General features: G+C 43.5%; 2 protein-coding genes across 3 annotated transcripts; one reads left to right on the forward strand and one right to left on the reverse strand.

The window, feature by feature from the left end:
- Positions 1-10,182: 10,182 nt before the first annotated feature.
- TYROBP (transmembrane immune signaling adaptor TYROBP) lies at positions 10,183-19,415 on the reverse strand. 2 transcript variants are annotated; one of them, XM_087939910.1, is made up of 5 exons: positions 19,216-19,415; positions 17,175-17,195; positions 13,740-13,874; positions 12,377-12,408; positions 10,183-11,569 (listed from the first exon to the last, which is right to left on the reverse strand). In XM_087939910.1, the coding sequence occupies exons 1-5, from the start codon at positions 19,274-19,276 to the stop codon at positions 11,498-11,500; spliced, it is 321 nt and encodes a 106-aa protein (XP_087796036.1). In that variant the 5' UTR covers positions 19,277-19,415; the 3' UTR covers positions 10,183-11,497. The 2 variants fall into 2 exon arrangements, with proteins under 2 accessions (XP_087796036.1, XP_087796034.1); XM_087939908.1 differs by having other exon boundaries at positions 13,737-13,874; positions 19,216-19,413.
- Positions 19,416-34,776: 15,361 nt separating this feature from the next.
- LOC113437671 (IgGFc-binding protein-like) lies at positions 34,777-65,158 on the forward strand. Its single transcript, XM_087939423.1, has 13 exons — positions 34,777-34,842; positions 38,722-39,295; positions 42,568-43,172; positions 45,148-45,715; positions 46,834-47,426; positions 48,965-49,538; positions 50,689-50,888; positions 51,983-52,121; positions 53,747-54,078; positions 55,923-56,493; positions 57,901-58,463; positions 59,897-60,422; positions 64,572-65,158. The coding sequence occupies exons 1-13, from the start codon at positions 34,777-34,779 to the stop codon at positions 65,156-65,158; spliced, it is 5,898 nt and encodes a 1,965-aa protein (XP_087795549.1).
- The last annotated feature ends 6,178 nt before the right edge of the window (positions 65,159-71,336 follow it).

Genomic DNA, 71,336 nt, shown 5'->3' on the forward strand with positions numbered 1-71,336 from the left:
TTTCGAAGCAATTTACAGCCTGATTCAATACATGCAAAGGGTTGCTTAAAAAAATGGATCAAAGCATTCATTATTCCGTTGTTTAAAATATGCAAAATACAATAAGCAGCAAAATAAATAAAAAAAGCCTGTAAAAACAAAAGAATCACAGAGGGATGAGCCCATTGGGAGAAATAAAGTCTTTAAGGTGTCATGATTTAAAGTTTCAAAGTGGAGAAACCCTGACTTAAATTTATTGTCCACCCAACTCCAATGCCCGTCTTTATTTGGCACAGGGAAGATAATAAGAATGCTGGTTGCACATCAGTTGGGATATACTTTCTAAATCAGTTTTAAAAGCCTATTTCTGAGTAGGTGCTTTTCCAAAACTTCCTTGGTTATTTTTTTGTCTATGAAAACATTTCACTTCTCATCCAAGAAGCTTCTTCAGGTTTTAATTGATGAGTGGGGAATCCTTGGCTGAGAAACAAGTTTTCAAAGAAAAAAAAATCAAGAAGTCAAATTGCCTTTCAGAAAAGCACTTTTGGAACCACCATGACCTGGAGGATTGAGAATCTTCATAGACTTCTAAGCAGGGGTGGGATTCAAATTTTTTAACAACCGGTTCTGTGAGCATGGCTTAGGTGGTGGGTGTGGCTTGGTGGTCATGTGACTGGGTGGACATGGCTTGGTGGTCATGTTATTGGCTGGGTGTGGCCAACTCAATATCACTCACATCGAGGCACGCATCTCCTCGCCTGGCCTCTCATGACTGTGGGGATGCTGCAACAGTTGTAAGTGTGAAAAATGGCCATAAGTCACTTTTTTCAGTGCCATTGTAACTTTGAATGGTCACTCCACACAAGCAAAGTACCAGCAAAGGAGGGGAAAAAAACTCCAGAGAAGTTCGTGAGACAGGAAGTCTAGTCCTGCCAAGAATATAATAAGAGAGGCAGTTTCCGTAAGCAACACCAGAATGTTTCCTTCCTGCCTTCCTTACAGGATTAGGCCAGTAATTTCTTCTAACAACTGGTTCTCCGAACTGCTTAGAATGTTAACAACTGGTTCTAGAGAATAGGTGTGAACCTGTAGAATCCCACCCCTGCTTCTAAGTACTTCACTTTGCTGCACAGAATTTGAGACATTTGTGCAGAATCTTTAGTCTTTACTTTACAACACAATTGTTTGGATTTTAAGGAATTTATTTTAGACCTGCCCCAGCCTCAAATTTGGACAATTCCACTTGTAATGTGCGAACCACACTAAAATAGGGGTATACCACTATTAGGACAATATAATCCATATAAAAGCTGGTCTTATGTTTGGTATTATTAATTAAAAAACCTCTAATAAGCTGGCTGTGGCTAAGAGTTTTATAAAGGTTCAATGGCGAATGCTCATTCATTCATTCATTCATTCAGCTTATTTCTATCCCACCCAGCTCATTACCCAGAGCAACTCTGGATGAATGAAAGGGTAACTCACAGGCCTTCCTATCTTTGGCCTCTAGTGTGGGAAATGATTCAGTATTTCAAAAATTTGCCATATGTGAAATAAATAAATAAAAATTCCAAATATTTAATTGCACGGCTGCAAAAGAAGTACCATATGTTTGTGGCTGAATTTGTTAATAAATGGATTAATAATACGCCCAGATCCCATTTGAAGATGATTTGCCAGTATAATCAAATTGCAGCCATTGCAGCTGATCCAAAAAACCCTAAATATATATATAGTTTGGGTAGCAAAAGGAGCTTTCTTTTGCAATACAGGCCATTCAGAATGTGGCGAATTGGATCTGCTATCTGCCTGTCTTTAAGAAAACCTGCTTGCTCAGGATTTATGTAATCCTTCATGAAAGAGTTTTTAGCTTTCTTACCAAGCAAGCTGTAAAAATCTTTAACTCTTGATTAAGCTGGGCGAACGGACAATACGATTCTACTAGTCCTGAGTTTAAGAAGCATGGCTGATCTCAAACTGAGATCTCCGATTCTGAAACACTTAAGGCAGAGTTTAAAAGAATCACTAATTTAGGGAAGTCATAACGCTCTGAATTTCTTGGTTGTGCAGCCACCTGGGTGGAGGATGTGTGTGTGTGTGTGATTTATGCCTTTTTAAATTTGAGATAACGTCTTACACTATACCTCATCTTTCATAAAGGGAGAGTTTAATTAATCTGGATGCTGCTGTCTCCAATCATTTCACCCACCCAGTGTGTTCCGGCAGAGTGGGTTTGCTCTAGCTTCCCCTCCATTAAATGCTGTCATCTTGTGAGAACAAGGGAGCATAATGTTCTGTGCTGTGGCCCCTGCCCTCTGGAACAGCGTCCCCTTTAATGGAATAAGGATGGCATCTTCTCTCTAGGGTCCCGGAACGTCCTTAAGATCTGGCTAGGGTCCTAGGCCTGTGGCTGGAATTTATTAAATTGTCCAAGGCATCTGTTGATTTTGTTGTTTATTAAGCTCATTTTAGTCTGGATTGTCCATCTGATTTAGTGTTTTTGCTATTTTTTATGTTTATTTATTTATTTTATTTATTTGTGTTTATTTCATTTGTCAAACATTTACCAGATAACAACTATAAGTATGAACCTAAACAAGAACAAAAGGAGTAAATACAGATAAATGGAGACAGTAAGACAGGGACAGTAGCAGAGGTGGTATTCAGCAGGTTCTGACCAGTTCTGGAGAACCGGTAGCGGAAATTTTGAGTACTTTAGAGAACTGGCAAATACCACCTCTGACTGGAGATTTTACAGAATCCTTCCTCTGCCACACCCACCAAACGACACCCACAGAACCGGTAGTAAAAAAAATTGAATCTCACCACTGGTTAGTAGGTTTCTTCCCCAAACCCCAGAAACTTTAACCTTAGACTGTCTACTATTGAACTCACCCCTTTCCTAAGAGGTCTGTAGGGGGTGTGCATAAGCGCACCAACGTGCCTACCATCCCTGTCCTATTGATTTTTTTTGTTTTTTTTATATGTACCCATTTCATGTATTCATAACTATGTATATACTTATACCTATTATCTTGTAAGTGACTGACAAATCAAATAAATAAATAAATAAAAAATAGTAGGCACTCTGGTGCACTTATGCACGCCCCCTTTAAGGACCTCTTGGGAATGGGATGAGGTTCACGGTAGACAATTTGAGGTTGAAGCTGTGAGGGATTGAGGCTGTAACCACGGAATCAGTTAGGGCGTTCCAGGCATTGACCACTCTGTTGCTGAAGTCATATTTTCTGCAGTCAAGTTTGGAGTGATTGACCTTGAGTTTGCATTGGTTATTCGCCCGTGTATGATTGTGATTGAAGCTGATGAAGTCATTGACAGGCAAGATGTTATAGCAGACAATTTTGTGAACTATGCTTAGATCGGACTGCAGGCAGCACGGTTCCAGATTGTCCAGGCCCAAAATTTCAACCCTGGAGGCATAGGGAATTCTATTGTGAATGGAGGAGTGGAGTACTTTTCTCAAGAAATACCTCCGAACTCATTTTACCTCATTTTACTCTGGATTGTCCACCTGATTTAATGTTTTTGCTATTTTTATGTTTATTTCTAGAGTCCATTGGAGTCCACTGGAGTCGGGTGGGCAATCCATTTAAATCAGGGTTTCCCAATCTCAGCTGCTTTCAGACATGTGGACTTCAACTCCCAGAATTCCACAGCCAGTTTCTGGCTAGGGAATTCTGGGTGTTGAAGTCCACATGTCTTAAAGCTGCAGAGCTTGAGAAATACTGATTTACATGAATAAATTTGTAATGAGCGTATCAATTTATGATAAGTAATTTTCTTCTCTATGGTGGAAGAAAGGGTAAAGATTGTAAAGATGAAATATCAGAACACTATAAATGAATTTCAATTTCTTAAAAATTCAAAGAAGATCTATAAGGCAAAAGAAAACTAGGGAAAAGTGTTACAGAGTTCTTCTTATCTCCAAATTATTCTAATGCCGTTATGATCTTTACCTGCCTATGTGGCTCTGTGTTCATTTCCTCTCCACCCCCCAAAAAATCCATTTGCTATTATCTTGAGCTTTTATTCCCCTGTTCGTAAAAGTGTCTGCATTGTATAAATTAAATTGGTGGCTGTCTTCAAGATTTTTCTTTTCTTTTGTGTGCAGTTTTATATTTTGCCCTTGATCCAGATTCTTCATGAATTGATTCTAATACTTTTTCTTTTTAAAAGTGTTCTTTCACAAAGACTCTCTTCGAAGTGGCTTTTACAATGTCCAGTAATAATGGGATGATGTTAAAAAGCGTCTGAAATGCTCAGTTTTAGTTACTCGATGTTTCCATGTATGCCCCCTGTGTTTCTATGTGCACATGATATGCTGTATCGCCGACTGGCCAATTGCCTGTGAGCTGGGCATGGTGTACGTTCCTCTCCTCCGTTGATGGTACAGCGATTTCCCGAATTTAAAATGCATTCCCAAACACGCCAGTAATACTACTACTAAATTTGTAGATGATACAACAGTGGTGGGACTCATCTCTGTGTGTCATGCCCCTGTCAGAGCCTGAATCCAAGGAGGAAGATGAACAGCTGACAGAGAGTGGGAATGTGGCTCCATTGGCTGTGGAGGAAACTGGGGAAGGGCACAGTCCGGCTGGGCAGAGCAGGGAAGAGAGTTTAAAAGAGATGCAAGCTGAGTGTGGTGTCTGCTGGGAACAAACGGGAGTTTATCTTGTGTTGACTTTGGTTATCTGCGTTCCTGGCATCCTTCCAACCCGGTTGAATTACTGTCATTCCTTCACTTCTGGAATTCCTCCTCTTGCCCTGCCAGACATCACCTCATCTTGCCTTGTTTGGACTTATAGTTACAGTTTTTGTTAACCTCGTTTTGGACTTGATTTTCTGCAGCCAAAGGTTGTTCCTGGGAGAGTTTTTCTCCAACCCAGAAGGTAACCAGGTCATTGGGGGCAAAGTTGGAGCTAATAAAGGGACTCCTACTGATTATCTGACTGCGTGCCATGCCCCAGGTCATCATGGTCTGCCTATCAAGATGAGGTGGACCAGTTGCTTTCATGGTGTGGAGTCAATTGGTCCTTAACACCAATAAGACTAAGGAGCTTATAGTCAGGGGTGAGATTCTACCGGTTCATACCGTTTCGGGTGCACATGGAAACATCGAGTAACTAAAACTGAGCGTTTCAGATGCTTTTTAACATCATCCCATTATTATTGGATGTTGTAAAAGCCACTTCGAAGAGAGTCTTTATGAAAGAACACTTTTAAAAAGAAAAAGTATTAGAATCAATTCATGAAGAACCTGGATCAAGGGCAAAATATAAAACTGCACACTAGTTTGTCCTTTATTTCTGTGTTTTGCAGCTCAGCTGATTCGTGTGGCACAGTGGATGGCCATGCCTCAGCTGTTTTACTCACCAGGGCTGCAGTAGAAGGTAAGTTTCAGTGCTGAAAATGGGTGTTTTTAAAACATTGCCTGCGTGCGCTCACCGAACTAGTTGTTACAGCGATTGAATTCCATCCCTGATTATAGTAGACTATAGAAGGAACAGATCAGACATCCAGCCCTTGCTTATCATTGGAGACAGAGTGGATCAAGGGGCCAGTTTTAAGTTTCTGGGTGTTCTCATAAAAGAGGACCCGATCTGAGGTGCTCACATTGCAGCACTGATCCAAAGGGCCCAGCAGAGATTATACTACCTGAGACTTTTCAGGAAACAACAAATGAATGAAAAACTGCTGGTGACCTTCTACCGCTGCACCATAGAGAGTATCTTCACTTACTGCACCTCTGTATGGTTTGCCAATTGCACAGAGGCAGATAGAAAAGCACTCCAGAAGGTTAATTTCATTGCCCAGAGGATCATGGGTTGCCCTCTTCTCTCTTTGGAAGAGCTTTATAGCTCCCGCTGCCTTAAAAAAGTTCAAAACATTCTCTAAGATCCATCTCATCCTGGGAACCCTTTTTTTTAACTATTACCATCTGGCAGACGGTCCAGGATAATAAAAACAAGGACAAATAGGCTGAAAAACAGCTTCTATCCCAGAGCAATAACTATACTGAATTCTACTATATAGTGCAATATTAATGCAATATCAGGGGTTTTCAATTCAATTGTATAGAATGCAATGGATGTGTGTATTTTATTTTTTATAGTTATAATAATGTGCATTGAAGATGGTCTTTGATTTCATTGTACGAGGTGCAATGACAACAAAGTAAACTAAACTAAAATCTTTGTTTAAGTTTGGACACCTGGGTTCTGCAATCCAAAAAATGTTCTGCCTTCAGATATGCTTCTCTGCAGCGAGCCAGGAGAGGGAAGTAGCTTGTGGCTTTGAACTGTGTGTGGCTATGTTGCAAGGACACTAATTAAAAAAGAAAACGTGAGGGTATGCCCAATGATTGCCCAACGCTATAGTACAGATTGGTGTGTTTTGTAATTAACCAGTTAGCTAAGATCATGCAGATGGCATATGGGCTTCACTATGCTTTACATTGTCCTGTGAAGTTTTTGGCCTGGCCTAGTTCATCAGAACAGAACAGAATGACAGAGTTGGAAGGGACCTTGGAGGTCTTCTAGTCCAACCACCCTGCTTAGGCAGGCAACCCTACACGACTTCAGACAAATGGTTATCCAATCTCTTCTTAAAAACTTCCAGTGTTGGAGCATTTACAACTTCTGGAGGCAAGTTGTTCCACTGATTAATTGTTCTGGCAGGAAATTTCTCTTTAGTTCTAGGTTGTGGCTCTCCTTGATGAGTTTCCATCCATTGCTTCTTGTCCTGCTTTCAAGGTGTTTTGGAGAATAGGTTGACCCCCACTTCTTTGTGGCAGTCCTTTAGAGATAGGGGCACTGCTACCATGTCATTCCTTAGTCCTTCTTTTCATTACACTAGTCATACCCAATTCCAGCAACTTTTCTTTATATGTTTTAGCCTCCAGTCCCCTAATCATCTTTGTTGCTCTTCTCTGCACTCTTTCTAGAGTCTCAACATCATTTTTATATTGTGGCCACCAAAACTGAATGTAAGTTGGTGAACAAATATTACCTGGCTTCCTTCTCATTTTTGCTTTTTGGAGTGAAGGAAAAAGAAGAGCCACTATCTAGTAGAGTGGCCAAAGGGCACCTCAGGAGAGGAATTTACAAGAAATTGTAAATTACAAGAAATAGTTCCAGCATTTTAGGAAGGAAGAAGAAACTCTGAAGAGCAGACCAGTGGGATGGAGCAAGTCTTCTCATCAATGACAAAAGGGTCCACCAACTCAGTTCCAGATTAAATCTTGCACCTATGCTGTCCAGTGGCAGGATTCAAATTATTTCTACTACCGGTTCTGTGGGCGTGGCTTGGTGGGCGTGGCAGGGGAAGGATACTGCAAAATCTCTCTTTCCTTCCCATCCCACTAACCTGCTTTCCAGCTCCGTTCTCCTGTGCAGGGCAACCAAAGAAGGACCGGCCAATCAGCTGGGACTTGGGAGGCAGAGAATAGATGGGGGCGGGGCCGGTCACACGCCTGTGTGCACATGATACACAGCACCCCAAACAAGCCAACCCTACGTGAAAGTATCTCATGGTTTATACTTTTCTGGCTGGTTGATGGTTCAGTGTGTAGTACAGGAGTCAGCAACCCACAGCTCTGGAGCCACATGTGGCTCTTTCATCCCCCTGCTGCGCCTCGCTGTTGCCAATCGGCTCCACAATTGATAGGGCTTTAGGTTAGGGCAGGTAGAAGAAGAAGGATGCCACGCTAGGAGGAGACTCTATGGTGGGGAACCGGACTTCCAATTGGCTCCAGAGGGGGAGCTTCCAGTTAGAACCTTTATGGCTCTTTGAGTGTTTAAGGTTCCTGATCCCTGGTGTAGGACAAACCTCCAGTGTTCATTTCGGTATGGGTACCTGGGTCCTGCAGTAGCTTATATGGGACGGAGCAGAGAACACATGTCCTCCATTGTCAGCTGCACAGCTCTTCAATGAGCCAGCAGGAAATAGCTTGTGGCTTTTACATTTATGCATGGCTATGTTGAAAAGCAGCTAATTAGAAAGAAGGGAAGCACACAGCCAATAACTGCCCAACCCCCGAATGCAGATTGGTACATTTTGTAATTCACTAGCTGCCTAAGATCATGCAGACGGCATATGAATTTCACTGCGGTTTGCATGCCCTGCCCATTTTATTTCGCCCCTGCACAGTTGATGAATCTGATCTTTGCAAGGGAAGGGGCAAAGTTAAAAGCCAATATCTCTAAGTGATCTTGATTAATAATTTGCCCACTGCTGCAGCGGTCTTGATTGAGCTCAACTAAGGCTAAAAGGAATTTCAAGCTTGCATCCAAACTGAACTGGGGTTCCAATAAAGGATAATATTTATAGCTCAAGGTTGAAATGAAGGGTCCTTGGTGCTCTCTGAGCTTGTTCGTTTTCTTGCAGACATTTCATGAACCAAATTAAGTAACATCATCAGTGCTAGAACTGGGGTGTTTAGATTAGATTAACAGAGTTGGAAGGGACCTTGTAGGTCATCTAGTCCAATCTCACCCCCTGCCCAAGCAAGAGACCCTACCCCATTTCTGACAGATGGCAGTCCAATCTCTTCTTGAAAGTTTCCAGGGATGAAGCTCCCATAACTTCCGAGGGCAAGTAGTTCCACTGATGGATTGTTCTCACTGTCAGAAAATTTCTCCTTATTTCTAGATTGAATCTCTCCTTGTTCAGTTTCCATCCATTATTCCTTGTCTGGCCTTCAGGTGCATTGGAAAATAACTTGACTCCTTCCTCCTCTCTGTGGCAGCCCCTCAAATATTGGAACATTGCTATCATGTCTCCCCTGGTCCTTCTCTTCACTCTTCATGTTCTTCATATGTTTTAGTCTCTAATCCCTTAATCATCCTGGTTGCTCTTCTCTGCACTCTTTCTAGAGTCTCAACATCTTTTTTATAGTGTGGGGATCAAAACTGCATGCAGTACTCTAGGTGTGGTCTTACTAAGGCTTTATAAAGTGCTATTAGTACCTCCCTTGATCTTGACTGTATCCCTCTGGCTCTGTTAAATGCATTTTAGGATTGTGTAGGCTTTGTTGGCTGCCGCTGCACATTGCTAGTTCATATTTAATTGGTTGTCCACTAAGACATCAAGATCCCTTTCACGGTTACTGCTATTATGATGGAGAAATCCATTCTGCAGAAATAGCCTTAAGCACAATAGAGCCTGATCACCAGTAAAACAGCTTAGAACTTCTTAACTTTTTAATGGTTTTTCTACATTGCTAGAAACCTGGCAATTAAAAGTCATTGAATGCAGTCATGAGGCAAACTATCTCCATAATTGTTGAAGGATATCACAAGATCAGAGAGATTGTGAAATTTCAGCTGTTGTTTTACTTTTATTTTAAATTTTGTATTTGAGAAATCAAGCTAGGAGACTCTCACAGGTGGGGTGGCCCCAGGGGTGGGATTCTACCAGTTCGCCCCTATTTGCGAGAACCGGTTGTTAACATTCTAAGCAGTTTGGAGAACCGGTTGTTAGAAGTTACAGGCCTAATCCTGTAAGGAAGGCAGGAAGGAAACATTCTGGTGTTGCTTATAGAAACTGCCTCTCCGTTAACCCTTATTACATTCTTGGCATGACTAGACTTCCTGTCTCAGGAACTTCTCTGGAGTTTTTCCCCCCGTCCTTTGCTGGTACTTTGCTTGTGTGGAGTGACCATTCAAAGTTACAATGGCACTGAAAAAAGTGACTTATGACCCTTTTTCACACTTACAACTGTCATGAGAGGCCAGGCGAGGAGATGCGTGCCTCCATGTGAGTGATATTGAGTTGTCCACGCTCAGCAAATAACATGACCACCAAGGCACGCCCACCAACTAAGCCACGCCTACAGAACCAGTTGTTAATACATTTGAATCCCACCCCTGGTTTTTCCCCTGTGGCTTCGTGTCTGCCTTATCCTCTCCTGGCTTCTAATATGCCCATCTAGAGCCTCGGTATACATCCCTGGGCGGCCCTGTGGGGTAATCTTTAATTTAGTTTGAGATGAGAATCCAGCCATTCTCTTGCAGGCTTTTCAAACTGGTGGCCCATGGGCCGGATTCATCCTGCGCAGGCCATGCCCATCCCAGCTCCGCAAAGGCAAAAAATCATCATGATATGTCACGATACGTCACATGACGTGATTCAGTTTGACACCCATGCTTTACAGCAATCAGAGGCATGGGATTTTCTCTGTATTTTAGCAAAGCAAACTTTATTGAATGAAAAAAAAACCCTCAATGAAAAAATATACACAAATTATATGCAAAAAAGGTAACAAAAGTAAAGCAAATCCATAAACAATATGCCAACCATGCACTTAAAACAGGAAGCAAAGGAAATGAGGATGTCGTACATCATGGCTGTCCAATCTTGGCAACATTTAAGACTTGTGGACTTCAACTCCCAGAATTCCTCAGCCAGCCATGTTGGTTGGGGGAATTCTGGGAGGTTGAAATTCCACAAGTCCTAAAGTTGCCAAGTTGGATACCCTTGTTTTAGAAGTTCTCTTTCCTTAGGTGATAGAACATCACCTTGCATGTTAGAGGGCCAAGGTTGACCTTCTAGTCTTTCTAATTAAAAGCAGGTTATGGGAAATGCTTCTCCCTGGAACTCAGTGTATACCAGAAGAAGTTAATAAACAAATAGCACTAGTAAAAGCAATTTATACATCTTCCATAACAACCATGCATTTGGGCTTTCCACACCTTTAAAAAATAGTGGAACTTATTGGATTGGAAGTGAATTTAATGAACTTCATGGAAAATCAAATTCATCTGGTTTTAAGACCCTATTAATTTCAATTCATGTAAATTTCCTCAAAATCTAAAGGCAGCTATGTCTGAATTCAATCCTTTTGTTTTTGAGCAAAGAAAAAAGAAACAAAAGGAACCCAGAGGCTTCCATGAAAAAAGAAAATCTAAAAAATACTTTCCCCAAATCTTCCAGGCAGCCTTCTTTGGATATATGGTTATGGGGACAACTCAGGTTCAGTTAGGTCTATGAGTCTGATGAGAGACATGGCCTGGATTGCTATGCGAGAAACTGTCTACTTTGAAATTATTTTGTTATTTATTGATTATATTTTTATGCCGTTCATCTCCTCTATCTGGGCAGAAATAATGTCTCTGTTTGGAGAACAGGGAGTTCACACTTCCTGAAGAACACTTTCAATGGTGTGACCACCAATGAGTGGAATGAATTCATGTAATACTGTCCTAAATGGGTCTATGTTTATTTATTTATTTATTCAATTTATAAGCCACCTCGATTGCCCAAGCATCCTTAGGTGACACACTTATTAAACGAGTAGCAAGTATGGGTAGTGGGGGAAACAGACAGTTTTGAAAATAGAATAAATTTTGATCGAAGTGCAAGATGTTATATAAGGAAAACAGTCAGGTAGAACTTGACAGTGGAAAGCTTGCACACAACAGTTGGAGCTGTTGAAAATGACTTCAATCTCAGAATTTCTTATTTCATATTAGAAGGTCAAGGAAGTGGAGGAAGATTATCTGTAAGAAATTCGGGAAGCTGGATTTTTCAAGTCACTGTATATATCCATTCGCTGACCTTGAAGTTCCTGTGGGATCAGAAAGAGGATGTGTGTGTACATTATCATTCTCCTTTTCTCAAAGAATCCGAAGCTTTGATAAATTAGCAAAATTTTCTTTTGAGCCTGACCAGATGTCTTCAGAAAAATCAAATGCAAATCAGGCATAATATTAACCACCCATCTTCCTATTTCTCCACAATCTATACTCTCCAGAGTATAGATTGTTTGAGAATGTATGAACATTCTATTTAGCCAAGAGATGACAAAAATTATGAATTAGCTGCATTTAGTGTTCCCCTCCTTAGCAACATTTACATATTGCTACATATTGGAAGTAAACAGTCAGACTTTCCGGCAAATCTGTGATAAAATTCTTAGTTATTGGGAATGCTTGGTTGACACCAACTTGATAGCACATAATCAATAACACACATTTAAGTACAGCATGTGTCACGATTGGATTCACGTCGAGTTAAAACTCAACAAATCACCCAGTAGCCTGCATTCTCTCTGACTCGGTTCCTACAACATTGCAAATTCTAAACCTGGCTTAACAAAAGACAACTGTTGTGTTCAAAATAACCTGCCCAAATCGTGGATGGTGGTGCAGAATGACGACAAGCTGACCCAGAAACAAACCCAGCCTTACTATCGCATGCGACCTGGCTTCTTGTAGTAGGGCTCCCCTTGTGTGCGTGTGCATGCAATGTTAAATGTCATCAACTCCTTTTTGTTCCCTCCTAGGCTAGTAGAGAAGCTGCAGCTGTCACTCCACAACCCACAATAGAGACCATAGGAGGAAAAGTAAATATAGAGTTTATACATCATACTTACCTCATAGGGAGATTCATGCTGAGCCTTGTTTGCTAAGAAGAAAGAGAAGGCTGTGAGTGTATGAAACATATTTTTGATATTCTACCCAAAGAGAATCGAGAGAGGGGAACGGAGGTTGCGTTATCTCATTTGCTGAAAGGATGTGACGCTGAAACTGTGGTTAATAGTTTACTGAAAGGCTGCCACTGCAAGCTAGGATTGCCCAACTTGAATTTTCAGACAATGCCGCCTGACCTTCTTTGGGCTTAAAAATAAAAAGAGGTCCATCTGACCACGTGTTTCAGTGGACACTGACTTCCTTACACAGGCGGTTTTCTGAAGAATTCTAGCTTGCTTCTCTGCTGCCTTCCTCCATTTTAAAGCTCCTTTTATAATACTTCAGATGACAGATAGAGAAATGATAGATAGATAGATAGATGATAGATAGATATAGATATGATATAAATGTAGATTATAGATATAGATCGATAGATAGAGATAGATCAAGAGAAGCTTTTTAACCCGTTCTCTTCCTTTTCCTCTGCTAAAAAGAAAGCACGGGTCCTTCTCTTTTTTCCAAATGCATTAGGGTTGCGTTATAATCTAGAACAGTTTTTCAAGCATGGCAACTTTAAGATGGGTGGATTTCAACTCCTAGAATTCCCCAGCCAGCCATGGCTTTTGTTAAGCCATGCTGGTTAGGGAATTCTGGGAGATGAAGTCCACCCATCGTCAGTGTTCCAACTAACCAACTTCAAACCAATAAACTCCGAGAGCAAACAATTCCTCAAAGTTCCATTTTATTAGAGTTGTCCTATTGGCACATCTGGGAAAACCCAATTTTGAGAGTTCTGGGTTTTCCCTTCCCAAAAGAGAAATCAAAGATCCATCCCCTGCACCCAATCAGTCCATCCCATGGCCCAAGCAAATCTTCGTCCCAATTGGAGACATCCCTCCAATCGCTCCCCTCCAGGTGCAGGGCAACTTGTCCTTGACTCTCTGAGAAAAGAGTGTTGTTCTGTCTAGTCTTCTATCGCCCCTCCCAAGTTCCCAGGCACTGAATGTGGCAACCTCAAAGCTCCCGAGTAAATTATGGCTTCCAAGGCTGACACCCATCTTAAAGTTGCCGAGTTTGAAAAACTCCGTTTCTACGACCTTGTCTTATGTAGGCTCCGCAAATTGTACTTGGCATGGATGGTATGCTAAAATAGTGAGGGTCAAGGCCAGCCAACACCGTCGACTTTGCCAAGTGCGCATTCAGCACACAGCCATTTGCTGTGGGCACAAAAGTCTCTTTCACTTAGATCCACGCACCATCAAGCACTGACATTTCTTCAAGGGGAAAGTGTGCACTGAGGATGTGGGAATCTCTCCTCCTTACCACTGCTGGTTGCTTGCTGTTTATAGATACAGCTGACCACGTAGTAGACTCCAAGAGCAATGAGCAAAGTCAGGAACAAATCTCCCAGCACGACTCCTGCAATGGTACCGGGATTGATCTGATAGCAATGGCCATAATCTGGGGATTAAAAAGGATAGAACTGTGAGAAGCATAGAGACCTGCTTTCTGGGGCTTCATGTATCATTTCAGCCCTAATTTCTTGGCAATGAGAAGCTGGTTCTACCATGAGGTCCTAAGTGCTCTCTGAGCTTGGTTGTTTGCTTGCAAAACAGATGGCTTCATTACCTGGTCAGGTAACACCATCACTGCACTGATGATGTTACCTGGTCAGGTATAGTCAGATGCCTGCAGCAGTGGTGGGATTCAATTTTTTTTTACTACTGGTTCTGTGGGCGTGGCTTGGTGGGCGTGGTGTGGCTTGGTGGGCGTGGCAGGGGAAGGATACTGCAAAATCCCCATTCCCTTCCTGCCCCACTAACCTGCTTTCCAGCTCCGTTCTCCTGTGCAGGGCAACCAAAGAAGACCCAGCCGATCAGCGGGGACTCGAGAGGTGGAGAATAGAGGGGGGCGGGGCCAGTCAGAGGTGGCATTGGCCGGTTCTCTGAACTACTCAAAATTTCTGCTACCGGTTTTCCACAACTGGTCAGAACCTGCTGAATACCACCTCTAGTCTGCAGCTAAACAACCCAAGCTTGGAGAGAACCAAGAATTCCATAGCTCAGCCTTGAGCTACAGATATTCTTTTCTATTAGGCTGGCCCTACCATTAAGCCAAAATAACCTTCTCTACAGAAACACCCCCAATTTAGGGCAGATGCAACGTTAGGGAGTCTCTTTGCACCTTTCATGCAGCTCTAGGAACGTCAGAAGAGTTAGCAGCAATATGCACATTTTTCTATTTTTTTTTTATCAGATCTTTTTTTACTCACTCTGTTTCCTGCTTGCATTTGCAGCCTAGAATAGTTGCAGCAGGTTCGGGGAAAGCGGGGAAACAATTGGATCAGGGAAGAAACAGTTTTCCATTTTAATTGATTATAATCAAAGATCAGCAGAAGAAAACAGGAAAAGCGAGTCGCGGCTGCTTGGCTTGTTGCTAAATTGGAGTTTTAAAACTTCAGCTTGTAATCTTTATTTATAACTCCAGTGATTGAATGCAGGGATGAGCATTCTTTCACTTTTATAGAATTATAAAGTAGAGTATAGGACCCGCTGCATGTTAAAAAAAAACACCTTTGTGCACAATTCCCCACGTCTCGCTATCTTTTTCAGGTTGTGACCATTTCTGCAAGCTATTTTTCCCCCCTACACATAATGCAGTTTTTTCTATGTGAGTTGCATCATTACGGCTGCTTCCCCATTAACAGCGCAGCTGCAAAATTCGAAATAAGCGGATTTCATTGTACACCCTAAATTTCAAAATTTCGGCCTATCCGTTTAAGAGCAAGGAGTGAAGACATCGCAAAAGGCATTTTTTTCCCCTTTAATAAGGAGCAGACTGAATCTATAAATAAATACAATAGAATGCAGAACTTGGAGACTAGATTGAAAACACCAGATGCTATGCCATTGCTGAGAGCAAGCAGGTGTTGGGTTTGTTCAACAATCTGGAGAAGTCAATACAGCAGTGATGGCGAACCCATGATATGCATGTCAAAGATGTCACACCACATCTTTATGGGGTGGGGGAATGACACACATCAGCATTCATCAACACCCGACAACAACTTTTCTCAAAAAGCACCCCCCCCCCGCTCTTTCTCACATGATTTTCAGAGGCCGTACGAAAACAGGGTGCGTTTTCTTGTGCAGCTCCTGAGGCCTCCAGAAGTGGAGCTTATAAAACTCTTGTGAGAATGAGGTGTGCTTTTGTGAAGTTTTTGAAGGCTGCAGAGGCTGCAGAAGAGCATTCTTTGAAGCTGCTTCAAGAAGGTTAGGGTGACATCATTCCCCAAAGGTCACGTGCCTGAAGAGTGGCACAAGGTGGCCTTCTTCAGTGACAGTGGTGGCACTAGAGTTGAAACTGAGGCCTGGGGTGTTGAGAAATTTTTTTACTTTTGTGTTTCTCTCTGTGTCTCTCTCTCTCTCTCTCTCTTTCTCTCTGTGTGCATCTCTCTTTGTGTCTCTGTCTCTGTCTCTGTCTCTCTCTGTCTCTCTCTCACTCTGTCTCTCTGTCTGTCTCTGTCTCTCTCTCTCTCTCTGTCTGTCTCTCTCTGTTTCTGTCTCTGTCTCTCTCTCTCTCTTTCTCTCTCTGTGTGTCTCTCTCTCTCACTCTCTGTCTCTCTGTCTCTGTTTCTGCCTCTGTCTCTCTGTCTTTGTCTCTGTCTGTCTCTTTGTCTCTCTCTGTGTCTGTCTCTCTTTGTCTCTCTGTCTCTCTCTGTCTCTCTGTGTGCGTCTCTCTCTCTCTGTCTCTCTCTCTCTCTGTCTCTCTCTCACTCTGTCTTTCTGTCTGTCTCTGTCTCTCTCTCTGTCTCTGTTTCTGTCTCTGTCTCTTTGTCTCTGTCTCTGTCTTTGTCTGTCTGTCTCTCTGTCTCTCTCTGTCTCTGTCTCTGTCTCTGTGTCTTTGTCTCTGTCTCTCTCTCTGTCTCTCTCTGTCTCTGTCTCTTTGTACTTGCGGGGGGGCAGGTGGGTACATGCTTGTATGCATATGCGTGTGACATGCCAGCAGAGTCATGTTGGGCAGTTTCCAAATTTTTGACACGCTAAGCCTACAAGTTTCACCATTCCTGCTATAGAGAAATCTACACGAGAAGGGAAAGTACAGTCAAGAAATTTATATACCTACGGAGCATATTAATTACAAATGTTAGTAGTTCTCCTGCAGAGAAGCAGTGTGGAGAAACAATTGGCGCAGCACTAAAATTTTAAACAGCAACGGTTCGCCTATTTGTATACCAGAGGACAAGCTGTCTTGTCTAAACCATCTTTCTCCAATATAATGCCTTACGGTTACGACTGGATGTTAATTCCACATCTAGCATGGCATAGCCGTGAAAAACGCTAGACAAGGATTTGCAGCCAGTCACTCTCTCTCTCCCCCAACTCACTTCACAAAATTTGCTCTTTGTGGGTCAAACAGGGGAGCAGCCAGTCCCACCTTCAGCTATATCAGTATGATATAAATCTGATTGATTTATTAATGTGCTATCAAGTCATGTTTGACTTCTAGTGACCACATAGATTTTTCTCTGTGGGAAAAAGAACCCCTGATAAACCAACTCCCATAATCATCCAGGCAGCATAAATACTCCAACAAAGAGTTGGAGGGGACTCGTAGTTCAAAACCTTTGTAGGGCACCAGACTTGTGAAGGCTGTTCCCAAAACACATTCATTTTTGTGACACTTCCCTGTTTTCTCTCTGTGTCATTTACAGGCCAGCTAGGCCACTATTTATGAAGAGGGAAGTGAAATGGCTCTTACCATTTGCAACTTGGGCAGCTCCTGTGAAAGAGATAAGAAAAAAAGGAGGCTGTGTTTGTTATCTAGTTTGTGACATCATTTAAGCAAGCCCACCCATTCCTCCCCAATTCATTTCTTCCAGAGGTGATACAATGAGTAGCTGTTCTAACGCTGAGTTAGACCGACATAGGATTTCAATGGTGAAGGTGGGAGAAAGGAAAGGGAGACAGCCCGGTTATGCAGACCCAAGTTACGCATGAGACACATTACAAGCAAGTAATCAATGAACTGATGTAATGTGCTAAAAACCTCATTGGGTTGGAGGCCTTCTGAGATTGCCTGACACTTTTCAATGTGTGCACATTTAGCAATGGCTCCCACTTCGCCCCCACTGAATCCTATATCAACCTAGCCACTTGGATGACATGAGCCATAGCTCATGAAAGCATCTGCCCTGTATTAATCAAGAAAAGATTCTGCCACACTCCGCCTATTTTTTATTTTAATTTTTTTGCCACCATCGGTTATTCAGAAAGGGACTATAATAGAGCATTTATATCTACAGGTGAGTTTTAAGTCTGTAAAGCTATTAAGAGAGGCAAAAACAATTGGTTCCCTTTTGTATCTTTTAATTGCTTTAATCTAGAGAAATAAACAGAGTAAAGATTCAACTTTTGTGAAAATAATCTGGATCAGGGTGTTTTAATTTTTCTAACCTTTTTCAAGAAGGGAGAAAAAGAAAGCTCCCTCTGGCAGTGTTGAGAAGCAATTGTGTTGTGTTGAACGGAGTTGGAGGGGTTGCTCTTGTTAGTATAAACCTTCCATTTCACTCGGCATAATTAACCGTGTTACTAAATCAATAAATTTTCTGAGATTGCGCAACGGGTTGAGTTATATATTAGCCCAGTGAGTTGACAGCACACTAGGCCACAAAAATGTAACTGAGATTAAAATTGTGCCACCTTTATGCCAGTTGTACGAATAGAGCTATTGTTTAATCTGCTAATTTGTGAGTGTTGATATCAGTGATATTTTCAAACCCAAAGACGCTGGTTAGAATGTCTTGGAAGTGTGTGGGGGTGGGTGCGTTTCCATCTCCCATTTTATGTCTCTTCACTACCAACACCCCTAGTTCTCTCATGATTTAGAAGAGAAAGAGCAAGAGAAAAACACGGTATTTTAAATATTTAAAATAAAAGATGTAAGGGAGGAGGATTAATAGTTGCTGTGCAGATTGTAGCTGAACTGTTGGACACAATAAGCCATAACACATTTCCTCTGAGGAATGTATCACAGGGCTATTATATCATGCAGAGGGCTCAACTTGATGGCCGGCCCGGCCTTCCTTCCCTTCCCACACACTGGGTTCTTTGCAACTGATATGAAGGATTGTACATTTTTGACATAATGGAGCAGGAATACCAAGCCCATTACTGATAGCTGAACAGAGAATCAGAAGACCCAAGGAATCATTTTGTACTCATATCCTCATGTTGCATTTCTGTGGTTGTGACACCCCAAAATTTTCCAGAGATTTTTTTTTTTTCATCTGAAACTGTTTGTTAAAGTGTCCTATAAGATTACAGGCTTTAGAGAAGCCACCAAACCCTTCAGAGATATAGCAAACAGTGGTTTTAAGAAGATGGTCTGGGAGGCTGTAGTTAGAAAAGGGCCAATGGAAGAAGAAAAAGAAGAAGGAGGAGGAGGAGGAGGAGGAGGAGAAGAAGAAGAAGAAGAAGAAGAAGAAGAAGAAGAAGAAGAAGAAGAAGAAGAAGAAGAAGAAGAAGAAGAAGAAGAAGAAGAAGAAGAAGAAGAAGAAGAAGAAGAAGAAGAAGAAGAAGAAGAAGAAGAAAGAATTCTTCTCGTGATTTGGCTTTGGGAGGCCACCACCAGCCCCAGAAGACTAGTGAGAAGGATTTATGTGCTTTAACACATTTTTCCTCTTAAAATACAGCCTGAGAAAATGCCTGGAAATTATATTCATCAAGGGATAGTCAATAAAAGGCAAATTCTTTCTAAGCCAGAAAGCCCAAGGAGATTAAAAAATGGGGACACAACTCACCCAACTGAGGCCAGGTCAAACCCAGGAGAATGGGGAGGATTGGGAATCCTAACTGTGCCATATTAGACGTTCCCAAGTTGAGGGATTGCCGTTGACCCTGAAGTCTTTCTTGTTGGGAATGAGCGTCCAAGAGTGAGGGCGTTGGGACTGGAGGGGTAGTGGTGACATCCGTCTGAAGAGCGAGAGAACAGGAAGAAAAATAGCTCTAGGCAGGAAACCTCAAAAAAAAGGAAGAGGTTGTCACTGTGATGGGATCAAGTCAGCAAGAACCCTCCTGCTCACCCCCCCGCTTCTCCGGAAGTAAGTCCAGCTTAAAAAGAAGAGCCTGAGATCTCAGCTTTGCTTCTGACCTGAAGCAGCTTCAGTCAGGTGGCCTGTAGGTTTATCCTTGCCTCTTTTCCTCTTTTCCTCTTTTCCTTCTTCTTTGCCTTTGGGGTTTTGCTTTGCTTAGTTCTGGGGTTGGTTTTTGGTTTTTTTTTTTTCTGTTTTAATTCTTCAGATTTGACTTTTGAGTTATTGTATGCCACTCAAAATCTTTATGGAATTGAGTGGCATAGAAATAATAAAAAAATATAAAAGTATCTATCTGTCTGTCCATCTATCCATCCATCCGTCATCCATCATCCGTCTATCTATCATCTATCTATCTATCTATCTATCTATCTATCTATCTATCTATCTATCTATCTATCTATCTATCTATCATCTATCTCTGTGCATCTGTCTGTCTATCCATCCATCTGTCCATCCATCCATCTATCCATTCCTCCATCTGTTTATCCATCTCTTTCTATCTGTCTGCCTATCTGTCTATCCATCCATCCATTCGTCGGTCCATTATCTATCTATCTATCTATCTATCTATCTATCTATCTATCTATCTATCTATCTATCTATCTATCTATCTATCTATCTATCTATCTATCTATCATCTCTATTAAATGTATATGATGCCCATTTCCCTGTCAGGCAACTCTGGGTGGTTTTTCACCCCAGAAATGGAAAAAGATGGATATGAAAGGACGGGTATAAGTGCAGCATCCCTTCCCAGTGTTTCAATTTCTGATTTTCTACAATCCCTTGCCAGTGACCACACTGAACATAGACCATAGAATAACAGAACTGGAAAGGGACCTTGGAGGTCTTCTAGTCCAACTGTTGGGTGAAGCTGGAGGAAAAGGATGTCCAAGATAGTAGGCAGGAACCAGTTTGCTGACTCATAAACTTAATAGTTGGAACCCATCTGTAAGGACTATGCCTGGAGTTCCTACCACAAAACCTTCTGCAAACCAAAGGGACATGAAAAGGGGAGCATAGGAGATTGAGGTCCAGTTGATAACCACAGTTGCCAAAGATAGAATGCAAGAATTAGTGATAGGAAGGAAGGAAGGAAGGAAGGAAGGAAGGAAGGAAGGAAGGAAGGAAGGAAGGAAGGAAGGAAGGAAGGAAGGAAGAAAAGGCTATGGGAGGTATTAAGAAGACAGGTATTTTAAAAGTAGGTTGGAAGGTAGGCAGCAGAAAAACACCTCAAGAAATAACTTATTAAAGCTTCTGCCCATTTTTGTTGTTCCTAGGAAAATTGAGAACATCAAGACAACAAGCAATTAAAAGTACCTTCATAGGCAACAAGGTCAGAGCTACTCTTGCAAATACATATTCCCTTTTTATATGAAAAGGTCTTCTTACTGAGTGGGTCTAAAGGGCTTGGGTTCAGAAACTGTGAATGGAGAAAAAAAGAAGGATTCCCATTGATAAATTTATTTTGCAGTTTTCAATCAATTCCAAACTAAATGAATTTATTCATTATTTGAAAGTTGGCAGCATGGGTGTCTAAACTTTGTAAACAACATTATCTGATGATAATGTTGGTGATAATACTTAAAGTATCTGCAGAAAAAGCTACATATGCCTAAAATTAATATACCCTAAAACATGAAAGTAGGGAAAGACATTTGCAAAAGCTCTGCGCCTTAGACCAAATTCATGCAAAAATTCACACATGGGACAATAGGTCAATGTTAAGACAAACATTCTCTGCATTTATTTATTGGAATGTTTAAATACAATGCAAGTACGAAGAAGGAAGGGAAAAATAAGAAAAAGTAAATGTAAAATTATTATTTTTGCCATACTTGAGCCACAGTGGTGCAGGGTTAGAGTGCAGTACTGCAGGCTATTTCTGCTGACTGCATGCAGCCTGAAATTTGGCAGTTCAAATCTTACCAGGCTCAAGGTTGACTCAGCCTTCCGAGGTGGTTAAAATAAGGACCCAGATTGTTGGGGACAATATGCTGCCTCTGTAAACCACTTAGAGAGAGAGCTGTAGAGCACTGTAAGGCGGTATATAAGTCTAAATACTATAGCTATTGCTATCTTTCCCCTCCCTCCGTCTTTTCATTTATTAATTAATCAATTAAATGTATATGTCGCTCATCTCACTCTTCAGAGTGACTCTAGACTTTTACTTCTTCCTCCCCTTACTTTATAATTCCCCCCTTTTAACTCTTTTTAATCCTCAAATGGATAAATCATTAATTCTTGATGAATGTATCTTTTCTTTTATTTACACTGAGAGCATTTGCACCAAGACAAATTCCTTGTGTGTCCAATCACACTTGGCCAATAAAGAATTCTATTCCATTCTATTCAGTATTTTCTTATTTCAGCAAAAAAAAAAAAGTGTGCATAAGGTTTCCAATCTTTCAAAAAAAAAAATGTTTATTATTCCCCCCCCCGCCCCCCCGACTAAACTGGTCAGCTTCACCATTTCTTCAAGTTCTGTCAAGTGTACAATCTAATCTACCCACTCTGGGTATTTCCTTATTCTTCCATCTTGCTGCAGTTATTATGTATAATATTAATTTCCCTTGTTGCTTTTCTATTTCAATATTCCTAAAACCCAATAGAAACAATTAAGGCATTCTCAAAGTTACAATGACATACTGACATGTTGGCAGTAATGAAAAAAAAAGAAAAGAAATAAATTCAAATGGACGAGTTTACTCCTTGCTAATCTTCCTCTCTGGGAGGTGGATTAAATTAAAAGCAGGCTCTTATCTTCCAAATATGAAGCAAGAAGGATTTATTTCATATGTCTCAATCCCAGCGTGCACTGCTGCTACTTCCAAGACGGACGTACTCTAGATGTTTGAGCCGGCTTCTTAATTTGGGGAAGTCCCTGATTTTCTTACTTCCTTGCTCAACCTTCTAGGAGATTCACGAGCTAGACAAACTGGTTGAGAAACACGTTGCTTTAAAATGCCCCAGATGGCATTTGTCCTCTTAAGCTTTGTGATAACCTACAAGGGGAACCCATAGAAAATAATTCCAAATGGACTCATCAATTTTCATCAAGTCAATATGAAGTGACTACCCATTTTTCTTGGATTGTATTGTAAGTTTTGGTGCTTTTGAGTCTAGTCAAGTCTTGACTCCTGATGGACAGCCTGGAATTTTCTTGGCAAGGATTTTTCAGAAGTGGTTTGATGTTGCCTTCTTCCTGGGGTTCAGATGGAATGACTGGCCCCAGGTGCCCCAGCTGGCTTTGTGCCTAAAATGGGATTAGAACTCACACCTTCCAGGTTTCTAGCCCAGTGCCTTAACTGCTAGGCCAAATGGTCTCTTTTGGATTTTACAGCCCCTTTGTCTAAGCCAGTGGAACTGTTTTGAATGAGGTGGTGAAGATGAGTCTAAAGGAATAGAAATTTCTCCTTAGTTCTAAGTTACTTCTCCCCTTGATTAGTTTCCAACCATTGCTTCTTGTCCTGCCTTCTGGTGCTTTGGAGAATAGCTTGGCTCCCTCTTCTTTGTGGCAGCCCCTGAGATATTGGAAGGCTGCGATCATGTCTCCCCGAATCCTTCGTTTCATTAAACTAGACAAACCCAATTTCAGTAACCATTCTTTAGCCTCCAGTTCCATAGCTCTTAGACTAATATACCGCTACACAGTGCTTGACAGCCCTCTCTAAACAGTTTACAGAGTCAGCATATTGCCCTCCAACAATTTGGGCTCTCATTTTATTGACCAGTAGTGGAAATTTTGAGTAGTTCAGAGAACCAGCAAATCCCACTTTTGACTGGAGATTTTACAGTATCCTTCCCCTGCCACGCCCACCAAGCCATGCCCACAGAACCAGTAGTAAAAAAAATTTGAATCCCATCACTGGAGTCAACCTTCAGCCAGTGAGACTTGAACTGCCAAACTGCTGGCGGTTGGCAGTCAGCAGAAACAGCCTGCAGTACCGCATTCTAACCACTGTGCCACCACAGAGGCATGGAAGGTATTAGCATGCCACCCTTGAAATTAAACGGACATAAAGGTGATATTAACTGCAGTAAGCCTGAGGTTTAAACACCCAGGCTGCTGCCAGAGGACCAGTTAGCTTTTTCTATATTTCTTTGCAGCCATCTAGTGGATCTCCCAATTATTACAAGACAGATGTGGCAGGGATGTGAAGCCAGCTGGGTGGTTGCTTAGGCCAGTGCCATCAAAGAGTCCCCTGGGGGAAGATGGGTAGCTATATGACTTTGATTAATCAATCAATCAATAAGTAAATCACACTCCTTCTCAGTTAAGCCTCTAAAGTTCTTAGACCAGTATTTCTCAACCTTGGCGAGAGGTATGGATGTCAGCTCCCAGGATTCCCTAGTCAGTTTGGAAATGATGGAATACAAGTTTAATGCAGTGTAATAATCTCTCACCTTGGAAGAGCATTTTGCTTAGTGTGCCCTCTAGTGGTCAAGGAGAGCCTCGCAGAAACCTAGCAAAGGTAGAATAGAATAGAATAGAATAGAATAGAATAGAATAGAATAGAATAGAATAGAATAGAATACTTTATTGGCCAAATGTGATTGGACACACAAGGAATTTGTCTAGGTGTAAATATTCTCAGTATACAAAAAAGTAAAGATACATTCGTCAAGAATCGAGAATCATAAGGTACGACACTTAATGATAGTCATAGGGTGCCATAAGCAATCAAATCATACTAGGAAACGGTCAATATAGATTATTCTATAAGCGACAAAGTTACAGTCATACAGTCACAAGTGGGAGGGGATGGGCGATAAGGAGTGATGAGAAGATTAATAGTAATAATAGTGCAGACTTCATAAATAGTTGGACAGTGTTGAGGGAATTATTTGTTTAGCAGAGTGATGGCGTTCAGGGAAAAACTGTTCTTGTGTCTAGTTGTTCTGGTGTGCGGTGCTTTATAGTGTTGTTTTGAGGGAAGGAGTTAAAACAGTTTATGTCTGGGATGTGAGGGGTGTGTAAATATTTTCACAGCCCTCTTTTTGGCTCATGCAGTATACAGGTCCTCGATTGAAGGCAGATTGGTAGTAATTGTTTTTTCTGCAGTCCTAATTACTCTCTGGAGTCTGTGTCTGTCTTGTTGGGTTGCAGAACCAAACCAGGCAGTTATAGAGGTGCAGATGACAGACTCAATCATTCCTCTGTAGAACTGGATCAGCAGCTCCTTGGGCAGTTTGAACTTTCTGAGTTGGCACAGAAAGAACTTTCTTTGTTGTGCTTTTTTGATGAGGTTTTTGATGTGAGGTGTCCATTTTAGGTCATGTGATATAGTAGAACCTAGAAATTTGAAGGTCTCTACTGTTGATGCAATGGAGACAGAAAAACTTGGAGGACTGTTTGCACCGATGTATTGGTCTGTAGTTGCAATGTCACATCTCCTCGGACTTGGATGGAATCCTTGGTGCTCTCTAAAACTGGTTGCCTGCTTGCAGTCATTTCATTACCAGATTAGGTAATGTCTTCAAGGCTAGAAGGAAGTAGGGTTTCGTTTGGCTTACTTTAAATGCTGTTTGGCCAAAGAGCCATTAAAAAGGCATCTGAAGTGGCTTTCAAACAACAGCAGCCTATAAACCCATACATAAAAAAGAAAAGTTTACATCAAGAACATGAATGTTTGGAAAAAAAACTGCCTTAGGGAAATTTAAACAAAGTGATGCTGGACAAATATACGTAAAGCAAAGAGCCCTGAGTCATTTACACAAATAGTTATGAACATGGAGAAGATTGCATAAAAGCTCCATGGGTAGGATGCAGGCGTAAGTGGTTTGTTATAATTTCCCCCTGCCTAGGGATTTGTTTCAGAACAGACTATGGATATTACTGCCTCACTGTGTAAACAAGAAATAGACCAGATTTTCTTTTACTGATCTGCAATTCTTAGTCTCCTTGCATGTTGCCTATCCTAATCACCATACCATCAAAAAGATGTTGGGACTCTAGAAAAAGTGCAGAGAAGAGCAACCAGGATGATTAGGGGACTGGAGACTAAAACACAGGAAGAATGGTTACAGGAACTGGCCTTGGCTAGTCTAGGAAAGAGAAGGACCAGGGGAGACATGATAGTGGTCTTCCAATATTTGAGGGGCTGCCGCAGAGAGGAAGGGGTCAAGATATTTTCCAAGGCACCTGAAGGCCAGACAAGGAATAATGGATGGAAACTGAACAAGGAGAGATTCAATCTAGAAATAAGGAGAAATTTTCTGACAGTGAGAAGTACCAACCAATGGAACAGAAGTTGCCAATGGAAGTTGTGGGAGATTGGACTGCTGTTGGATTGCTGACAACTGCCATTTGTCAGAAATGGTGTAGGTCTCCTGCTTGGGCGGTGCGTTGGACTAGATGACCTACAAGGTCCCTTCCAACTCTGTTAATCTGTATTTGTATCTGGATAACTGGTCTATCAAAGATGGCAACTTGTTCTCCGAATAAGACCTTCTGGCAATATTTTTTTAGGGTTTTTTTTCAGGGGTGGGGGTGGGTGGGGAAACAGGACATTTTCAGAACACCTCCAGGAGATTCAGGCATAGAGATCTGCTTCCATGTTCTACTTGCAGACCCAACCTTTGGAAAGCAATCCGTGCCCGAATTCATGTAAAAGCTAGAGGAATTTGATGACAAGATAGCCTTAATGCGTATGGATGGGTTGGGGAGTTGGAGGTTACAATAATCTTTTCCAGGTGACTAGATTTCCATGTTTCTGTGTCCAGAGGAGTTGCCTTCTAGATCAGTCGTTTTGGTGCAGCCGTGAGGCTGATCCTATCTGAAGGCTATGCCTTTCTCAGAAATTAAAACTACAGCTCCATTTAGAGGGAAATTCTGAATGACTAGTTAAATCAGCTTTGATTGTGCTAAGTCTCAAGATAATATAGGTCAATGTATGCTCCGGGATGTCTGGCCCCATCAAATCAAAACACCTAGACTAGAGTTGGTTGCTTTGAAGATTCCACAGGACCTCAGGCTGATCGAAACAACAGTGGGCTTGTATGCCTGTTGGTGGTGCTTTCTGTCCCATTAATTTTGGATAATAGGACATCAGAATTCCGTTGTGGGAAAGCCTGAGAAATGACTAGTACATCTGTAGAATGCAAATTAATTGCACACGATCTAGCTGGGTGCTGATTAAAAAAGGGGGGGAGCGGGACTCTTTTTTTCGGGGGAATCTAATGTATTAAAATAATTTTAAGTGAAATCTAAAAACGAATGGACTTGAAATGTTGTTCAAGACATGGCAGGCAACATTCCACCCAAACTCCACTAGGAGCACATTAACTTGATGTTTATATGACAACTGACGTGAGCATTTTTAAAATAAAGATAGGATCGCAGGTTGAACCTGCTGTTCCCTCCAAGCAGGGGGGGGAATGCAAACATTGTCAGATGGAGGATAAGGAGAAGTTAGGCTTCACTACTATATAAATGGGTGAAATGAACTCAGCAGTGGGATCCACAGAACCTGCCTGCAGGTGAGAGGACAGACGAGTGAAGGTATAACGGAAGAGGGCACATGCTTGTTCCGTTGGGTGGGATTGCCATGTGTCTAGATGGGTTGAGTAATGCTACTATTCGGGCAACAAGCTGGGAAGTCGTGTCTGACTATAATGGAGTAGACCAGGGGTCTGCAACCTATGGCTCTGGAGCCATATGCGGCTCTTTTGGCCCTCTGCTGTGGCTCCCTGTCAGCTGATCCCACCACTGGCTGGCACCTCCCCATCACTCCTCGCCTGGCCTGAGAAGGTAAGGGTGATGGTGGAGGATGGAGACTCGTTCCATATTCCAGAGCGGGAGGTGACTGGGTGGGGGTGAGTGACGTCGAGTTGTCCATGCCCACCCAGTCACACCGGTTGTTAAATTATTGGCTCCTGGTGTTTTCTTTTTCTGTGGGAAACGGGTCCAAATGGCTCTTTGACTGTTTAAGGTTACAGACCCCTGGAGTAGACCAAGAGCAAACTACAAGCTAAAACAAGCCTAGGGTTTCCTTTCTCTCAAATTGTATAGTTTCAAGAAGAAATTTGGAAATTCGTGGTTTTACTTAGCCCAGTTTTGTCATGTTATCCGGCTAACTATGGCCGATGCTAAATTTGATTTCTCAGCATTTCCAATGAAACAGGTTACTCTGAATGCACCATTGTTGGCTTGAACCAAATCAAGAACGCATATGAAATGCTGAAGAGTTGCTGGTGGTGCAACTATTATTAGGTGTTGTACCTTATGATTCCTGACTCTTGACAAATGTATCTTTTCTTTTATGTACACTGAGAGCATTTGCACCAAGACAAATTCCTTGTGTGACCAATCACACTTGGCCAATAAAGATTTCTATTCTATTCTATGGTGCTAATGTAAACAAAGAGCAAAATTGTTAACTCTTCTTTAAGGTCACTGTGGTGAGAGGAGAAAAAAGGGGCACTAGAACCCCCAAGCTAAATGTGGCTCTGCTCCTCTGGCTAACTCAAAGTGTACAACTTCCATTTGTTCGTAAGAAGCATTAAGCTTTGCATGTCATGCTAAAGGTTGCATTGATGTATCAAATTGTGCATGGGCAGGATTCAAGATCAGCCCAATTATTGGCTGGAGATGGATGCCCGAAGCCTCTGTAAGACTCAAACACCTATTTTGTCTCTTTGGCAACCTATGAAAAGGTCTACTGGAAGATGCCAAAGAGGTCCTTGTGGTTTGTATAAAGTTACATGAACTCTGCTCCGGTGCTAAACTATGGTTTGGCACGACATCTTAATGTGTTAGTCTGGTTCACAATACAAAGCCAGAGTGTAATGAATGTGTAAATGAAGGTGAAGATTCAAATCCTTCTTCCCTTGGCACGTTGCTTACTTAAAGGCTGTATTCTTACAAGGAGCATAAAATAAATACAGCTTCTTCTGTTCTTTCAATATGCTGCATACATACTGTAACATAAGACCCTCAGCTTAAAGTAAAGGAATCCTTTCCAGGCCTGGTTTGAAAAAATAAAGAAAATAAGGAAAAGCGGGTGGCTTAAAATTATTCATCCCTTGGATTTTGAGTAGCAGGCACTCCAAGGTCTCCTGATCTCTCTTTCCCGTTATGGTGAGAACTATGGTATTCCTATTTAACTGATTGTTATTTCAAAATGCGTATGTATGTGCATGCATAAAATATACAAATCTGTTCCTTTTTTTATTATGCATGCCTTCTTCTTTCCCATAAGTTTGTTTTATAAGCACTGTGATAATCTAGTTAATTTTTAAGGAGTCACAGGGCTATCTTGTTTTTCTGGGACGATATCAGTAGATTCTTCTAAACTAAGTTCTTAGGAATGCTCTGGAGAATAGCAACAATGGAACCATGATGGACACTCATATCTGCTTTAAGCTTGTTGGCGTTTCAGGTATCGCATCCAAGAACCGTTGGTCTGAAGGCTTTCTCTTTCTTCTTTTTGAACAGCTATGGGGAGGATAAAAGACTTCCTCCTCTGCTTCTGGCTCTGCAGCTCAGCCTTCTGGGGTGAGTAACACCTTTGTTTTGAAGAAACTGTTCCTTGCTCCATCTGTTGAAATATAATTGAACTCTTCTCATCGAGAAAGAGATTGCCACCATCATTTTCATCTTCTTTTAATGACTCCATAATCCCTTGTGGGGTGGAATCTAGGCAACTGAATGGAGCTAGCAGGGTGTTTTAATAGCCAGATGCCCTTCCTGTCACCAGTGTGGAGTTTTGTTCAGCAGATATGTTCTCAGTGTGCCCAGAGAGAGAAATATCTGCCTCTAGGTAGGATTGAACTCACAGCCTCCCGACTGTGAGGTGAGAGCTCCACCTGTAGGCCACTGCACCACTCCCGACAAAGAGATTGCCATGTTCCACTTATTTTAGGATGAGGAACCAGTAAGTGAAAGATGGCCAGTGGTACTCCTTGAGGTTGAAACATCAACAAAAGGCTCACTTAGTGGAAATAGTTAGGAAGAAGAAGGGACCCAAAGTTACTAACTGTGGGAAGTTGAAACTGGTTATTTATGGGGCCATTGTTCTCTTAGAGTCTTGGTGATGCAGTAGTTAGAATGCAGGATTGTAGGCAACTCTGTCCACAGCCTGGAGTTCAATCCTGACAGACCTCAAGGTTTCTTCAGCCTTCCACCCTTCCAAACTCAATAAAATGAGGACCCAGATTGTTGGGGGCAATATGCAATTAATGCTTACATTGTAAACCACCCAGAGATCACTGTAAAGCACTATAGCAATAGCACTTAGACTTATATACCACTTTACAGTGCTTCACAGCCCTCTCAAAGCAGTTTACAGAGTCAGCCTATTGCCCCCAACAATCTTGGTCTTCATTTTACCCACCTCGGAAGGATGGAAGGCTGAGTCAACCTTGAGCCTGGTGAGATTCGAACTGCCAAATTGCAGGCAGTCAGCAGTCAGCAGAAGTAGCCTGCAGTTCTGCACTCTAACCACTGCGCCACCATGGCTATGGGCCAGTATATAATCCTAAATGCTATTGCTACATTCTGCTCAGCCATTAAAATCTGGATGAGTTGGTGTGCTCTAGGTACCTCTGTAAATCAGTGGCACCTTGTGGAATTACCTTCTCGGAAGCTGATTCTGCCCTGTGGAGCCACCACTCCCTCTCAAATTCCACATAGCCACAACTTTGTCGGCAGCCATAAAAAGCTCTTTCTTTTGACAGGCATAGAATAGAATAGAATAGAATAGAATAGAATAGAATAGAATAGAATAGAATAGAACAGGAATAGGAAATATGGAATGGAATGGAATGGAATGGAATGGAATGGAATGGAATAGAATAGAATAGAATAGAATAGAATAGAATAGAATAGAATAGAATAGAATAGAATTCTTTATTGGCCAACTGTGTTTGGACACACAAGAAATAGGGGTAGAACGTCATAGTTGGCCATCATGGGATGACTTATCTCTCTCTAATGTGCAACATGTATTCTTCAGCTGATCTTGTCCTTTTTATATAACAAAACCTTTTTATTTCATGTTTTAATCCGATTGGGTGGGCAAGTGAATAAATTACATTAAGTAATCCTCAAATTACAACCGCAGTTGGGTCCAAACTTCCACTGCAAAGCAAGGCAGTTGCTAAGGGAGTTTTTTGTCCCATTTTATGACCTTTCTTGCCATAGTTGCTAAGTGAATCATGTGGTCGTTAAACAAATCTGGCTTCCCCCCCCATTGACTTGCTTGTTGGAATCACAAATGGCGATCACCTCCACCTGGTCACAAATACATGCCAGTTGCCGAGTGTCCGGATTTTGATCATATGACCACGGCTGGAACAGTCGTAAGTGCGAAAACTGGCACAAGTCACTTTTTTTCAGTGCCGTTGTAGCCTTTGAATGGTGACTAAACGGATGGTTGTAAATTGAGGACAGCTGTATATTCAGTGGTGTGGTGGTCTCTTGACTGCATGAGGTGTTGGCTGTGTCACTCACAAAATTAGGAAGCTGCCTCAGGTACCAAATTGGGATTCTGCACAAACACATCCGTTTGTTAATATTTGGTGCTGACAATTAAAATGACTAAATGTCAATGACAGAGAAAAGTCCTCTTCTCCCCTCCCCCTCCCCATCTCTCCCCTCCCCTCTGCTCTTCTCTCTTCTTCTTTCCTTTCTTCTCTTCTCTTCCCCTCCTTTCCCCTTTCTTCTCCTCTGCTCCCCTCCCCTCCCCTCACTCCTCCCTTCCCTCTTCATCTCTCCTCTCCCCTCCCTCCCCTCCTCTTCTCCTCTTCTCTTCCCCTCCACTCTGCCCCCTCTGCTCCCCTCCCCATCTCTCCTCTGCTCTTCTCCTCTTCTCTCTCCCCTTCTCTTCCCCTCCCTCCCCTCTTCTCCCCTCCCCATTTCTCCTCTCCCCTCTGCTCTTCTCTCATCTGTTTTCCTCTCTTCCCCTCCTCTCCTCACCCCTGTCCCCTGCTCCCCTCCCCTCCCTTCTCCATCTCTCCCCTCCCCTCTGCTCTTCTTCTCTTCTCTCTTCTCTTCCCCTCCCCTCCCCTTCTCCCCATATCAAAGGAACTGGTTATGGGTGCTATACATCTTGGTTTGGGTGCGTAGTTTGGACCAATGAGTTGTTTTATGAAAGGCAAAGGGCTGGACGCTTCTGCCTTTCCTAAAATGGAAATACCTGGCAGTTAAAATTGCCCCCTTTCTCTGAGGCCCTGAGGCTACTCCTTCCTATCTGCCCTAACCGTTATGACCAGGAGGAAAAGAAAATCGAGAAGGAACTAGATCAGAGAAACTTGCTTTAAAAATGTAGGTGCTAAGTGGCATCTCTGTACTTCCCTGAGATGCCTGCAGAAAAATATTGCACGACGATGTTTTTCTGTGGGTGTCTTCCCCTGGGACCTCAGGAAGAATGCCTGAGAATCATGATTGAGGCTTCAAAACGGCATAAAGACTATCCACAATAGTTTCATGAAAGCCAAGATTGATGGCTTCTTCAACTAGACATTTCCCAACTTTATCCGAATTTCTGGGTTTTATTTCTATCCTCCTTTCAACCTCTGAATCCAAAAACAGTCATAATTCAGAGCATGACCTGGGAACACATAATGAAATTAGTTCGCTTGAATCCTAGATGAGCGGGATTAATAACAGGGGATGAGGGAGCAATTCCTAATTCTTTCTTTTGAGATTCTCAGTCATTCAGATCATGGTTGTCCCAAAGTAGCTCTTTCAAGAGGCAATGGGACTTTTGTTGTTTTTCTGTGAAGATGTTTTCACTTCTCATCCAAGAAGCTTCTTCAGTTCTTCAGTCAGCCATCCTTCCTTCAGAACTGGATGAGAAGCGAAATGTCTTCAAGGAAAAACAAAAGAAATTCCCTTGGGGAAAAAAAAAGCACCTCTTGTCAGCTTTGGAAGCTATAGTGACACTGGACGCTTCCATGGTGCCACATTCTTAAGCTTGGGAAAGTGGGAGGGGGGAGTTTCTTGGAGTGTATGTGGTTAGACATAATAACATTCTTCTTCTAAGCCAAGGTCATGTTATCTCTGCACCTGGGCGAGGGAAAATCTCAAGTTGGGACGAATGGTGATTGGGGCATGTGAGGCGATGATGGGTGAAGGGGGTGGATTTGTAGTTTTTTACTTATTGCAAGGAAGCCCAGAACTTTCAGATTTGGGATTCCCCAGATGTGCCAGTTTACTATCCAATTAAACAGAACTTTTGAGAAGATATTTTTCTCGGAGTTATTTGTTGGAGTGGAGGTTTTCTGGAATGCTGACACCTTTGGCACAATCCTTCTTTTGGAACAGAAGCTAAAATGGGATTGAAGCTGAAACTACAACAGAAGTTGGACCTTGAACAGATCCAGTGTAACCATTTCTCCCTCCCCCCATCTCTCTTTCCATCTTCCCCTCACAGCGACCTGCCTGAGCCAAAGCATAGGAAGAGAATTTATCACCGCTTACATGCAAAATTATGGCACACAGACCGCCAATTTACAGATTCAAATTACTGGTGTCTTTGACCAGACTACCGTCACTGTTTCTGTGCCGTGCAACGTTTGTGTAAAGGAATTTACGAAGACCGTTACCGTGTACAAAGGAAAGCTGCAGTCCGTTGTCCTCCCACCCTCTATTGAAATTAAAGGTAGCAAAATATTCCCCAACGTGGTGCGCATCTCTGCAGACCAAGACATCTCAGTGGTCTCTTTGAACTCCAAGCCTCTGAGTACTGAAATTGCACAACTCTTTCCTAGGAGCCTTTCAGGAACTGAGCATTATGTGGTCACCCCAACAGGAGGTCCCACTGGCTCTTTCCCGGAGTTTGCGGTCTTATCTTATGAAGGGCCTAATGTGGTGGACATCTATTTGACGGCCCAGGTGACCTTCAATGGGAAAACGTACACTGCTGGAAGTAAACTCACAGTAACACTGCAGGCTTTGCAAGGAATCCAGCTGCAAGGAACAGGGGATCTTTCCGGCACCAGAATTGTCTCTCAGACCTCTGTGGTAGTCTTAGCAGGTCATACCTGTTCATGGAAATACAACAAATGTAACCATGTATTTGAGCAGCTCCAACCAGTGAAGGCATGGGGGAAGAACTACATAGTCCCACCAATACCTTGGCAGGCGAAGAGTGACATCGTCTTTATTTCAGCCTCCCAAACCACAGCCATACAATACCAAATGGGTGCCCAAAAGCAGGCAGTAATCCTGAATGGTGGGCAAGTCCTGCCAATCAACATGTTGTCTAAAACAGCGTTATTCGTGCAAGCCGATGTGCCCTTTCAAGTACTTTTCTACAGCACAGGCGCTGCTTACCAAAACCTTTTGTACGACACTTTTTTGATAGGGATTCCAGATACCAGCATGTACAGCCAGACGTATAGTGTGATTGGCCAGGCTAATTTTCAGAACTTTGCCATTTTGGTGGTGGAGACTCAGCAGATCAATGGGCTGCTAGTAGGAGGCCGGCCCCTACCTACGTTGCAATGGACTCCGATTCCTGGCACAGTTTTCTCTTGGGCCTTGTATCAGTTGCAGGTGGCACTTGTCCCCTACAGAGTGGAACATCCAAATTCACCATTTGGCCTTCTCATTTTCGGTGTGACCAGCCAGAACAGCTACGGGACTGTTGGCTCTAGTATGCAAGGTGAGTAGAATGTCTTCTGACTTATAAGTTTATGGAGGGGTGGAATGGGAAGATATTTGGAATATTTAAGAGCTGTGGTGGCACAGTGGTTAGAATGCAGTACTGCAGGCTACTTCTGCTGACTGCCAGCTGCCTGCAATTTGGCAGTTCGAATCTCCCCAGGCTTAGGGTTGACTCAGCCTTCCATCCTTCCGAGGTGGGTAAAATGAAGACCCAGATTGTTGGGGGCAATGTGCTGATTCTTCTAAACCGCTTAGAGAGGGCTGTAACTTTCAAAGCCCAGAGTCAGGTCTGAACGCCACTGAAAATAGAATGACATTCTGCATTGAATCTGATTCCTCCATTGACATAGGACTAATGATTAAAATTGCATATCTGGTCCTTAGGTCCTCTCACCTGCAGCCATGTCCTGTGTCAAAAGGGCCTTGAATGCAAGATGATCAATGGTGCACCGCTCTGTGTGCCAACTTCGAACGGTACCTGCTGGATCTGGGGCGACCCTCACTACAATACATTTGATAAGCGCAAGTACGATTTCCAAGGGACCTGCACCTACACAATTGCCAAGACGTGCGGCAATAACTTCGGACTCCCGTCTTTCCACATCTATGCTAAGAATGGAAACAGAGGGAGTAAACGTGTCTCCTATGTCGAGATGGTGACCATTGAGGTTTATGGATACACGATCACAATCACCAGATCAGAAAATAGTTTTGTGAAGGTAAGAGGTGATTCAGAATTGATCTCAGCTGCATTGAGAATTGGCTCCCAACACCACTGAGATCAGCATTTCACCTTAACCATTTTAAGATGGGTGGACTTCAACTCCCAGAATACCCCTGCTTCAGCAAGGAAAACCAAATGTACCTGTATAGAGTAGGTGACTCAACAGCAGTAACTGTGAAAGGGATCTAGGAGTCCTAGTGGACAACTACTTAAGAATGAGCCAGCAGGGTGCTGCAAGCTGCCAAAAAAAACCCAATACAGTCCTAGGTTGCATCAACAGAAGGATAACATCAAGGTCATGTGAAGTGTTAATAGTGCTTTATACTGCTTTGGTAAGCCCACACTTCTAATACAGTGTTCAGTTTTGGTCACCACGATACAAAAAAGATGTTAAGACTCTAGAAAGGGTGCAGAGAAGAGTTACAAAGATGATTAGGCAACTCTGTTATTCTATTTTATTCTATCTCCAAGATCCCTTCCAACTCTTATAGTCTGTATTCTCCGAGTCCACATATCTTTAAAATGGCTAAGGTTGGGAAACACTGGTTTAGATGGCCTTTCTCCACCCATTTAAATTTGTAAAATGATTGTAGTGATATTTATTTTTATTTATTTATTTTTGTCAAGCATGCATTTGATAATATATATATAAGTATAAACATGATTAAGAGTACATGAAATGGGTACGAATAAAAGGGATCATTAGGACAGGGGCGGTAGGCACGTAGTTGCGCTTATGCACGCCCCCTACAGGCCTCTTAGGAAAGGGGTGAGGTCAACAGTAGACAGTCTAAGGTTAAAGTTTTGGGGGTTTGGGGAAGAAACCGCAGAGTCAGGTAGAGTATTCCAGACATTGACCTCCTTCTGTTGCTGAAGTCGTATTTCCTGCGATCAAGTTTTGTGCGGAAATGCTATACTTATTTGTACCGTTCTTCAAAAATCAGAACATGAACATTTTGTCAGCTAACATAAAATCTAGAGATGGAGTGAAAGGCAGCTGCCGGGTTAAGGTGGTGTTCTGACCCAAACCCTTTTCCAATAAAACAAACACGAATCAAAGGGAACAGAAACCTTTTAATGATTCTTAAAAATCCCCGGTTAAAAGGCTGCTGCAAACTAATTAACTTTGATAAGCACAAGCCTCGCCAAAACTGTGCGAGACTGCCAAGAATCATAGATAAGAAATATTTCACAACACAAGAGTCTTCAAATACCAACTTAACATAGTGCAATGTCCTCAAGGGTGGAGTTTCAAAATGTCTGCTTCCTACAAAGAACATCTGATTCACAGCTGGCTTTTATCTTCTTGAAGGAGGGGCCATTACCTTGCAGCCTTACTGCCAAGTCGCCTGTGCTGTCGCAGCTGCTTTTTCCTGCAAGCAACCCTATGTGCACGCACACTTGGCACAGGCTTCTCGGGAACCTCCTCATCGCTGCTGCCAGCCCCCATAATCTCTGAAGGCAGCAGTCCACTCCCCAATGGTCCTGGCCCCTCATCTGAGTCCTTACTCTCCTCAGCCGTCCGCACCTGCTACACCTAACTACAACAGGTGGTCCTGAGAAAAGACTACCTGATAACATTTCCAAGACTTATTTCGGGTTCATAGGAAACCTGGTGAAGGTGAATTCAAAGATAGTTTTTATTATTTGCTCTAAGCCCTTGTTAGAACAAGGACAACTGGCCTATTTTTGTAGATTTAACGTAACGGCTGCAGATGTTGGTTTAATTTTTGGAGCAGTAGTTAAGATAAGAAGCTAAAAAAAGGAAAACATAGCATCTCATTAAATATAGCAATTAAATACATACATAGAATTAACTTTAAAGGAAAAGCAGAATGAGCAAAGCAAGCAGAACAAGAATCAAAGCTCAGATTTATTTGTTTAAAATAACGTTAGGCTGATTTTCAAGGCAAAACCTCTTCCCCCCAAAAAAGAAAAAAAGCTTCTACGTTGTTGGTGGAATGCTATTTTGCATACAATGTGTCATAAAATATTCATTTAAACCTACAGCGTAGGTTTAAATTAGTCATAACAAAGCCCCTTTTTAAGTTGATTTCACACAATATGCTGCTTTAACAAAGTGCAATGGCGGCATTCACAAAATTACTGAGACAGAAAAATAAATCGGAACATGGCGCAATATAGTGTCTGTTTCACACAATAGCTGGGCACCTTCAGTGTGCTAAAATATCAACTACGCAACCCTATTTTAGTTTAGAGTAGTGTGTTATGCAAACTCAGCCTACGTTTTCCTAGGATGAAGAATTTCTCATGTCCGATTGCTCAATATACTTCAGGCTTCCCTGGAAAATAATTCCTTGCTATTTTAGAGAGTAATATTCAATTGAAATTAGAACTTTTCTTAATGGGATTATTTGACAACCAATTGGAAAAGAGCCACAGAAGCTTATTTTTTATCTATGATTACTGTTATGAGATATGTTATCTGCAGAAAAGTAGAAAGATTTTTAAATATCTGCAATGGAGGAATAGATGGTGAAGATGAAAGAATTAGCAGAGATAACAAAAGTGACTAGTCCGATTAGGAAAAAAAGATTACATTTATTCGTGACTGGAAACACTTTATGGACTTTTTACCGAAAAAAGAAAAAAAATTACCTTATGATTTAAGGGGTTTGATGATTAGAAAAGGTAAACTATAGAAAGAAGGATATTATGCTGTGATCTTAAAATAGGATAAAATATAAATGAACTTGTAACTGCTGTGAAGATCAAAAGCGACTTCTTTGCATCTTATTTCTCTGTTTTCTTTTCTATTCATCACTTTCCTTTTACTTGTCTTTACTTCCTTTTTATTAAAATTTTGATATTTTAAAATTATTTATGAAAAGTTAAACACAAATATAAAACTCAGATTCTTAAATCCCCTTCTTATTAGTTTTATAGTCTTTTATTTATTTATTTTCTTGCCTCCAACCCTGGGTCAGGAGGACACTAAAATGATTTAATTATTGCGGTTAATGATAATATTATTGCAGTAGAAGCTGACAACTTCAGCTTCAACCCACTGATGGGATTCAAATTTTTTTACTTCCAGTTCTGTGGGCGTGGCTTGATGGGCCCGGCTTGGTGGGCCTGGCAGGGGAAGGATATTGTAAAATCTCCGTTCTCACTCCACTACAGGGGAAGGTTACTGCAAAATCCCATTCCCTCCGTACCCCACTAGCCTGCTTTCCAACTCTGTTCTCCTGTGTAGGGCAACAAAAGGAGACCCAGCCGATCATCTGGGACTCAGGAGGCAGAGAATAGATGGAGGCGGGGCTAGTCAGAGGTGGTATTTGCTGATTCTCCAAACTACTCAAAATGTCCGCTACCGGTTCTCCAGAACTGGTCAGAACCCGCTGAATACCACCTCTGCTTCAACCGCAATAACACCCAGGCAAACAATAGATACAAACTCAAAGTAAACAGCTCCAACCTTGATTGCAGAAAATACAACTTCAGCAACAGAGTGGTCAACGCCTGGAACTCACTACCTGACTCTGTTGTTACATCCTCAAACCCCCAAAACTTTAACCTTAAACTGTCTACTGTGGACCTCACTCCATTCCTAAGAGGTCTGTATGGGGGCGTGCATAAGCGCACCAGCGTGTCTACCATCCCCGTCCTACTATTTCCATTTCCATACTTCTACCTGTTTATACTTATATGTTTATACATTATGTTCATACTTATACTTGTTTTCTCATACATGCTTGACAAACAAAACAAAAAACAAGCAAACAAACAAACAAATAAATAAATGAAATATCTTGGCAATCGCTTCCTTTCCAGATGGGGATCCAGACTGCAATTGCTTCTGTTTGTCGTTGCAATTTTCCAACCTTTGCAATTGTCCTTTCTTCTAATGCAGGTAAATGGCATTCGGGCACATCTCCCCATCTACCTAAATGGTGGCTCTCTCCAGATCTTCCAAAGTGGAGGTTCTGCTGTAGTGGTCACTGAATTTCATCTCCGGATGTCTTATGACTGGAACCAACAACTACGTGTCACCATCAGTAGTACTTTTCAGGGAAGTCTCTGTGGCCTTTGCGGGAACTATAATGATGATCCTGGAGATGACTTCCAAACTCCAGCAGGAATGAAGGCCCCAGATGCCAACGCCTTTGGCAAGAGTTGGAAGGTGGATGTTGGCGACCAAGACACATGTTGGGATGATTGCCATGGGCCTTGCGTGCCTTGCCAAGCTGATCAGGCCCAGAAATACCAGTCTGAGCAATACTGTGGTTTAATAAAGTCTCCCGGTGGTCCCTTCTCTCCTTGCCATTCTAAAGTGGACCCTGACTTCTACCTTGAAGGTTGTGTTTATGATGTTTGTGCCAATGAAGGACACAGACAATCGGTATGTGATGCCCTGGAGTCTTACGCAGATGCCTGCCAGAAACATGGGGTCCAGATTGGTGAATGGAGAAAATTGGCCGGATGCTGTAAGTATGCAAGGAATTCAATAAGATGGTGTTGGAAAAAAAATATCCATCTAGTTCAGTTCCAATCTGAGAGAAAGCCACTGGAGATAAAATGGAGGCCAGAGGCTACTTGGAAAGATGGTTTAATGAAGAAGCAGAACCACATGGGTTTGATTCTGGGAAGCTGACCACATGGAATTGAGAATGTGGGTTTTTTTTATACCTTCTCTGAGCTTTGCACTTGAGCTTCCTGTTCCTGTGCAAGAACATACATCAAATTGGCTGTTGTAGGGGTTATGTAGGGGTCATAGCTGGCTCTATAGGTTGTCTGAGCTAAGTTGGGTTGAAGTTTGGTCTGCTCTAAGATGATGCAATGAAGGATCTTGTATTCTGAAAGGGTGTTGGACAATTCCTAATATGGCTTAATGGTTTTGTCCTGGTTTGGATCTTGAGTCAGGGCTAATTTTACCTTTGTTCAGGTCTTGCTGCAGGGAATTTTTGCCTTTGAATAGAGCTACCTAGATACTTGGCTTCTTTCAACAAGCTCTTTATCTCTTAAGTGCTGACATCTGCTGAGGGCTATTAAGAAAGTGGGGGCTGCTTTCTCCCTCTTAAAAAAGCATGTTTCTCAATTGCTTATCCAGGGAAATACAATATTCTGCGTTTTTAAATATTTCTCTATTTCATTCTTCTAGGAGAGGGGTGGGGCTACCTTTCTACAGGGGGAATGCTGACCCCCAGCCCCACCTCATTTAAAACAAGTGAGAACCGGATGCAAAAGTATGCGATTCAAAGGCACAATGTAAAATATTACCTCGGGGCTATTTGTGGTGCTTGGTTGCTGACACATGATAAAATTAAGGAGCTAATTGTGTAAACTAGCCCCAAGCTCCTCCATTATCAGTAAAAAGAACCTTGCTCCAAAAGCTGTTAGAGAGAAACTGAGAAAGTCTCTATCTGTATGCACAGGCAGTTCTCAATTTATAATAGTTCGTTTACTGACCGTTCAAAATTACAACAGCGCTGAAAAAAGGGGGATTTAGGACCATTTTTCACACTTATGACTGTTGCCGTATCCTCACGGTCATATGATCAAAATTCAGATGCTTTTCAACTGACGCATATTTATGACGGTTGCAATGTCCCAGGGACGTGTGATCCCCTTTTTGCAACCTTCTGAGAAGCAAAGTAAATGGGGAAGCCAGATTCACTTAACGACCGTGTTACTGACTTAACAGATGCAGGGATTTGCCGAATTAATGTGGCAAGAAAGGTCGTAAAATTCACTTAACAACCGCCTTGCTTAGCAACAGAAATTTTGGGCTCTTGTGGCCCTAAGTTGAGGACTACCCATACCATGGGTGAAATGGTCACAAATAGGAACTATTGAGGAGCTGAAATTCTTGTAAGCCCCCCCTGTTGCTTTCATCTCAATAAATCTCATTAAAGAAGTTTGCTTGACAATCTTGAATGGAAAGAATTACTTTCAGTTTGAGCTGGCTTCCAAAGACCCTGTGCGTGTCTTAATTCTCCACTGGATTCCAAGCTATTCTTAAAATCCGATCAGTCAGCACTTCATGTTTATAATCATGCTCAGCTCTCACGAGCTCTCTTCCTTTTATTTCCTCCTTTTGTTCTTTTCTCAAAAGAATATGTGTACTTCCGTAAATTTATGGGCATCTTTTAGTCAGGGGACGCGCTTCGTACATAAATACTGGTATATGTAGGATTAGATTTCTATGTGTATCAACAGCCAAAGCACAAAGTCACTGTATTCCAAATCTATATATATAAAAGTGAAATACTATGCAAGAATTATCACAAAGTCTCCAGAACCATAAAGCCTACAAACTCGAAATTTGGTACGTTTGTTCCTCTTGGCTTCTAGATGCTCACTAAGAAAGTGACCATCAGAGCATTAGCATTTTGTATATTATTATTAACACGCTCTGATGCTAAGGAGTTTAGTCCCCCTCCCCACTGGAAAAGAAATCTGTTTCAAATGCAAAACACAAGCTGAGGAGAGGAGTTTCAGTTTCAGTTTTAGTTTCACAGCACCAAGCAGCTTTAGTACAGAACAGTTGAACTAAGCCACGCCCAGGCTCCTTGCTGTCTCCTTCTTGCTCACACAGCAAATACTGTTTCAGTTTCCATGTTTCAGTTTCCAAACAGCCCTCAGCTCTCACACACTGACAGGATGCTAGCCAGGTGAATACCAGCGGATGCTGGTAGGCCTAGGCACATTTTTTCCCCCTTATTTTTCTCCCCCTAAACTAAACCCGATCATAGTTTCATAGCGAAGCACGGGAATAGAGGTAGCAAATCATATTTCTTAAAATCCAGCTCTTCTTTTTTTCATATTAATTTGTCTATCTGTATCTCTCCTACCTTACTCAGTTTCAAATACAGCTTTAATTTACTAAAACTTGATAAATAGCTGAAAACAGATTTAGGAACATTCTAAAAACCTACATGGTATGCCCATCATTTTGATCAGGAAAACTCAATGATTTTCACACAGGTTGAGGATCACTTTTAATCTCTGAGTTGGGCTTGGATCTGTATTCTAAGGAAGGCACATTCTAAACTGGAGTGACAGCAATTGTTTCAGGATGAATTAATGATCATTTCCCCCCTTAAAAACTTTGGAAGGAATCCTGGAAAAGGAATTAACTCTTCAGCTATGGACAGTTGCCACCCTGGCGGCCTCAAATGGTGGCATCTTTTCTAGGGAACGATGCTTGTTTTACAATGTGCCCTTGTGTGGTTGCCATTGAATTGTCGGTAAACTTGTGAAACCACCGCTCTTGCTAATGGACCAGGCGATGAATTTGTATGGAGCGGATTGGCATCTTGGGGAACAAATACATGGAACACCCCCCCAAATCAATACGAATAGATTGAGTGACAATTGATTGATATATTTAGACACATTCCAAGGCGTAAAATGTGCTGTGTTTTCAAAGAGCCGAAGTCAAAGAGTGAAGGAGACGTGGTTATCCCAAATTTACCAGCCTATTTTGCAGCTGGTCGTTTTGGGAGTGTGTTTGGTCTAATTACGGGGAATGAGGATTAATTTTATTTTTAAATGGTTTCAACAGGTGAGGATCTTATTACGGTAATGTGCTCTCTAAGGCAGCAGCCACTTATCAATCTGGGATAAATATAGTCTTGTCGCTGCCTATTAGCACATCTCTAAAGAGACGCCATTTTGCCATCTCCATTCTTGCCCTTTCAGTAGTGGAGGAAGGAAGAGCATATTGATAGCTTTTTCTTTTCTTTTCTCCACACAGTACCGGAGTGTCCTCCCAACAGTCAGTACCAGCAATGTGGAACAGCCTGCCCAGCCACCTGCCTAGATGAACAAACTCAACAGCAGCTCCTCTGCCCAGCGGTGTGCGTAGAAGGTTGTCAATGCCTACCAGGTTATGTGCTGAGCCAGGGCAAATGCATCCCTAAGTCCAGTTGTGGATGTCTGCATGAAGGCTACCTCTATGCACCCAATGAGGTTTTCTGGGCCGACGATAAGTGCACAACGAGATGTGTGTGCAACCCAGCCACGAATCGGGTTGAGTGCACCCAACAAACTTGCAAATCCTCAGAAAAATGCCTAGTTATAAAAGGGGTGAGGGACTGCTACCCTATTGACTTTGTTAGCTGCAAAATTCATGGTGATCCCCACTACTTGACCTTCGACAAGTATAAATTTGATTTCCAAGGACCCTGCGCCTACGTCCTCACTGAAGTGTGTGAAAAACCCATGGATCTGAACTGGTTTGGTGTTTATGTCCAGAATGAATATCGGGGAAACCGTGCTGTGTCCTGGACCCGGAGTGTACAAATCAACGTCCACGGCATTGAGATCATAATCAGTAGACAATATCCTGGGAAAGTCTTGGTAAGTTTGGGTAGTATCTGGTTATTACAACCTTGATCCAGGGGTGGGATTCAAAAATCCCAGCAACCGGTTCTCTGCCCGGTTGCTAGGTGGGTGCGGCCTTGGTGGGTGTGGCCTACCGGAACTTCTGGGACGGCCATTTTTTTTACCTTCCCAAGGGTCTGGAAGCATCCCCCGGGCCTCTGGGAGGGCGAAAATGGCCTCACCCTGGCTCTGGAGGCCCATCGTAAGCCTGAAAGAGGCCCGTTTTCAGACTTCCAGTGCTTCTGGGAGGGCCATTTTTCACCTTCCCAAGGGTCCAGAGGCATCCCCTGGGCCTCTGGGAGGCCGAAAATGGCTTCCTCCAGGATCTGGAGGCCCTCCGGAAGCCAGAAACTGGCCCATTTCCGCACTTCCGGAAGGCCCATTTTCCCCCTCCCAGAGCCTCTGCGCAGACCCTGCACTTACCTGCATGGAAAATGGACCGTGTGGAGACTCCTGGGAGGGGCGGGGCCAGCCGGTCAGTTCAAATACCAGTTCAGCAAACCAGATGAAAACTTAACATCCGGTTCGTTCGAACTGGTCAAACTGGTAGTATCCCATCCCTGCCTTGATCTCTCTTTAATGCTCCTTTTATAAACAGAGTCCTACGAAGGACTGGTGATGCCTGAGGCTTCTAAAATCAACCCAACCTGCCATTTCTATCTTTCAATCAAACCAAAAAGATAACTAGTGGATGCCATAATGACAGACTTGTATCCTGCTTCATACTGGTACCATTTTTATAGCTCTCTCTTAAGTGGTTTACATAGTCAGCATAATTGCCCCCCAACAGGGTGGGTCCTCATTTTACTGACCTCGGAAGGATGAAAGGCTGAGTCAACCTTGAGCTAGTCAGAATAGAACTCCTGGCAATGAGCAGAGTCAGCCTGCAATATTGCATTCTAACCACTGTGTTACCTGGCTGCAAATAAACTAGTGGGTTTCATTGAACACAAATAATCCAGATCTGCTGGAGCCAGGCAGTAGTTTGGCTTTGAGGACCATATAAATTGCCACATTGGGGGACCTATAGAAAGTGGTGCAGGTGTATATGTACCTCTAAAATTTACACCTATGTACAAGCATTTTATGCTTATACATACGCTGATACATTACACATCCCATCCTTCTTCTGGAGAATGACTCATTTCTGATTTCTTGTCACAATATTTTACCTGTAACACAACTGAACAGCTTCAGATAGATATGCAGCCGGTTGCTGTTCTCCTATTAATAATCTTAGAATGCCATCATTATTTTATCTGCAGGCCATTAGGAACCCTGGTGGTTAGAATGCAGTATTGCAGACTAACTCTGTCCGCAATCTGGAGTTCAATCCTGACCGGCTCAAAGTTGACTCATCCTTCCATCCTTCCCAGGTTGATAAAATTTGGACTCAGACTGTTGGCAATATGTTGACATTGTAAACGACCCAGAAAGTGCTGTAAAGCACTATGAGGTAGTACATAAATCTAAGTGCTATAATATTGCTATATATCATTTGAGTATCTAGAGAATGGAGAAGAGCATTTTGTAGGCCTCCAAGATGGATACTTGGCTTCTAAGCTATAGAAGTGTCCTTCTGTTGGTGCAGGGAGATTCCATGTCCTTTTTTTGGGAGGGGAAGGAAGGCTCCATTACCAGGCATCAGAGGCAACATATGCACGTTAAAGTACGTAGATGCACATAAAGAAATGATCCCAAAATTTCCAATCCTATGATCTCACCAAGTCTCTGCTCCAACCATTGTTGCCTTCTGCTCTTGTGGGGAGAAAAATGACAAAAATGCTATGATCTCTGGTCAAAAAAATAGACCTCTATTTCTGCTGTTATGCAGACCCTGAGAAGGATAGAAGAGATGAGAGATAGTCTTTGACATGACTGGTTTCCCCCTCCCCTCCATCATTGCTCCTTTTCATTGACTTAACGTAAGCATCCCATTTCTCCTTCATAGGTTGGCGGTATATTGACCTGCCTGCCTTATAATGCTGTTGGAAACAGAGTCAAGATATATCGGAGAGGCCCCAGTGCTGTGGTCGAAACTAATTTTGGCCTCACAGTCAGCTTTAATTGGGACCACCAACTCACAGTCACCATACCCGGCACATATAGAAATACGCTCTGTGGCCTGTGTGGGAATTTCAACAACATACCTGCGGACGATGCTCTTGTGCCCGGAGGGATCCTTGTTCCCCAAATCCCCGTGTTTGGTGCTAAAGGCACCAAGGCAGTTGACCCAAGCTGCAAACAGGTCATAGATCCCGCCTGCCCTGGAGTGGACATCTTAGCAAAACAGCAGCGGGCTTCAGGACGGGAATGTGGTCTCATCGTAGCCGTCAACGGGCCTTTCAGAGAATGCCACGGCCAGGTGGATCAAGAAGCCGCCTTCCAGGACTGCATCTATGACTCCTGTTTCCTCAAGGGACGCTACGCCTTTGTCTGCGCAGCCATCGCCAATTATGCCTTGGCCTGCCAAGCTGCTGGCATCACCATATACCCCTGGAGAACTCCAACCTTTTGCCGTGAGTCTCTCGGATGTAAACTGGGCGCTTTGACTTGGGGAAGAAAAGTCTGTTCCTAGTGGGATTGGGAAAACCACACATAGAGAAAGGAGTCAGTGTACACAAGAGAAGAAATGCTTCATGCTTAGACCAACTAATCAAGCAGTTTAGTCACCTGAAGGTTGCAATTTTACTGCAGAAGAAGTACCAAGGAGAGCTTATCTTTCCATATGCAAGGGTTGGGCCATTGCAGGTAGTCCTCAACCTATGACTTTAATCGAGCCACAAATTTTAATAGCTAAGCGAAATAGTCATTAAGTGCGTTTTGCCCCATTTCATCCCTTTTGTTGTTAAATGAATCGCTGTGGTTGTTAAGTGAGTAATGCAGTTCTTAAGTGGACCTGGTGCTTCCCCACTGACTTTGTGTCAGGGTTCCAAGTAATACACCCATGGCAAACAGAACTCTGAGGCAGGATGGTTGCTCAAAGAAGAGTTTCATTTGGTATATCATATTGGCACAGGCTGGTGAAAACCAACTCTAAATGTTCCCGCAGTTTTCACCTAATTAAAAGTGAAAGTTTTCTCCTTTCCCCAAACAATCAGCCATATGGTCCAATCAGGGTTCCGTCTGGTTGCCTGGTAACTTCACTCCTCCTCTCTCTGGCCCCCTGTGAGAATGTCCTTGGTTCCCAGAAGAAAGTATTTTGTTTTGGCTACAAACTCCATCTACCTCTATTCCCCCATCCCTATCCCTCAGCTCCAGCGTGGCAACACTGAAGCCTCAAAATGGCCTCGGTCAGTTCAGCTTTAGGGTTGACACTTTGCTTGTCAGAAGGTCACAAAAGTGATCACCTGACCCTGGGACGCTGCGCCCGTCATAAATACAAACCAGTTGCCAAAGTGCAAATTTGGATCACATGACCATGGGGATGCTGCAACAGTCATAAGTGTGAAAAACATTTATAAGTTTTTTTCAGTGTGGTTTTAACTTCGAATGGTCACTAAACAGACCATTGTAACTTGAGGACTACCTGTATTTTTTTTACCCTTTCTTATTCTTCTGCAAGGACTGAGTTTTAGTCCCGTGCCCCATTATCTCTCTTGCATGACTAACTTATTCCTTCTGTTCTCGTTTTTAGCTCCACGTTGTTCTGCCAACAGTCACTATGAACTTTGTGCTAAACAATGCGACCAGGCTTGTAGCAGCCTCTATTTCCCAGCTCCTTGCCCCGCCAAGTGTCAAGAGGATTGTGTCTGCAATGACAACTTTGTTCGGAGTAATGACGTGTGTGTACCGATGGCGAAGTGTGGCTGCCTCCATCAAGGGCGCTACTATCCGGTCTCCGAAGTGTTCTATCCAACTTGCCAAGAACGTTGTGTCTGCCAGGCTGGTGGCAACGTGGTGTGTGAAGTGACCCCTTGTGGTCCCAATGAAGTATGCCAGCTACAAGATGGACACCAGAAATGCTACCCCACTGGAAGTGCCACCTGTTCTCTTGTTGGAGATCTCTACCTCACTTTTGATGGGCTGCCCTTTGACTTCCAAGGCACCTGCTCTTACATCCTAAGCAAGTCGATGTTTACCACAAAGGTTGCGAACCTGCCACCTTTTACTGTAGTGATACAGAATCAGGTCTCAGGGAATGGAAACATCGCAGTGCCCAAGGTGGTCACGGTGGAGACGTTGAACTTTGCACTTTCTCTGTTGCAAGACAAGTGGGGATATGCGCAGGTGAGTTCCTGAATCCTGCTCACTGGAGGAGATGAGTGTGTGGAGTCGTGGCGGCGATAGCTTTCTCTCTCCGCTGGGGAAAATCAAACCCATGTAGAATAATCTTCACCGCTGGAAGCTTTCCAGAAGAGACAGGATAGCCATCTGTCAGAAATGGCAAAGGAACTCCTGTTCGAGCAGTGGGTTGGACTAGATGACCTACAAGGTCCCTTCCAACTCTGTTATTCTAAATATTAGATGTAATTACTTAGGTGACTTACAGAGTAAGTGTCCAGTGTCCCATTCTGTGCGAATGAAAGCAGAGGTGGCATTCAGGAGGTTCTGACCAGTTGTAGAGAACTGGTAGGAGAAATGTTGAGTAGTTCAGAGAGCCAGCAAATACCACCTGTGACTGGCCCTGCCCCCACCTATTCTCTGTATCCCAAGTCTCAGCTGATCAGCTGGGTCTTCTTTGGTTGCCCTGCACAGGAGAACGGAGCTGGAAAGCAGGTTAGTGGGGTGGGGAGGGTATCTTTCCCGTGGAGTGGGAATGGAGATTTTACAGTATCCTTCCCCTGCCACGCCCACCAACCCCCACACACCAAGCCATGCCACGCCCATCAAGCCACGCCCACAGAACCAGTAGGTTTTTTTTCTTTTTTTAATCCTACCATCGAATGAAAGGTCTCAAAACGTATATGGATATTCTCCATTTTCCAGGTCATGGTAGTTCCAAAGATGTTTTTCCAAAGGCAACTCAAATCAATTTCGCAGCCAACCAAAGCCAGCACTGACCCACAACCAACCTGCACAATGCTCCCCTCCCCCACCAACCAGCACTTCATCTCCCAATGACCCTCACCTGGCGTGACCCCCCCATTGCAGGACCCATCATCAAACCCTCTCTGTTGACCCACAGCTGACCTATCACAAGACCCATATCTGATGTGACCCTCACCTGTTGTGTCCTCACCATCACATTTATCAGATAGAGTTTCTCAATGTGATAAATTCCCAACGGTATCACAGTTGACTTTTTCTTAATTCATTTCTCTCCATCTGGGGTGGGTGGGAGGGATAAGAGAAATGGCTGGGCAGATTAAAATAGTTGCTGCAACAGAAACATGGCCTTTTGTTTAAAAAAACAACAACACCACTATATCTTCTGGACTTTTGAAGGTATTTGGGAGGTTTTCAGTGATGTATCAATCCTTCCTCCTCCTCCTCCTCCTCCTCCTCCTCCTCCTCCTCCTCCTCCTCTCCCCTCCCCTCCTCCTCCTCTCCTCCTCTTCTTCTTCTTCTTCTTCTTCTTCTTCTTCTTCTTCTTCTTCTTCTTCTTCTTCTTCTTCTTCTTCTTCTTCTTCTTCTTCTTCTTCTTCTTCTTCTTCTTCTTCTTCTTCTTCTTCTTCCTTCTTCTTCTTCTTCTTCTTCTTCTTCCTTCTCTTCCCCTTCCCTTCTTCCCCTTCCCCTTCCCCTTCCCCCCTTCCATCTTCATTTCATCTTCATCTTTTCTTTCCTCCTCCTTTTTTTCTCACAAAGATATAATTTTATTCTGGCAGGTAAATGGCGTACTCCGTCGCCTCCCCGTAAACCTTTTGGATGGCAAGCTTCGAATCTATCAGCATGGCTTTTATCAGGTGATCGAGGCTTTCTTTGGTGTTACGGTGATCTTTGACCTCTCCTACAACGTGAGAATCACTGTTCCCAACAACTACAAGGATCAGCTGGGTGGCTTATGTGGCAACTACAACGGACGGCCGCAAGATGATCTTCAGCTACCAGATGGCACAGTGGTCTCCGATGTGGCTGTGTTCACTGCTGCCTGGAAAATCCAGACCCCTGGCATCTCCTGCACAGATGGGTGCTTTGGGGAGAATTGCCCGATTTGCACGGAGGCGAAGGAAGAGTTTTTTAAGCAACGCTCATTCTGTGGGATCCTTACAGCCACCGATGGGCCTTTCAGCTCGTGCCATGGGGTTGTAGATCCCACGGCCTATCTAAACCATTGCGTCCTCGATTTGTGCATTGGCGGTGGGGACAGACAAATCTTATGTCAGAGCATCCAGAGCTATGTGGCAGCCTGCCAAGGAGCCAAGGTCACCATCCAGCCTTGGAGGAGCCCAGAATTCTGTCGTGAGTAGCAATCAAGAAACATTACTAATTGGACTGTAGGTTGAAAAGGAGGATGTCCAGTGGTGAGATTCAAATTTTTTTGCTACCAGCTCTATGGCCGTGGCTTGCTGGGCATGGCATTGCATGGCGTGGCTTGGTGGGCGTGGCTTAGTGGGCATGGCAGGGGAAGGATACTGTAAAATCCCCATTCCCTCCCCACCCCACTAACCTGCTTTCCAGCTCCATACTCCTGTGCAGGGCAAACAAAGAAGATCCAGCCAATCAGCTGGGACTTGGGAGGCAGCGAATAGATAGGGGTGGGGCCAGTCACAGTTGGTATTCCAAACTACTCAAAGTTTCCACTACCAGTTCTCCAGAACCGATCAGAACCTGCTGACTACCCCCTCTGGGAATGTCCGTACTAGAAAGACTGAGGGGCTGTGTGAATCCTAGCTAGGATTCTGTGATTTGGTTCCAAAGGTTGGTGCAAAATTAAAGAGCCAGTGCAGTCTGAAGAGTTGCTCTGATCAGAGTACAAGCTCACATAGATAAAAGTCCACCAGATCTTCAAAGGTGCTTAATTTTATTTGCTGTATTCAATTGTTAGCTCTGATGATGATTTGACCACATTGCCTATAAATAGAATCTCGGATGCTTCACGCAGCCTTAATTAAGAACCCCTAAAGAGAGAAAGAGAATTAAGTAGATAATTGGAAGGTAATCAGCACTTAAACATCCCTTCCTCTTCATCTGGCCATGGCCCAAGGGGGTTTGTTGCTTTGGCTACTATCACACCTTGCATTCCCAGATAGGAAAGATTGCTGTCTGTTACCTCTGCAATAATCATTGGGGTAAATGTAGAGAAGGCAAAGGAGGAGACTAACTTGGAGTCTCCAGCATGGGGCCGTCCCACCAAGAACCACCGTCTGTTTACTCCTATGCCTTCAATGAACCTGATTGAACTGGTAGCATTGCTATATATTGACTTGCAAGCATCCAAGTTACCACTAGATGGTAGCAAAGAGAGTTTTCTCTGTTGTTCTGACCCAGCTACCCAAACAGGACAAAGTGAACTCAAAGACTCCTTTAATTAGGACTGCCAGTAGCCCCAGCAAAAAATCTCTCAATGCAGGCTTCAGCTGATTGGTTCCTCTTGTCTCTTCTTCTGCAGCAATAACCTGCCCAGCCAATAGCCATTACACCACCTGTTCTAATATCTGTGAAGTCACCTGTGCTGGGCTTACAGATCACCTTCCGTGTCCGGAGACCTGTGTTGAAGGTTGTCAGTGTGATGATGGCTTCTTCTCAGACGGCCTCAAATGCATCCCCTTGGATGAGTGTGGCTGCTTTGAAAACAACGTATACTATCCGGTAGGTTGAAAAGGAAGGAAATATTGGACCTTCGTTTGTTTCTCTGAGGGACCTGTGAAAAATCACGTCTGTATTAGACATTTAGTCTAGCATTATCTTGCTGGTTACTTGCTTTTCAGCGGGAATCAAGATGACATCATTAATTCATTGTAGGCCTTGTGTCTTCTTCTTTTTTTAGTCCAATTTTTGGAGGTTTCCCTCCCACCTTCCCAATTTGATGCAGTGGTAGCCTATCTTTGGTAGACTGTTACCGTGGTTGTAATCAGAAGCTAATTTCGTTTGGTAACTACTTATTACAGCTTCCTGTTAAGTGCAGCTCAATCTTACAGGAGAATTACTGTACTCCTTAATTAGTCCGTTCCTGTTCCCTGTTTTATTAATCTCTTGATGTTTGTCGCTCGCTGTGTGATGGTCCTATGGATGAATTAAACCAGGAGCTGGTAAGTTGTTTTAGATGGTACAGAAGAACTTCACAGCAAAAGCAAACCATTCAAGGTGTCTTCAGGGGATTGTTGTCCTTTTATGAATGGCTCCATTGTAAATTAATGTAGTGGAAGGGAAAACTGTATGATAACATTTCATTAAAAAACCCATGAGACAAGTGGCTCTAATTGCTTAGATCCAATCCAATCTAGAGGCTTTTAAGAAGAGACTGGACAGCCACTTCGGTCTGAAGTGGTCTAGGATCTCCTTCTAGGGCAGAGGGTTAAACTTCCAACTCAGTTATTCTCTGTTCTAATCCCATCCCTCTTATGGATTCTTAATACGTATCTCAGATGATCTGGGATTCCATTCCTCTCCCTCAACCCATTAAGGAACTGCAGCTTCAGGGCAAACAGCATTTCCAGGAACCAATGAGGACCTGCTACTTTAGGAACCTTCCAGGTTGCTGTGGAGCAGTTTCTAAATAAGTTTTGCTTCTTCCACAAAGCTGGTGGAAGTATTGCAGAAGTACGTGAACCTAGCTCCTCCTGAATGAGGTTTGCCTCGCTGCAGATAACTTTCTCCCAATGCGATTGGGGTTTTTTGTGTGTGTGCGTGTGTGGTTTTGGATCCTTTTCTCTTACCTGTGGTTGTTTTTCCCCAACGGTCAGCCTAATGTGCCCACCTTGCAAAATAATTGCAAGGAGAAATGTGTCTGCACTCCGGAAGGATTCTTCTGTGAAGACCACGCTTGTGCCGCCAATGAAGACTGTGTGACAAAAGATGGAGTTATGCAGTGCCAGAACATAGGTAAGGGGTGATACCACCTCACTGTTGAGCCCTTGATGGATGAGGAAAGAAAGATATGATTTTACATCCATCAGGATGTCTTGGGAGTAACCAGTGGTTCAGGCAATGATCCTGTGGGTATAGACTGAAACTGAATGCAGTGTTGCGTGAAATGCATGCATTTCAATTTCAGTAACTGCTACGGGAGGGACTTTAATTCTTTCTATTTCTCAGAATGCCTTTCTGAGCATTTATAGTGAAGATTTATGTGAAGATTTTATCCATAGGTCTAACACAACATCTACTTAGCATGTATTTGTTCAATGTGCTGATTAGCCAAGTCACTAACTAACATAATGGCTATAGGTATAGCTCAACATGCTAAACCTGGTTAGTGTCCAGCCTCAATTTAGTTTGATGGTGAATTCAGTTTGACACACTTGAAAACTGGAAGTGGGGGGAACTGAGATGGACGGAGCTCCAGCCAAAACAATATAGCTGGGCGATGAATCAGCTGCATTCCAATGGCTGCTCAGCCAGAGGAAGGAGGAAGAAAGTCGACAGGAAACTATTTCATATCCTGATTGGACAAATGTGACATATTGTTTTCGAAAAATGAGAAAATTCTAGTCATAGTGATGTGGAAAGCTGGGAAACTTTCAGTACTGGCTTTCCACCAGTTAGTACCAAGATGGGGTAATTAAATAAAATAGTTCTTTGGGGAAGTACAATGCATCTGAGTGCATTTTATAATGATTGCATTACTTGGAACCTGACAGTTTTAATGCGTGGTAGATTTGTGTGTGTGTGTGTGTGTGTGTGTGGTTTCACATGGGGTGCAGGCCCTGATTATTTGGACCCAGGCTAGTTTATGCTTCAATATAACCTAGAAAATGGGTTACTTGTGAAAGCAGATTAAGCATGTTGTGTCAGCTGCAGAGGTGTACATTTCAAGACATACCGATAGCAATAGCGACAGCACTTAGACTTATATACCGCTTCATGGTGCTTTACAGCCCTCTCTAAGCGGTTTACAGAGTCAGCCTCTTGCCCCCAACAATCTGGCTCCTCATTTACTGATCTTGGAAGGATAGGAGGCTGCGTCAAACTTGAGCCGATCAGGATTGAAGGGAATCGAATTTCTGGCAAGGTGAGCAGAGGTAGCCTGCAATACTGCATTCTAACCACTGCACCACTGTGGCTCTTATACTGATCCTTTTCTAGACTTAGTTTTTACTTTCTGTAGCCTATCAGAGAGAAAAATTGCGGTGTGTGTGTGTGTGTGTGTGTGTGTGTGTGTGTGTGTGTGTGAATAGGACACGATAGCTCTCTTCCAGTACTTGAAGGGCTGAGAAGAAAGGATGGACCTATTCTCCAAAGTACCAGAAGTAAAATGTGGAAGCTCCTTATTATTATCCAACCTAGAAGGAAGGAGAATTTTTCCGACAGCGAGAACAATGCGTTAGTGGAATAGTTTGCCTACCTGAGTTGTAGGTACTCAATCACTGGAAGTTTTCAAAAATAGACTGGAGAACCATTTGACTGGGATGAAATAAGGTCTCGTATCTTGAGCAAGAGGTTGGAATAGTAGAAGACCCTTCCATGATTCCGTGATTCTATCTTCTGCCTTTCTGTTTTCCCCGCAGATCCTTGCAAAGTTAAGCTTTGCCGTCCCAAGGAGACATGTCAGGTTAAGGATGGACAGGCTGTTTGCGTCCCGGATTATACAGGGCACTGTTGGTGCTGGGGGGACCCCCATTGTCATACCTTTGATGGCTACAGCTATGATTTCCAAGGCACTTGTTCCTATGTGCTCGTTCAGTCGACGGGCGTTGATCAAAGCCTTGTACCCTTCTCCGTGGTGGTAAAGAACGAAAACCGAGGGGACAACAAAGCGGTCTCCTATGTCAAACTTGTTAGCTTACGTGTGTATGAGCAAGTCATCAGCATCCATAAACAAGAAAATGGCAGAGTCCGGGTAAGAGCAATTTTTTTTTTTTAATCAATCGCTATTTTGAACGTTCACTTTGTACTTCCATCCCTATCTTATTTCTTTAAAAGATTCACATAGCTATCCATCTTTTATCCACCTCTGGGCAGTTCCCAATCAAATAGATAGAAGGAAAGAGTGGTGGGATTCAGAGGTGGGATTCAGCAGGTTCTGACCAGTTCTGGAGAACCGGTAGTGGAAATTTTGAATTGTTCGGAGAACCGGTGGTAACCTTCCCCCTGGAGTGCGGGGTGTGTGATGACCTGGGGCGTGGCACAAAGGCAACACAGTCAGATAATCAGTAGGAGTCCCTTTATTAGCTCCAACTTTGCCCCCAGTGTCCTGGTTACCTTCTGGCTGGAGAAAACCTCTCCCAGGAACAGCCTTTGGCTGCAGAGAATCAAGTCCAAAATGTGGTCAAGAAAAAGTGTAACTATAAGTCCAATCAAGGCAAGATGAGGTAATTAGTCCAGCAGGGCAAGAGAAGGAATTCCATTCGGTAGTAATTCAACCCGGTTGGGAGGATGTCAGGAACGCAGATAACCAAAGTCGACATAAGATAAAACTCACGTTTGTTCCCAGCAGACACCACATTCAGCTTGCATCCCTTTTAAACTCTCACTCCCATCTGTGGCTAATGAAGGAAATCAGGGCCCTTTCCTCCCCCGTAAGCCACGCAACCCATGTTGCTGTCTGCTCTGTTCCTCCCTGCATGCCCTAGGATGAAGAGGGGGTGGGCCTAGATCTTCCTCTGAACTACCTCTTCCTTGTTCTACCTCTTCCCTGCTCTGCCCAAACAGACTTAGCCCTTCCCCAGTTTCCTCCACAGCCAACGGAACCACATTCCCACCCCCTGTCAGTTGTTTGTCTTTCTCCTCGGATTCAGACTCCGACAGGGGCATGACAGTGGGAACGGAGATTTTGCAGTATCCTTCCCCTGCCACGCTCACCAAGCCACACTCATCAAACCACACCCATTGAACCGGTAGTAAAAAAAAAATTGAATCCCACCACCAGTTCTATGAGAGCGTGCAGCATTTAAATCACACCAATTTCAAGACCCAAAACAGCTTACCTTCTAGGGCAGCCCCAGTAAGTAAAACAGCTGAGCCACGGGAATCCACTGTGCTGTGCGAATCAGCTGAGCTGAAAATCGTGGAAATATAGGACAGGATAAGGCAGGGGTGGGGCCAGCTGATTGTTGGAGCTACCAGTACGATAGAATCGGTCTGAACTGGCAGCATCCCACCACTGGGAGGAAAATGTTTCCAACGTCTTAATTGTCACTTTTAACTACAGGAAGTCCTTGACTTACAATAGTTCATTTAGTAACCATTTAAAGTTACAATGGCACTGGAAAAAAATGACTTATGACCGTTGCAGCATCCCCATGGTCATGTGATGCTTGGCAACTGATTCATATTTATGACGGTTGCAAGTGTCCCAGAGTCATGCAATCCCATTTTGCGACCATTTTGCGACAGGCAAAGTCAGTGGGGAAGCCAGATTCACTTAACAATTGAGTTATTAAATGAACAGTTGCAGTGATTCGCTGAGCAACCATGGCAAGGAAGGTCACAAAGTGGAGCAGAATTCACTTAACAACTGGTCTCCCTTAGCAACACAAATTTTGGGCTTAATTGTGGCTTTAAGTCAAGGACTATAATGCTTTTCATGAGGTAATTGAGTGCTGTGTCTTTCTTGCAGTCTGTCTTATTCTTACTTTGCCGACTGGGAAATCCAACATCCAACTCAAACTGGTTTGCCTCTCCCTTCTTGCTTCCTAAAAGCACACTTACTTGCAAATTTCTTTTCTAACCCCCCTGACACAGGTTAATGGTGTGACCTTCAACCTTCCCATAACTCTTCTGGGAGGTAAAATCCGGATCTTCTCCAGTGGCAACTTTGCCAACCTGCAGAGCGACTTTGGTCTACTGTTGACCTATGACTGGAACTGGAAAGTAGACGCCCACCTGTCTAGCAGCTATTATGGAAACACCGGGGGACTTTGCGGTAACTTCAATCAGCTGCCAGGGGATGAGTTGAGAAGCCCAGAGGATTTCCTGATGCCCAATGTGATCACCTGGGCTACTTCCTGGAAAGTGGAAGATGGGGATCCCCTTTGTTTCCATGAGTGCAGCGGAAAATGCCCTACCTGTGATCAACAGCAGCTGGCCAAATACAAAACAGACGGGTATTGTGGGATAGTCTCTGTCTCAAATGGACCCTTCCAGGATTGCCATGCTGTTCTGGATCCCAGCATTATCCTAGACAACTGTGCTTTGGATGTTTGTATGAACGGAGGAGACCATGGCATCCTGTGCCAAGCTGTGAACTCTTATGCTGAAGCTTGCCATACGAAAGGAGTCCGAGTTGGTGACTGGAGAACCCCCATCAATTGCCGTAAGTGTTGAATGTTGGGTCTACCCAACAGTGTCCTAGCTTGATGTCTAATATCCCTACTAACAATTAAAGCTAGCGCAAGAACAACATGACGTAAGCAAGGAGCAAAAAACAAAAGTAAATTAAAAAATATATAATCGAGTTCAATGAGTAACAGAAGAGTTGGAAGCAAAGGTGGGATTCAAAAACTTTTACTACTGGTTCTGTGGGCGTGGCTTGGTGTGTGTGGCTTCGTGGGTGTGGCAGGGGAAGGATACTACAAAATCCCCATTTCCTCTCGACTCCACTAACCTGCTTTCCAGCTCTGTTCTCCTGTGCAGGGCAACCAAAGAAGACCCAGCCAATCATTTGGGACTCAGGAGGAGGAGAATAGATGGGGGCGGGGCCAGTCAGAGGTGGGATTTGCCAGTTCTCCGAACTACTCAAAATATCCGCTACCAGTTCTCCAGAACTGGTCAGAACCTGCTGAATACCACCTCTGGTTGGAAGGGACCTTGGAGGTCTTTTAGTCCATCCCTTGCTCAAGCAGGAAACCCTATACCATTCCAGACAAATGGACAACATAGTTAAGCAAATTTTGTTCTACTTGTAGAAGAAATATGGGTAGTCCTTGACTTACGACGACAACTGAGCCCTGTTATTAAGTGAGACATTTGTTAGGTGAGTTTTGCCCCTTTTTGCCCCAGTTGTTAAGCGAATCACTGCAATTGTTAAGTGAATCTGACTTCTGCCTTGATTTTGCTTGTCAGATGGTTGCATGACCCTGGGACACAGCAACCTTCATAAGTCTGAGTCAGTTGCAAAGTGTCTGAATTTTGATCATACGGATGCTGCAATGGTCATGTGAAAAAGCAATCATAAGTCACTTTTTCCCCCAGTGCCACTGAAACTTTGAACGGTCACTAAATGATCTGTTGTAAGTCAAGGACTACCTGCATTTTCTTAAATAAGAGATCTTAACAGGGATGATGAGAGCAATCGTTGGAAAGTAGGAAATCCCAGATTTTAGGGGCATAGATGGGTATGGATCAATGTAGAAGAGCATAAAGGCTCATGAAAATAACTGCCCCAAAGTATGGAAAATGTATAAAATGTTGCTTACATGGAGTTTAGAGAATGGGGAAATCATAGTTACTCTGAACTGTGGTGGCCCAGTGGTTAGAGTTCAGTACTGCAGGCTACTGTTGCTGACTGCCGGCTGCCTGTAATTTGGCAGTTCAAATTTCACCAGACTCAAGGTTGACTCAGCCTTTCGTCCTTCCCAGGTGGGTCAAATGAGGAGCCAGATTGTTGGGGGCCATAGGCTGACCCTGTAAACTGCTTAGAGAGGGCTGTAAAGCACTGTGAAGTGGTATATAAGTCTAAGCGCTATTGCTATGGCTACTTAACAGTTATTTCCTTTCACAGCTCTCCCTTGTCCTGAAAATAGCCACTATGTGCAGTGTGGAAGTAGGTGTCCAGCCACATGTTCCTCCCGCAACACGCCTTGCACATTGGAATGTGTGGAAACCTGCCAGTGTAACGACGGCTACATCCTTAGCGTCGACAAATGTGTGCCCATTGAAAGCTGTGGTTGCACGCACAAAGGCGTCTACTATAAACCCGAAGAGGAATTCTGGAACAAGGACTGCACATTGCGCTGCAAATGTGATTCCAGGTTTGGGGCCGTGGTGTGTTCCCTAGCTGCTTGTCAAACTGGGGAGCAGTGCAAACAAGTCAACGGAGTCCAAGGGTGCTACTCTAGCGCCTCCACCTGTATCTCTGCAGGAAACTACCAGTACACCACCTTTGATGGCTATGGCTATAGGTTTGAGGGCCGCTGCATTTACCAACTGTCTAAAGTCTGCCTTCCCAGGCCTGATCTCATACCGTTTGACCTCTCGGCTCAGAACAACGTAGCTCCTGAAGGCCGTGCAGTTATATTAAAAGTGTACGGAAAGAGCATTGTTGTCCGTACCGACCAGGTGCAGGTAAGCTCTCTTTACTCAATAGGTTGAAACAAGTCAGTTTAAGATCTAACTGTTGCATTTGCATGGCAAGCTAATATAGGTTTCTTTCAACCTTGGATAGTGTTTCTTTTCTGGTTTTCTGTTAAACCAGACCATCGGATTAATTTCTGATCAACATATGGTGTAGATCAGGGGTGTCAAACTTGATTTCATTGAGGGTCACATCAGGGTTGTGTTTGACCTCAGGGGAGCGGGGTGGGCATGGCCAGCTCAATGTCACTCATGTTGGGGGGGTGCCTGTAGTAGCTCAAGCACTCTTCCAGCAAAAATGGAACTCGGGAGGTCCTCCTGAGCTCCGTTTTCTCCGGCCGAGAGTTGCAGGAGGCCGTTGCAGCCAAAAATGGAGCTCGGGAGGTCCTCCTGAGCTCCGTTTTCTCCGGCAGGGAGTTTCAGGAGGCCATTGCAGTGAAAACGGAGCTTGCGCTGTTTCCAGGGTGGCTCCGTGGGTCAGATATAAGCACTCCACAGGCTGGATCTGTCCCACAGGCTTTGAGTTTGACACCCCTGGTGTAGATCTAGGAAAAATGGTTAATTCAGTAGACCTTCGATACCAAACAACGCCAGGGTAAAAATTTACATAATAATTAAACAGAACATTTACTGCCCTTGTCAGGTTTTTACAAATTTTGCAGTAGTAGTGCTGCAATAACAACAACAACAACAACAACAGTAGTAGTAGTAGTAGTAGTAGTAGTAGTAGTACCACCACCATTATTTGATTTTTGGGGGGGTGGGTTTGAATAGCATGGTTATAATATGAGTTCCCCCAATAGGCACAGCTGATTTTTTTTTAATGGTGGTTTGAGTGTAGTTGTTTTTTTTTTTAATAACAGAAAAGTGGTTTATTGATCCACCCAGAATATTAACATGCTTATTTGGGGTTTTCATTCTTTAAAAATGGGTCACATATTATGCTGCTGAATATTACTATTTTACAGTATTGAATTTCAGCAATACGATCCAAATGGGCCCACTGGGGACTACAATACTTAATCTGCAGAGGCACGTGTGATCTTCAGGCAATTACGTATCTACCCATATTTAATGGCAGAGGGCGTTTTAGTGTTGTTTAGAAATATATGCAATCTTAAGTTTAAAAGTGTTCTGGTTCTGCAGCAAGAAAGGCTGGGTTTTTTTCAACCTGTGTAATTTATGGTGAATTTGTTACTGAACTACATTGATTAGTTAAAGTGCATTCATTATGGGGAAAGCAGAAAATCTTAAAAGGTCAGCTTTCAAATACCTGTTTCTCCTGCTTCCCAAAATACCTACCTTTGTTTAGATTCTATTTCCAAACATTTCTTTTCTCCAGCACTAAAAAGAGCTGGGAATTTGGGGGGTCTGGTTCAGTTTAATTGGAAAAGGAACAAAACTAAATACTCTCTTTTATTCAGGTGGATGGCGAGCCAGTAAATCTGCCATTCAACTATGAGGAGAAAATTAAGGTTCATTCTGACGGGCACCAATTTGTCATTGACACACAGTTTGGCCTGGTGGTCAAACTCTTCAAGGAAAATCTCAACATTGAAACAACCGTGCCCTCAAGCTTTGCAGGACATCTGTGTGGACTGTGTGGAAACGCCAATGGAAACTTGGCTGATGAGACGATGCAAGAATATGGGGAAAACTGGTTTGTAGGATGCTCTCCGAGCTGTTCCCCGAAGTGCCCTCCCTGCTCATCCACTGAACTAGAAAGCTATCAACAAGATTCATTCTGTGGGTTGTTGAACCGGCCAAACGGTCCCTTCGCTTCTTGCTATGAGACCATTCCAGTTGCACCTTTCTTTGATGAGTGTATCAGAAAGACCTGTGAACTTCGGGGACAGAAGAATGTTTGGTGTGATGTTATTGCCACTTACGTAGCAGCCTGTCAGGCCAGAAGTATCCCTTTACAGAACTGGAGGACGGATACCTTCTGCCGTAAGTCTGAACTTGAAGTGATAGATTTCAAAGACCAGTCGTTATGCAGGGTGCCAAGATGTCTGACTACTCACGTAGTGTTTATTCCTTTTTATATAGTTTTCTACAAGTAGCAAAAGGCAACATAGATGTAGTAGCATCAGGATAGTTGAATCCCCTCCCAATCCTTAAGAATAGTGGTGATGTTAGTAAGGTGAGATCACTCTACCAGGTACGGAACTTACCAACCTGAGACAGGGAGTGAGACCATGCAAAGAGGCCCATATAAGTATTAGGCACAGCAGAATGCTGTGTGCGCCCTCTACAGGATCTCAATTGCTACTACATTGAAGGATTGGGGGTAGAGAGGGTGAGTCAAAGAGAGAGCACTTGAATAACAGAACAATAGAGTTGGAAAGTGCCTTGGAGGTCTTCTAGTCCAGCCCACGCTTAAGCAGGAGACTTTATACCATTTCAAACAAGTGGCTGTCCAATCTCTTCTTAAAAACATCCAGCATTAGAGCACCCACAACTTCTGGAGGTGAGTCGTTTCACTGATTAATTGTTCTCACTGTCAAGGAAACTTCTCCTTAGTTCTAGGTTGCTTCTGTCCGTGATTAGTTTCCCCCCATTGCTTCTTGTCCTGCCTTCAGCTGCTTTGGAGAATAGCTTGACTTCCTCTTCTTTGTGGCAGCCCCTTAAATATTGGAACAGTGCTATCCTGTCACCCCCAAGTCCTTCTTTTCATTAAACTAGATATACCCAATTTCTCCTTAATTCCAGGTTGCTTCTCTCCTTGATTAGTTTCCACCCATTGCTTCTTGCCTGCCCTCAAGTGCTTTGGAGAATAGGTTGACCCAGGGGTGGGATACAAATATTTTTACTACCGGTCCTGTGGGAGTGGCTAGGTGGGTGTGGCCCTGTGGCTGGGTGAGCGTGGCTTCTTCTTTTATTTTGGGTGCAGCACCCTCTCTCCGCGCTCTGTTTTTTGCCTCCTGGGCCTCAGGGAAGATTCCTGGGAACCTGTTTTTGCTCCCAGGAGGCTTCCCTGAGGCCCAGGAGGCAAAAAATGGAGCAAGGGAGGCCCATGCAGAACCCCCTTAGCCCCTGTTTGCTTCCTGGGCAAAGCAGTAAGACAGCGAGGGGGATCCTGGCACAGCTGATCATTGGAACAGCTGATCATCACCGGTTCAGCCAAACCAGTAGGTGTTTTTTTTTTACTACTGGTTTGGCCTAACAGTAGCATTTCTTTTACTACCGGTTTGTCCAAACTGGGCTGAACCCAGGGGTGGGATTCTACCAGTTCGCACCTATTCACCAGAACCACTTGTTAACATTCTAAGCAATTCGGAGAACTGGTTGTTAGAAGAAATTACTGGCCTAATCCTGTAAGGAAGGCAGGAAGGAAACATTCTGGTGTTGCTTACAGAAAATGCCTCTCCGTTAACCCTAATTACATTCTTGGCAGGACTAGACTTCCTGTCTCAAGAACTTCTCTGGAGTTTTTTTCCCCTCCTTTGCTGGTACTTTGCTTGTGTGGAGTGACCATTCAAAGTTACAATGGCATTGAAAAAGGTGACTTATGACCATTTTTCACACTTATGACTGTTGCAGCATCCCCACAGTCATGAGAGGCCAGGCAAGGAGATGCGTGCCTCGATGTGAATGATATTGAGTTGGCCACACCCAACCAATAACATGACCACCAAGCCATGTCCACCACCTAAGCCACGCCCACAGAACCAGTTGTTAAAAATTTGAATCCCACCCCTGGCTGAACCGGTAGAATACCACCACTGGGTTGACCCCCTCTTCTTTGTGGCAGCCGCTGAGATATTGGAACACTGCTATCATGTCATCCCCAATCCTTCTTTTCATCAAACTAGACATACCCAATTCCTGCAACCTTTCTTCATATGTTTTGGCCTCCAGTCCCTTTTCATCTTTGTTGCTCTTCTCTGCACTTTTTCTAGAGTCCCAACATCTTTTTTTATATCACGGTGACCAAAAGTGGATGCAATATTCAAAGCATGATCTTATCACATCATTATAAAGTGGTACTAACCGTTTGTGCGATCTATCCCTCTGCACACTGCTGGCTCATGTTTAAGTAACTGTCCACTAGGACTCCAAGATCCCTCTCACAGTTATCTCTTTTGAGTTAAAGTGCCTTGAGAAAATTCAATAGTTAATGCAGCTGGTGCATTTCAGCTGAATTGGCTTGTGGCTGCTATATATCCTGATCACGTGACCTAGCAGTTATGATAACTACAGTTGTGCCAAAGATTATTTTTGCGATATTTCTGTTCATCAGTGAACCGCAAGCGGAGTAGCTAAAGCTGCAGGTGATCTTCCTGTTCTTTCAACATATTTATGAGACTTATAATACAAAACTATCTCATAGTGGCAAGGAATATGATTAATTAATCTTCTGCCAACATTAATCCCTCCTACAATGCTTGATGGAAGAGTCTTCTCTCTTTCCAATTTAACCACCTCATCTATGCTGGATTAAATGTTGATCCAGGAGCTGCCTATGGCTGTAGCTTCCAGACTTCACATTTAATTCCCTGTCACAAAATGAAGAATATTTCTTTCCACCTCATTTCTCTGCATCTGCTGTACATAATCCATTTATAATTTTGCTGTTGACATTGCTTGGAAGAACCTAGGTTCATCTAATATAGGTAGTCCCCGACAACATGTGGCCTCGTTTGAAACTGAACCAAAACTAGAATAACATCAGAAGGATCTAAGCCATGATTACAGGTAATCCTCGACTTGTAACAGCTCATTTAGTGACCGGTCAAAGTTACAACTGCACTGAAAAAACATGACTGTTTTTCCCACTTATGACTGTTGCAGCCACCCCTCCCCCCATGGTCACATGATCAAAATTTGGACGCTTGGTGACCAACTCATATTTATGACGGTTGCAGTGTCCCAGGTTCATCTTATCTGCTTTTGTAATCTTTTCACAAGCAGCGTCAATAGGGAAGCCCATTTCACTTAACAACCATGGTAACCAATTTAACAAGCATAGTATTTTGCTTGAATGACTGATAACAGATATTCAGAGTTGGAAGGGACCTTCTAGGTCATCTAGTCCAAGCCCCCACCCAAGCGGGAGACCCTACATCATTTCTGACAAATGGCAGCCCAATCTCTTCTTGAAAGTCTCAAGTGATGGCGCTCCCACAACTTCCGAGGGCAACTCCTGTTCCATTGGTTGATTGTTCTCACTGTCAGAAAGTTCCTCCTTATTTCCAGGTTAAATCTCTCCTTGTTCAGTTTCCATCCATTATTCCTTGTCTGGCCTTCGGGTGTTTTAGAAAATAGCTTGACCCCCTCTTCTCTCTGTGGCAGCCCCTCAAATATTGGAAGACCACTATCATGTCTCCCCTGGTCCTTCTCTTCACTAGACTAGCCAAGCCCAGTTCCTGTAACCATTCTTGGTATGTTTTAGTCTCTAGTCCCGTCATCATCTTGGTTGCTCTTCTCTGTAATATTTCTAGAGTCTCAACATCTTTTTTATAATGAGGTGAACAAAACTGGATGCAGGACTCTAGGTGTGGTCTTACTGAGAGAGGTATTAGTACCTCCCTTGATCTTAATTGTATCCCTCTGTTAATACAACTTAGGATTGCATTGGCTTTTTTGGCTGCTGCTGCACACTGCTGGCTCCTATTTAGCTGGTTGTCCACTAAGACTCCAAGATCCCTTTCACAGTTGCTGCCATTGGAGCTCGGGAGCCTGTTTTTGCTGGCAGAGTGCCCAGGGCCCCACAGGTGCCCCCTGACATGAGTGACGCCATGCTGGCCATGCCCACTCTGGCCAAACCTCCGTGGTCAGATGCAACCCTTATGTGGTCCATAATGAAATCAAATTTGACACCCCTGACTTAGACTTATATACCACTTTGCAGTGCTTTATATCCCTCTCTAAGCGTTTTTCAATGTCAGCATCTTTCCCACAACAAGCCTGGTGGTAAGAAAGGTCGTACAATGGAGCAAAATTCCCTTTTTTGCTTCGCAGCAGGAATTTTGGCCTCAATTGTGGTTGTAAGTTGAGGACTACCTGTAGAGTAGCTTGCTGTTCTGCTGTGGACACCATGACAGCTCAACCTTTCTGGAACTTTTCTTAATCCTCTCTTTATTTTTCCTTCACTAGCTCAATACTGCCCAGCGAACTCTCAGTACGAACTCTGTGGGACCCGCTGTGCTGCTACCTGTGAAAACCCACAGCTTCCGCTTACGTGCAAGGCGCCTTGCGGCGAAGGTTGCATCTGTAGACCGGGCTTCATCTTGAATGGGAACCTGTGCGTACCACTCCAGGAATGCGTCTGTGAGTTTGAGGGCATATACTACAAGAAAGGAGAGGAATTCTTCTCCAACGTTTTCTGCCGGAAACAGTGCCGATGCATGGATGATGGAACAGTTCAGTGTCACGACTTCTGCTCCGACGAGGACGCCTGCAAAGTGGTGAATGACGTCTCAGTTTGTTTCCCCAGGGAACCAGGCACCTGCTATGTGCTGGACGGTTGGAATTATGTCACCTTTGATGGCGTGCAATATTCGCTGCCGGTTCTTTGCTCCTACATCCTCGCCCAAAGTGACGAGAGGCACAAGTTCTCCGTTGTCCTCTCAGCTGGATTCACTGGCATTGAAGAAGTCAAGATCCAGGTTTCTGAATACAGTGTCGTTTTTCAAAGAGGCAAGGCCGGGGAAATTTTGGTGAGTCTTTTCCACACCCAATAGCAACAGCACTAGCACTTAGACCAGGGGTGTTGTGATGACCCAGGGTGGGATCCAAAATAAACACAGTCACAAAAAACAGGTGAAGCACCTTTTATTCCTTCACTTTGCTTCCAGGCTCCAAATATCCTTGCCTGGAGACAAAAGACTCCTACCCAAGCAGTTACAAGAAGGAGGAAACGCTGTTTAAATTATAAAGCGTAAAACACAACATAAACCAGGCAAGATAAGGGCTGGAAGATGTCCACAGATATCAGAACACATACTGGGAAGGATGCCAAACTCAGAGAGGAACAATAGAAATATTTCCAAGCTTTGTTGCCAGCACTTGCCCATACGCATGTCCATCCTCTTATCCAGTTGTCACAGCTGCAGCCCATGAAGAGGATCAAGGCCCTCTCCTCCCCAGTAGACCACCTCTCTCTTGTGTTTCTTGTGTTTCTGGGACTTCTTCTGGCTCCTGGCACGCTGGATGAGTCCTTGGAACAATCTGGAACGAAGTGACATGCCAAAACACCTCCCCTTTTAGACACATGTGCGTGGGAGGGAGGGGAGAATAGCACACTGTGTCACCAAACGTCCTAAATGGGTGCTTTGTGCAAGCTTTCTTTCAAGCAAAGCTCTCCACACGCATGTTTCAGAAGCTAGCACATCCCTGTTATAAACAGAGATTTGTTTTACCCATCCTGGCTTGATTCCCCAAGGTCATAAAATAAGGCAAAACTCACTTAACAAATTTCTCACTTAGCAACATAAATTGTGGACTCAATTGTTGTCATTTGTCAAGGACGATCTGTAGTTCATTCATTCGAGTGGTGTGGTGGCCTAGTGATGAAGATGTTCACCTTCTATCTCTTGAAGGTTGGGAGTTCAATCCTAGGTAGAGGCAGATGTTTCCCTCCTTGGGCACAAAGAAAAAAATATCTGCTGTGAACTCCACTTAAGCGTCAGGAAGGGAATCCGGCTAGTAAACTCATAGCTCCATCCAGTCAACCCCGAATGAGGACTACAGGGTTGTAAAAAGTAAAAAAACAAAACCTGCAGATCATTCATTCCTCTGACATTTATTAACAGACAAAAATGCAAAGAAATACATCAGATTCAATCTTGTTTCTTGCATCTCGTTGCACAGGTCAATGGAGAACGTCTTCCCTTGCCAGCTGACTTTGGAGACGTCTCGGTGAGACAAGAGGGGAAAGTTGTGCTACTTCGTAACAATTTTGGCCTGCGGGTTTTTTATGACCACAGCGATTGGGTGGCAGTATCTGTATCTGGTTCCTACCAGGGCCTCTTGAAGGGGCTTTGTGGCAACTTCAACAAGGACGAGAATGACGAATTCTTCTTGCCTGGAGGGAAGCCAGCCCAAGATTTGACCGAATTTGGAAACTTTTGGAAAATTGCAGGTGGCAGATGCTTGGAAACCTGCAAGGAGAAATGCTCTGAGTGTGACAACACTATGGAAGCAAAATTCCAAAGCAAAGAGTTTTGTGGGTTGATCCCAGCTGTCCCAGGTCCATTCAGTAGATGTCACGCCATCGTTAACCCAGATCACTACTTCAAGTACTGCGTGGCCAGGCTGTGTTCCAGTTATGGAGCGACAGAATCGCTCTGCCAAAGCCTTCAGGCCTATGCTACGGCTTGTCAACTGGCTGGTGCCACCATTGATGCATGGAGACCATTCACCCCTTGTGGTAAGTCAAGATGGAGGGTCTTCGTGCAGTGTTTACCCCTAATGTTTAGTCCGACCTGCTAAAGACCCAAGAGGCAACTTTGCCCAGCATGATAATCCGGATACTTTCCAACTTAGTCAGATTTATTTTCAAGGCTTAGAATGCTGTATGAACCCTGCCCATTGATTTATTTATGATATTATTTGGCATAAATCCTGTAAATGAGTCCATTCAGTAACCAGTTGAATATAGCCTTGGAGAGCTGTAAATTTGCAGAGTTACAGAGTTGGAAGGGAACTTGCAGGTCATCTAGTCCAACCCCACCCCCCACCCCAAGCAGGAGACCCTACACCATTTCTGACAGATGGCAGTCCAGTCTCTTCTTGAAAGCCTCCAGGGATGAAGCTCCCACAATTTCTGAAGGCAACTTCTGTTCCATTGGTTGATTGGTCTCACTGTCAGAAAGCTTCTCCTTATTTCTAGGTTTAATCTCTCCTTGTTGAGTTTCCATCCATTATTCCTTGTCTGGCCTTCAGGTGCTTTAGAAAATAGCTTGACCCCCTCCTCTCTGTGGCGGCCCCTCAAATATTGGAAGACTGCTATCCTCTCTCCCCTGGTCCTTCTCTTCACTAGACTAGCCATGCCCAGTTCCTGTAACTGTTGTTTATATGTTTTAGTCTCCAGTCCCCTAATCATCCTAGTTGCTCTTCTCTACACTCTTTCTAGATGGTGGTAGAGAGCTGGTTCCCTCTTTAGAACATGGTCATTTCATTGGATAGATGAGACTTATGGTTCCAGGGGTTATAGGGATTAGAGAAGCTTTGTATAGCTGGCTAATACTGTTATTTTTCTTTTGCTATAAAGAGAGGACTTTTTAAAGTCAATTTCCTGGTAGTTTATCTCTGAAATTTGACCATGTGGATTGAGAGAGTCGGGTGGGGATAATAAAAAAAAGGGGGATTTGAGGGCAATCTGTGAATCATGGTGCTGAAAAATGGCCATAGAATACAAGAAGAAGCAAACCAACATGCACGGGTTTGTTTGTGTGCCTTCAAATCAAGGCCGGCTTCGGGATACTGCCAAACAGCCATTTTCTTGGCAGGGTGTTTCAGAAGTGGTTTGCCATTGCCTATTTCCTAGGGTTGAGAGAGAGAAGAGAGAGAGAGAGAGAGAGAGAGAGAGAGAGAGAGAGAGAGACTGGCCTAGTGATGGGATTCAAATATTTTTACCACTGGTTCTGTGGGCGTGGCTTGGTGGGTGTGGCTTGGTGGGTGTGGCAGGGGAAGAATACTGTGAAATCTCCATTCCCACCCCACTCCCGGGGAAAGTTATTGCAAAATCCCATCCCCTTCCCACTCCAGGGGAAGGTTACTGCAAAATCTCTGTTCCCTTCCACCCCACTAACCTGCTTTCCAGCTCCGTTCTCCTGAGCAGGGCAACCTAAGAAGACCCACCCGATCAGCTGGGACTCAGGAGGCAGAGAATAGATGGGGGTGGGGCCAGTCAGAGGTGGGATTTGCCAGTTCTCCAAACTACTCAAAATTTCCACTACCGATTCTCCAGAACTGGTCAGAACCTGATGAACACCACCTCTGTTTACACCAGGATGTGTGTTTCATCACTTGTCCATTCTTGTTCCGGTGTATCAGTGGTGGGATTCAAATTTTTTTACTACTGATTCTGTGGGTGTGATCTGGTGGGCGTAGCTTGGTGGGTGTGGCAGGGGAAGAATACTGCAAAATCTCCATTCCCACCCCACCCCACAAACCTGCTTTCCAGCTCTGTTCTCCTGTGCAGGGCAACCTAAGAAGACCCAGCCAATCAGCTGGGACTCGGGAGGCAGAGAATAGATGGGGGTGGGGCCAGTCAGAGGCGGGATTTGCCAGTTCTCCGAACTACTCAAAATTTCCGCTACCGATTCTCCAGAACTGGTCAGAACCTGCTGAATACCACCTCTGGACTGGGCCAAGATCACCCAGCTGGGTTTGTGGCTAAGGCAGGACTGAAAACTCATGGTCTCCTGGTTTGTAGCCTTATGTATTAACTACTGCACCAAACTGGCTCTCTATAACTAGCTGTGAGATTATGGGAAAAGTGTTTAAAAAAAAAAAGCAGAACTTGCAATGTTGGAAATATGGCTCTCCAGAAGCGTTTTGCTAATAGCTTCCAAAGGGCAGCTTCCGTTCATACCAAAGAGAAGCCTTTTTCTCAGGCTAATTTCCTTGGGGGATTTAATGATCCTATTCATCCAAGCATAAAGAGACAACTTTGCACGCCACAGCCCTAAGCTCCGAGACTCAGGTACATGGATGCCTGCTCTTTAAAGTTCTTGGAAAATATAATTCACCATCCAAGTTGCTGCTTTAGGACTGCATATCCATAACAAAGGATGCTTTCTTTTTTGGATCATGTTCAGACTGGTTTTACTTGCCATGGGAACCCTTCTACCAGGGCTAGTGGTGAATTCAGCCTGGGTAGCATGTAAGTCATGGTTTATGCATGCTTGTATGACTTATTCAAAAAACTAAAGTTAGCTACGGCATTGTGAACTCCACCTAAATGCAGATTTCTAAGTTGAATGTCCCAAAGGTGCTTTTTCAGGAGGCAACTGGACTTCCTTGTTTTTCTTTTTCTTTTGAAGATGTTCTGCTCCTCATCCAAGAAGGTTCTTCAGCTCTGACAGGATAGTGGGGAATGGAAGGATTTATATTCCTTGAAGGCAGCTGGTCATTTGCATCCTTTTAGAGGGTTGTTGAAGCAGGTGGAGGTTTATCAGCAGGGGTGGGATTCTTCCAGTTTGCACCTATTCTCTAGAACCAGTTATTAACATTCTAAGCAGTTGGGAGAACTGGTTGTTAGAAGAAATTACTGGCCTAATCCTGTAAGGAAGGCAGGAAGGAAACATTCTGGTGTTGCTTACAGAAACTGCTTCTCCATTGACCCTTATTACATTCTTGGCAGGACTAGACTTCCTGTCTCACTGGAGTTTTTTTCTCCTCCTTTGCTGGTACTTTGCTTGTGTGGAGTGACCATTCAAAGTTACAATGGCACTGAAACAAGTGACTTATGACCATTTTTCACACTTACAACTGTTGCAGCATCCCCACAGTCATGAGAGGCCAGGCGAGGAGATGCGTGTCTCAATGTGAGTGATATAGGGTTGGCCACACCCATCCAGTCACATGACCACCAAGCCACACCCACCACCTAAGCCATGCCCACAGAACCGGTTGTTAAAAATTTGAATCCCACCCCTGTTTATCTGTGTCCTCAGGGTCTGTCTGCAAGGAATATAAATCCTTTCATTCCCCACTATAAATTGCAGACTACAGGAACTACTCAGGTGACTCTGAGGACACAGATAAACCTCCAGGTGGCCTCAATGACTCTCTAAAAGAATGCAAACGGCCGGCTGTCTGCAAGGAATATAAATCCTTCCATTTCCTCACCATCCAATCAGAGCCGAAGAAGCTTCTTGGATGAGAAGCGAAATGTTTTCGAAAGAAAAACCAAAAAAGTCCAGTTGCCTCCTGAAAAAAGCCCCTTTGGGACAACCAGGACCTGGATCTCTACAGACTCTGAGTTGATTGATATGGGAGTAGGGGACAGAGGTGGGGTTGGAAGGAAATGATCAAACAGCTTTTTCTGCATGAATGGTGTCAACATTTAGATCAGTGTTTCTCAACCGTGGCAACTTGAGGATGCGTGGACTTCAACTCCCAGGATTCTCCAGCCAGCCATGCTGCCTGGGAAATCATGGTAATTGAAGTCCACGCATCTTCAAGTTGTCAAGGTTGGGAAATGTTGATTTGCACTAAGCAGGCCTTAATGATGGAGCTGTCCAAAATGCACAGGCTAAGTGATAGTCTAAGAGATACCTCCTAACTGGGATTCGTGAAGAAGATAAGAACCGAGAAATCTAAACAGTGGGATGATGATGATGATTTTATGTCGCCACAAATTAGGAGGAGTTAGCTGGAAAAACTCATTCCTCCCCATTTTTGGTTTCTGATCTGACCCATGTACTCTCCGTAGAAAAGGAGGCTTCAAACCTCTTCTAGTAGCTTCCTCACAGAAGTGGAATTAATCGCTTACTCATATAATTGATCTCTGCTCCACAGCTCCCCTGAATTGCCTGCCCGGAAGCCATTACGAGCCTTGTGTTCGGAACTGCAAGGGCACCTGTGCAAGAGATCTTGTGTGTGTGGATCCGTGCGTCGAAGGCTGCGTGTGCAACGCGGGAACATGGGCAAACGGAGTAGCCTGTGTGATTCCAGAACAGTGTGGATGCTGGTTTGAAGGGAGGCTCACTCTGGTGAGAAGGTTTTTTAAAAAATTTTTTATTTGAATTACTCTCTTTTCCAGAAATCAACTATTTTCCTTAAATGGATATAATGGGAAAAAATTAAGGCGTCAACTATGATGGGTTGGTGGAAGCTTTCTCTGTGTTTTTTAAAATGTGCAATAGATAACAGAATAACATAGTTGAAAGGGACCTTAAAGGTCTTCTA

This window comes from Pseudonaja textilis, chromosome 10 (assembly GCF_049901715.1).
Source record: "Pseudonaja textilis isolate UNSWEBS1 chromosome 10, rPseTex1.2, whole genome shotgun sequence".
NCBI classification, from domain to species: domain Eukaryota; kingdom Metazoa; phylum Chordata; class Lepidosauria; order Squamata; family Elapidae; genus Pseudonaja; species Pseudonaja textilis.

What these genes read in the sequence shown, in the direction of transcription:
- TYROBP (XM_087939908.1), bottom strand. Translation starts at nt 19,276, where the DNA reads ATGGCACAGTTAGGATTCCCAATCCTCCCCATTCTCCTGGGTTTGACC. An exon ending in TTTGACCTGGCCTCAGTTGG is followed by an intron (nt 17,196 to 19,215) that starts GTGAGTTGTGTC and finishes TCTCTTTCACAG; the next exon opens with GAGCTGCCCAAGTTGCAAAT. An exon ending in ACAGCAAGCAACCAGCAGTG is followed by an intron (nt 12,409 to 13,736) that starts GTAAGGAGGAGA and finishes CTTTCTTCTTAG; the next exon opens with CAAACAAGGCTCAGCATGAA.
- LOC113437671 (XM_087939423.1), top strand. Translation starts at nt 34,777, where the DNA reads ATGGTGACCATTGAGGTTTATGGATACACGATCACAATCACCAGATCA. An exon ending in GAGAAAATTGGCCGGATGCT is followed by an intron (nt 39,296 to 42,567) that starts GTAAGTATGCAA and finishes TTCTCCACACAG; the next exon opens with TACCGGAGTGTCCTCCCAAC. An exon ending in GAGAACTCCAACCTTTTGCC is followed by an intron (nt 45,716 to 46,833) that starts GTGAGTCTCTCG and finishes TCTCGTTTTTAG; the next exon opens with CTCCACGTTGTTCTGCCAAC.